The sequence below is a fragment of the Hakea prostrata genome, chromosome 11, assembly GCF_041222555.1.
Source record: "Hakea prostrata isolate BN-2017 chromosome 11, UWA_Hpros_2, whole genome shotgun sequence".
NCBI classification, from domain to species: Eukaryota; Viridiplantae; Streptophyta; class Magnoliopsida; order Proteales; family Proteaceae; genus Hakea; species Hakea prostrata.
This window is the reverse complement of record NC_142610.1, coordinates 20,271,955-20,342,350: the sequence shown is the minus strand read 5'-3', so window position 1 is coordinate 20,342,350 and position 70,396 is coordinate 20,271,955. Positions and strand designations below refer to the sequence as shown.

Genomic DNA, 70,396 nt, shown 5'->3' with positions numbered 1-70,396 from the left:
AAAAAAATCAACATAAGATATAATTATAATTATTTTAAATTATTATATATTTTATAAAAATAATCCACAAGTAAACTGTTCAATTCCAAAGAACAAATTGTACGGACACTCAAAATGGATGCCTTAAGCACTAATACCTCAAAAGTAGATTTTCATTGATCACATTTCAGTGAATTTTTTTTTTTATTCTAAAAGAATTTTCTAAAAAAAAAAAACAGTGATTTAACATTTAGCAGACAAACAGTCAAACACCTCACTTTGTGTTTTTTCAAACACAGACACCTCAAATTCAGTTCTAATATTCAGTTCTTGCTGGTACTTCACGGTAATTAGTTAGAGATTGCTCAAATCAGTTCAAACTTTGAACAGTTTGTAAGAGCATCTCCTATTTTTCTTTTACCAATTTTAGAAATTCGGAACAGAATATTGTCTACCAAAATTGTTTCTCTGAACAAACAAGTTCCTAAACAAGTTCCTAATTTATCTTAGATTCTTAATACAGTTTTTCATACAGCTCTATTTATGGGGGGGATCTGAAACATTTTTGTTCCGCATCACATTGAGCAAGCATTTCAGTATTGGCACAACTCTGTTTGATTTTCGGTTTATGCTAAGATCTCAAAGTTGAATCTTTTGAGGGAATTTAAGCCCTTCTGATTCCCCCAAAGAGGAAATTTCAATCCTTAGGAGCATCTGTAGAGCTGTATTTCTTGAATTAAAGTTCGAGATTCATCGATCGATATGGCACTGTCTCTAGCATGCAACACCGTTGTTCAACCCAAGACGTTTGCTTCTAAAACCCTAGCAAAACCTCGGGGTTTCTCAATAATTTCTGCTCCTCCAAGTAAGTCGATTATCGAATTGGTTTTTCTTTAATCGCTGTTCCAATCCCCCACCTTCCTCGCTTGATTTAATTTCTCATAAAAAAATTTATTTTTCTTCGCAGAAACTCTTAATGGATCGGTGGTAGCTCAAAAGAAGGGTTTGCGCGTCGCTAGAACATGTGCTGTGCCTGGGACCTTGAATAATGTTTCGGTTGAAGATAAGAAGAGAACCGAGAATCCGATTATTGTCATTGATAATTACGACAGTTTCACTTACAATCTTTGCCAGGTTTGCTTGTTGATCTTCATTTCCTTCAAAAAAAAAGTTGGGGTTTTCTTTCTCGTTGTATTCTATGTTCCTTTGCTATATTCGGTTCTGGAAAATTTTTAGTTTTTATTTTGTTCTGTATCTGCCGAAATTGGAGGAGGAGTTTTCTGATTGAGCCTACCTCATTCTGTTTTTTTTTAAGTATATGGGAGAGCTGGGTTGCAACTTTGAGGTATACCGAAACGATGACCTTACCGTGGAGGAGTTGAAGAAGTAAGCATCTTTTTTTTTCCTGGGTTGGTTTGATGCCAATTTCTTACATATCATTTTATAGGGAAAAATGTGCCTATTTCTTTGATTGGAGAAGAACTAACTATTGCACCCTAATTGCAAGGACTCAGAGTAAACTGTTATTGTTTTCTTAGTCTGGTAGGTTGTTGCCAAAGTTTACCACTCTGAGCCCATTACAGTTCTGAAACAGATTCAGTAAACCTGTAAATGACGAGATTCTCAAGAATATTTTAAATGACAATATTATTTATGTTGTCAATCCTTATCCTTGTCCAACCCCATCAAATTCTGCCAGCAAGATCCAGATAAGGATTGGCAACATGAATACTAGTTAAGTTTAAAATATTCTTCAAAATCGCATCTTTTGGGTCCAACAGCTCAATACACTGCTTTTGACTGCATCTGGAAGAAGATGGAATTAATGTTCTGTTAGGTTGCCTAGTGTATATCCCAATGGGATTTAAAAAAGGGGAGGGGGTGATGAAAGTCTTGAATCAATCGATTCTCATAGTTTATTTATTTTCAGATGAGTTCGAAAGTTGTCTGAGTGGAATTAGATTTCTTGTGGACATCTCACATCTTTAAATATTTGGTATAAATGAATTTATTTTGTCATATGTGCAGGAAAAATCCAAGAGGAGTGCTTATATCCCCAGGACCAGGTTTGACGAGTACCTTTCTTATGACTGTTTTGATAACACAATGCCAGATTGGTTAAGAGCAGAGTGTTTCCCTCCTACAGGTGCACCTAAAGATTCAGGGATATCTTTACAAACTGTTATTGAGCTTGGACCTATGGTGCCTTTGTTCGGTGTTTGTATGGGATTACAGTGCATTGGGGAAGCTTTCGGGGGTGTGTATTAAAAATTATTTCTTCTATTTATTGAGCTTCCACTTCTCTTTGGATTTGTATTTTTATGAATTTTGTGGTTACATACTTAATGGGCACATTTAACTTTTTTTTTTTCTTCGAGGGGAAGTCCTTTTGTTGGCAATGGAGTTAATTACCTTTACTGTATTGCAGGAAAGATTGTGCGTGCTCCTACTGGCGTTGTGCATGGGAAAAGTTCTCTTGTATATTATGATGAGAAGGGGGAAGATGGCCTGTTTGCGGGATTGTCAAAGTGAGTTTTCGGTTTTCCTTTTCTTTTCCCACCAGTAGTTTCATGTTTGTGCATATTTAAGTGGTGTTCTGTAAGTATAATTTACTGTTTATTTGATATTGCAGCCCTTTTACTGCTGGTAGATACCATAGTCTCGTGATTGAACAGGAGAGTTTTCCTGGTGATGAACTTGAGGTTATAGCTTGGACAGAAGATGGATTGATTATGGCTGCACGTCACAAGAAGTATAGGCATATTCAGGTAATGTCCTTTTTCACCGGTATGTTGTCTGGGAAATCAATTTATTGATGTGGATTATGTTTACTGATTTGGAAATTAGTTGAACAAAAGTTGATTAGTAAATTTGTGATATATGTTGACCATGTCAAAAAAGAAATAAATGAGTTGAGAATGTACCACCTCCCCCCCCCCCCACCCCCACCCCCCACCAATTTTTTTATGTTGTCCACCGATTGCAAGTCATGGTTGACATATCACGAATATCAGAATACAGGTACTGCATCAGATGGTGTATTAAGAATAGGTGATTCAGTATGGTTATGATTTAAGATGAAATTTATTTCAACATATTTTATGGTAGTTAAACTTATACACTCCAATGGACTTGCTTGGGCATCCAAGTGCAAGTGCAATGGGAAGCTGAGGTATTCCTTTCTTCAATGAATATGATTCTTTTTAAAACCCACAAAATGGTTTGTATATATTGACATTTAATGTTATCACACTTTCAGGCATGTTAAAATAATAAATACACAAAGAAGGTTTTGTGTCAAAGTCTCAACATCAATACAAAACCCTTTTGAGCCTCTGCATATTGTGATTCAACTCTTCAGTGACTTTGGCATCCAACAGGCACCAAGTCTAGTGGGTGGTGCCTCACTGACTCCGGTGACAGGTTCCTGCAGAGTCTGTGGCAGCACTCTCTCTTCTCTCCAGTTCCTTGTCTCTGTTTGTACTTCTTGCTTCTTCACCTCCACCCACCTCTTTTTTTCACGTCTCCTTAAATTCAGAGTCAAAATCTGGGAGATATCAATTTTTGAATGGAAAAATATAAAGCTAAGCAATAACAGAAGTAAAAAACATGCAAAACAAGATTCAAAAGGCACATAATCAAACTATCTAAAGTCAATTATCCCAAAGGGGAAAGTGAGCATATTGTTTATGGATGTCCATGGAAACACAAACTATCCTAAACAACCTCTAGGTCCAAAATGCATGCCTGCCTACCACCTTTGTTTACCTAGATAACTATGCTTGATAAGGTCTGTAACTGCAAGGGCAATTAATGATCTGACGGGGATCTGCTGGTGGTGGGTGAGATTTTTGGCAGAAAATGACAACGAGAAGAAAGGGGAATATATTGCAACCTATATAGTCTTCCTGTTCTGGTTTTAGTGGTGGGAGTGGTTGGGCAAGAACAAATCATTGTATGCATAGGGTATAGTATCATAATGATGTACTCACAACACAACCCTCCTCTCACTGCTGCTGGAATCATCTATTGTATCTTTTTAGCTTTTTAACCATCCCATTAGCTGGAATACTTCCAATGTTCAATATCCCTGTATCAGTTGAGAACCATTTTCACCATGTCACTAAAACTGCCAAACCTGATCTCTGATTATCTGAATCTTAAACATGGCCTTTCTAATTTGGGTCAATTATTGTGGAGATTCCAACCTTTGATTTCTTCTCACTGCTGCTGGAATTATCTATCATGTCTTTTTAGATTTTAACCATCCCATTAGCTGGAATACTTCCAATGTTCAACATCCCTGCATCAGTTCAGAACCATTCTCACCGTGTCACTAAAACTGCCAAACCTGATCTCTGATTATCTGAATCTTAAAAGTGGCCTTTCTAATTTGGATCAATTATTGTGGAGAATCTAACCTTTGATTTGTTGAAGAAAGTGGAGGATTGTCATATCTGTAGAACAGATACAATATAGGAAAAAGTATCTTTCATCTTTTGGCTTTTTTTTTTTTTTTGGGGGGGGGGGGTGTTGAAGGAACTTCAGACAATTATAATATTCTATATGAGAAGGAATTAGAACATTAACAATAATGGATCAGTCTCCAGATATTGGATTGAAATCCTTGTATTACTAGTGCCTGCATGACTGCATCTTTTCTTCTGTATTAGCTCTGAAATATCACCTAATAATGCGGCTTGGAAAGTTAACCATGACTTTGTCAATTTGAAATATCTCATGTTTGCACTTAAAGCGGCATCATACAACTTGAAGATGTCAATCTACTGTAATTATTGCTTTTGTAAGTTGAATCTCAAGAATGAGATGTATTAAGAGCATGTCATTTGGTCTCTGGGACTTAAAATCTTTGATGAAATGTCTCTCTTTCATATTATGAGTTAGAATATTTCCACTGACTTAGATTAATTAATTTCATTTTGTTGATCAATGTGTGCTACAATTGCAGGGGGTCCAGTTTCATCCTGAAAGCATCATTACCTCAGAAGGTAGAACCATCGTTCGAAATTTTGTCAAACTGATTGAGAGGACTGAGAGAAAATCAAAATAAACCCCTCGTTCTCATCGCTACATCAATAGCAGTGCAAGAAGATGACTACGATGATAAAGATGGATATGGTCACAAGGTTGTTTCTTCCCTGCCATTGTGTGGTGTCTGTGTGGGTTTGTATCTGATAAAGGTGGATATTGTCACAGGGAAGAGAAAAGATGACTTTGATGATAAAGATGGATATGGTCACAGGGTTGTTTCTTCTCTGTCATTGTGTGGTGTCTGTGTGGGTGTGTATCTGATAAAGTTGGATATTATCACAGGGTTGGGTGGCTTCTCTTCCTTGTCATTTTGTCTTCTATTTCCGTGATAAAGATTGATATTTTCACCGGGTGGCTTCTCCTCCTTGTCATTATGCATGTGTAAGAGAAAGGGATAGAACTGACCTGTTTATTTGGATAGTCAGAAACCAATTTAAATAATTCTTTTAATACAGATCTAATTTTCATTACAGCATTAGTTTTTTTTTCTTTCTGTTTTTGGTGTAAAAGATCTATGGATGTTAAGGCTTTGCTGCTCAGATTATTAAGTGGGTTAATCCAACCAAGACATGTTGTCAGTGTCTGCATGACCTGTGCAACTTATCTGAGTTTAAAACACCTACTCTCAACTGGAAGTAAAGACCCAAGAGTTAATGTGAACCCTATCATCCAATTCTTCAATTCTGCTTCCAAGATTATTATGTGTTTAATCTGTAATTGTGCATTTGTAAAGAAACCTTTCTTCTCAATCTCTCTCCCTTCTGCATATGAAACCTAAAACAGCAAAGCAGAACACCACCTAATGCCAGAGCCCTTGGTACTTCCAACAGGTTTCCAACTGCTACAAATTTAGAGAACCGTTGGAGCCATACTTCATCTCATTTCATGACAAACTTTGCAGGATTCTCAACTTGTTTCTCTGCAACTTGTGGTCTCCACAACCTTTTCAATACATATCCAACCAAAACAACCTAAAGGTCTGCTTTTAGCCACGTGTGCCCAAAGCATATTCAACAAAAGCTGCCTATGATCCCAGCTTTTGACAATTTGTCCCTCCTTCTCCCACATGACCTTAGAGACAGGGTAAGGGAAAAAAAAATACAAAAGGTAGAAATGCACATTTGTTGTCCACATCATTATATAAAATTTTTCCCATCTCAGACATTTATTTAAACAAGTGTTAAGATACATGAATCCAAAACATATATCAAATACAAAACGGCTAGAGAATAAGCTCTTCAAGATGAATCAAATATATACCCACATGAACTCTATATAACCTAACCAACCTCAATAAATCTCCCCCCTGTATTCACAATCACAGACAACTGATCCAACTAAATGAAATTGACATACTGACATGAAGATGGAAAAACAGGCCTGGCCTGCTTTATCTTAATCCAAACACATTGAAACTACCCAATTCAAAGCTTCCTAGAGGGAATTGTCATCAGCCTTGCTTGCTCTGCTCCGGTGGTGGCGCCGCTTCCCATGGTGATGCCTAACTCCGCCGCCAAATGTAACTGGGTCAAACCCACGGAGCCGCTCGGCCTCATGTGGGTTGATAGAACACTCCGACAGAGGAGTTGGGTAACGGGTCCGGTCATAGCAGTAAGAGTATTGCAAGTAATTCTTCCTGAAGTGAGCCATTTTGGTTTTCTGATCAGATGTGATGCTGGTTTGGATATTGAGGGCACTAAGAGAATCACCAGCACCACACTTCTTTGATGATAATTCAATTGGGTTGACGGCACAGCCGTGGAGGACGAAGTCGGAAAATTCAGCAACATAAGGGGCATATTTGTAATTCACTTTGTACTTGCCACCATTAGTAGCCCAAGTAGAACCATCCCATATGGTGGAGTATAAAGACATTGGCTTGGAGGGGAAGTCTCCACCCATTTCTTCAGTCCTCTTAATCTCTCTTATTGGAACATCATCAACATAAAATCTGATCAAATTTAAAAGAAAAATTCATTAAAACCAAGAGGGGAAAAAATGAAAATATAGCAAATTACCAAAAGCATACATTTTTTTGGGTATAAACCAAAAGTAAACATCCAGACATGCCAAAAAGCTCATCACAAGGAAATGTTTCCATAAGAAACTGCTGAATTTAACCATTGATTCTGGTAACTAGTTGGCTTTAATTTTGAAATTTCATGAAGAGAATTTAAATACTGGAAGCCAAACAAAGCAAGAAGATGATCATCATTTAATTGGATTCCATATCAAGGAAGAACTTCCAAAATTAATTAACAGAAGATAATATGATGATAATCAAAGGACCCTTCTGAAGAATCTAAAAGAGAGAGAAGTCAGAACTGCTTTTTGTAGAAAAAATTCCAGAAAGAGAATTTGCACTCCTAGTAAACCATAAAAAACCCAAAACAGAAACACAAACGATACTGAATCATGATAGATTAGAGTTGGTAAATTCGATTTGCAGAAGGAAAGATGTTTATATAGTGATTCAAGGTGCTTACATAACGAGATTGTCAGTCCAGAGAATGCTATACTGATGAAAATCTTCAGAAGGATCAAACCAGAGACCGTATCTCTCTTCCCTTCCTATGCCAGTGCTTCCGTTGCCATAAACATTAGTTTGAATCCTCCACTCCTTGCCTCTAATATTTCCCAGGAACTCAAAATCCAACTCATCATGGTTTGCCTCGAACATATCTCCATTAGACATCTATAGCAATCCATCAGTAAAATTAGACAAAACCCAGAAGAAAAAAATTAACAAAAATGAAAATTAATGATCTAGGCATGAAAAGATTCAATCAGAACTCACGTAAAACGCAACAACCACCCCAGCTGCGTAATCAGCCGGTAGCTTTATTGAAGCACTGAAGAACCCATGCAAGTATAGGTCCTGTGAGACAAACCCAGCACCTGGTTTGCAAGAGAAAAATCAGAAAAGACAAGAGAAGGAAAAGAAATAAGGTGAAGAAAACAGAGCAGAGTAAGGGAAGGGAACCTGATCTTTCATTTAGTGAGATATGAACCCTTTTGCCATCTTTTAAGATCATGAGATTATTATCTCCAAACAAGTGAGAATACCCTTCATCAAAAGACAAGACTGGTACAGTCTGATACTTAGAAGCAGTTGCAGAAACCAAAACCAGAAGGGATAAAACCATTAAAAGTCCCAAACTAAAACTCTTCATATTTCCCCCTTCTATGGTGTCTCTACTGCGTAATCGTATATTATTAACAAGCTCTCTAACCCTCTTTTATCCTTTCCTTCTCAAGAAGGAGCTCGAATCTCTTAAGTAATGGCAATACAAACCCAAAAAGGTAGCCGATCAAGAGGGAGAGAGAGAAACGGAAAAATTAGGAAGAGAAAGGGGAATGAGTTCTTTTTATTGGGGGAAGGTAGTGAGGTGTCTGGTTGTTCAGTTGGGGAAAGAAGGAATTATGGTAATTTCTATTCTTACTATTTAATAATACAATTATTAATCATGAGCGTTAATTTAAACCGACTAGATGACTATTAAATTTATCTCTTACATGGAATTTTTCTTTTTATAGGTATGAGAAAATACATATCCCCTCCACCTCTTCACTAAGAGATGTCGGTCTTACCAATAAAGTAATTTTGCATCGATATAAAAATCATTTTTATATATTTTATACCCAATCTATCTCTTGAGATTGCTTATTGGCAATGAATGACCAACAACTTTAGGAGAGTCTACATCACTCTTCGATTAGAGAAGTATGTGCCTTGGTATTTCTCCATCACATATTAAAGATATGACATACGTACCCCATTCACTGAAAATTTCACTTTTGATTCATTTTATTAGATTTAAACAATCTATAAACCTCAAAAAAGTCTTAGATTTGAACCTTCATTCTTCTACACCTCCCTAGTCTCTCCTTTCTCATTTCCTAATCTTGTAGCTTCCAGTTTACGATTAACCATTAAAGCTATGGTTTTGGGTCATTGGGCGAGGTGTATAGTCTATTTTCCAAATTATGTATAAATTTTTTTTTGAATAATTTAATATTTAATATTTATTTTTTTAATGTAAAAATTTAAGAGAGAGAATAAGGAGATGGAGAAGGAAAGGTGGCATGGTTGCATTACCCATAAGGCAACCGCCCCACTACAAATCTATATTTGGGTTTTCAATGCGTCAGGTAATACCAGACATATGTTCAGAACAGCCCCAAAATGTCAAAGCAATTACGTAAGCAATATGTTGGTATTCTTGTAAATAAACTGAAAACTAAGGGTACTTTTACTGCTGTTAAGATCATGCGACCAATGTACAAAATTCGTTGACGCGTGGTGTATCCTTAGTCGAGGAATCGGTAACTCAGGAGAATTGCTGATTCAGATCGTTCCTTGTCTTTTTGCTTCGGTTTATCCACAAATGGAGCCTTCCACGTCAACATTAACTAGCCGTTGGTTATTGATTGGACTCATAAAGTGGATCCCACTTTTCTTCGTAAGAAAATGGGGACAAAATCTTTTGTAAGCAAAGTAATAACAAATCTCACGGGCCAGAGATTACTGCGAAGTTAACGCCGTTACTTTTGGTTGTTTCATAGCGTCCAATTGTAATAAAGCTATTAGCTATATCCTATATACACGACTTGACGTTAAACGTCCGTCGAGAACGGTTAAAAGTGATCCGTGAACGTTAGTTCGCACCAGTGGGTCCCACATTCACGCGTTTGGGAAAATCGTTGTCATCCTTTTTTTTTCCCTGTCTTGTGAATTGCGCTCTTCCTGAAAGGCACTTTCATGGGAAAACACAATTTTTTTCATTCATATTATATATTTACCCTCCGTATAAGTTAGTGTCTCTCTCCTACGTGGACTATAGTGCACACGAATCCGTGTCTTGGACTTTTACAGGTTTTGCCCTTTTACCGCTCACACAGAGGATTATACACGTGAACTTTCGTCACGTACAAATCAATTCCGTCAAATCTGGATCTTTGCCAAAATCGGATATTGAAATATTAATTTGACCCGACATTCCCGATCTGCCCGTGTGCGTAGCAGCATTATCCATTTATCCAACCCGATTTTCTTTTTTAGATAACTAATCCCCAGACAATTAAATAACCATAAATGTAGGGGGTATTTTTGTCCAAAAAAATATATTCTTATTGCACTGCTGCAGTACTGCGCTGCAGAACAAAGGCTATTGCCTTTTCCACCGCAACGCCGAAGTTTTATACTAAAATAGGTTTTTGAGATATTGACAAAAAAAGCAAGAATAGAACAGTGGGGCCTACAAGATTGACCCACCACGTGTCGAAATAGATTTCATATTCCTACTTTCCGTTGCTGATGTGTCTTGCCCCATCAAAACGCAAGCTTTGGTTTTGTCTTTGATGGCGACCTTGAGGGTCCCACTCCTCCATGCGTCGAGTACATATCCTCTCCACTTGCATGGGCCGTCGCATCATCCTCCAATCCGGATCAGCTCTCATTAAGGAAAAAATAATGCTCTTCGATAATGATTTTAAATTACACAGTAAAAGTGGGACCCACATGTGGGACACCCGGCACTCTTACCGTGTAGTTCAAAACCATTACGAGAGCAAATTGTTCTCCCCTGACAGGGACGTCCGGACTACATCTCTCTCACATTCTCTTAGTTCCGTCATCCATCTAAACAAGGCTCTCAATCCGCACGGTCATTCACAGGTGGTGGGAGGGGATTCTTTCAATCTCTGTTTGCTTTGCGGTTTGTTGATCACCGAATGCTATTAGGTCAAGCGGAGGTCTATACTCTCCTAACACTTTTTTATGTATTAGGAGGAAGGTCCCACGAGGGTCCACTAGAATTTCACCTCTTAGTCATTTTGTTAGTATTTAGAAGTGGGTTCTACCCTTATTGTGCGATAGAAAAATGTAAAAGAAACATAAATTTCTACCCAGACAAATATTGAATCTAAACTCAAATCTTGTAGTTTGGTATCCAAATCTTAGGTGGTAAGAAAAAAGAACAAATTATATCCATCCCTAAATTTATAAGTTATTACATTGATATTCTCTAAAACATACTCAATTACGGTTACACCCCTTGTGTGATTAGAAAATTTTCATCATGAAAGCATGCATCATAGAATAATACTGATTAGAGCATGTTAATCAAAAATTTCAACCTTTTGATCACAAAGAGTCAAGAGGTCTCATGACACTACAGGGCTACATAGGTTAGGTGGGAAGAGACCTACCATGATTCAAGATCAAGGGCCAAGATTGCTTTATGCCAGCTCCCTATCTATAAAACACTAGGGGGGGGGGGTCTGGCATTTTGTTCCTTAGTATATTAGTAGGTTAAAATAAAAAAGGGTTAGGTAATTAATGCGTAATTAAATTAGTAAAACTTTATAAAGAAGGTATGAAATATTATATGGTTTGGAAGGTTTTGCTCTTCAACTACTCCTCACGAGCAATTATAACAAAGAAACTTAGGTTAGAAGGGGCTTTTCTTCGCTTTCTCTCCACTTGCTTTTTTTGTTCACCAACTTTTTAAGTCATGTTTATTGGGTCAAACACTCAACAAGCAACATTTGTTAGATTCTTAGTAACTAATGAAATTTGAAGTAGAATTGACTCAATTGGTAAATAACAAGTTAACAACACCTTATAAGTAAGAGGTTAGAAGTTTGAATCTCCTTCACGCCAATACTTCATCATATATGTAGAAGTCTCTCCCCTCCCCTCCCCCCTCTCATTTCTCCTGTTAAATATTAAGCTGTCTCTCTGAGGATTATACAGTTTAAGGATTGAAGTTTTGCTACGACTGCTTGGATTGATCGGAATAGATCAATAGAAAATTTATTGATTTGCTTTTTGTTTGATGTTTGAAATATAAATCATGCATAAATGTCTACCTCTCATTCTTTTTTTTTTTTTTTGGGGGGGGGGGGGGGGACTAGATTACCATTTTGTTCGCCTTGCGCATGAGGCCTCACATCAAAACACAGGAGTCAGTATAAAAGTTATCATTCATCTCCCAATGCGCTAAAAGAATTCCAATCCTATCCAAAGGATACTTCTTCAAACATTATTTTTGAGCATCCATGATGGTACATTAATTGCATAACTAAATAGTGAGCTCTTTCATAAAATAAACTAAACATATTTTCTTTCCTTAGGTCCCCTCTTTATTTTCAAAAGAAGATTCTTGCTTGATAAGATAACTTAATCCATTAATGGTGGTACTCTCCCTTTACCATTAGTGTTTAATGTTGCTTTTTCTTAGAATCATCAGATTGGGAGGATTTTCTTTTTCATTGATAACTTTGAGAGGAAAGGCATTTCCAATTGATTTTTGGCCACAAGAACCGAAGGGGTTTTATCAATCTTGAAGAAGTAAAGTTAGCAAGCAGACCAAATCTCTATCCCTGCCAACATTGTGGATCTCAGTGATTGGCCTAGATGTGACTGCTCACCTCTTTTTGGGTCACTTGACTCATCTTTCCACTGGAAGAGCAAATAAGAGAAATAAAATAGAAAAGAGAGTTTTCTTGTGGAATTGAAAATGGAAAGATTTCAAAAATGTAGATCAATGACATGAATTTTTTTATGAGTATATATAAAGAAAGAGATGCAAATAGGCCCCTCATTGGTGTTATGCATCAATTAGTGGAGATGGAATGGTTTCATAAATAGATTTCACTATTTGTGGAGTAAAAACACTTAGAGAGTTCAATATTTTCACTCTCGAGAGTAGAGGAAAATCTTATTTTGGACTTGTGGTATCATATATATTCACGAGAATCCGTCTTATCAGTGTTTAGAGATCGGGTGTTAGGGTAGGATTTCCTCTACCCTCAAAGTAGAAGGATCCAGACTCAATTCCCCTACCCTGAAACCCCAACACTCCCCCTAAAAAAAATGATAATAATAATAAATAAATAAATAAATAATAGTAATAATAATACAACATGGAGGCTCTACTTTGTCATTGTTTAAAGATCGGTTCTTTTCTTGAATGTGTGATGAAGAGGACATTAGAGTAGGGTTTTCCTCTATACTCAAGGGTGGAGGATCACTATACCCTTAAAAACCTATCACTATACACTCAAAAAAAGTGTATTTTGTCGGTGTTTAGAGATGAGTGTGATGAAAAATACTTAGAATATGATTATCTTAAATCCCAATAACACTGGGAGACCATCTTCCCCTCTAAGCCTTTTCTTTTGGTTTAAAACCCACCTAACAGTTCCTATAATTTTAAATGGTATTCTTACCAAAAAGAATAAAATTAATTCTTTTGTTTTTTTGTGAAGACTTATAATTCTTACCAGGAAAATATGAACAAACCCAAATCTGAGGTTAAGTAAATGCTTATGGTCAAAACTAGTAAATGGGTTATAAATTATCAATAATTAAAGATAGAGGAACAGATGGAAATGTAGTTATGGAAATTCTAATGGGGGGAGTTAGGGTTCTTCCCTTCCATGATTACAGAAGCTCCATCTTGTATTTCAATGCCAACCCTATTTCCCACTATCTATTTGGTTTATTATGATTATAACTCTTGCCATTATTATTATAAATATCAAGGAGAAATTATTATTTTCTTGACCTTAAATTGAAGGCTAGTAGTTGTCATTAACTTGAAGGCTTAAAAAATTAGGAAAAAGGGCTTGTCTATCTCTTTCTCATATTTTTATCTCCATATGTGGGTTCCACAACCAAAGAAAAAATTTCATAATTTGAATTGTTTTGCTTGTCATAATTATACACATGAGAAGATTTTGATTAAGAAAGCAAGAAATAATCATCACTGTTATACAGTGCTTGGCAGATAGGCATACTTTGAGTATCATTATAGTCTGGTCCCTCTTGAATTGTATTGATATGAAATTATTTTGACCCAAAGAAGGGCAATGTCATGATACAGATAATTTCATATCTAAATAATTAATCAAATTAGTTGTTTTTCATTGAGTTTTATATGGAGAAGCATAGCTTCTACATTTACATGTATAAACATTATAGAAGTCGGAGAGATTATTTGAAAAAAACAAGTTGCAAATGCATAACCACTAAAAATAACAACAAATCCGATGTTGAAGGCTTTTGCACAAGCAAAGTTTAAGAGAGATTTTTTCTATGTAATCTTATTTTCAATGATTTTTATTGAAAAACTATTTCAATACTTTGACCTTCAGACTATAACTGTGGTCCATTGACCATTATATCAAAGATTAAAACCACTAAATCACAATTGATAACCTTACCATTATATAAAGGTCTGCATATATAGAATGATCAAACATTAATAACTTTCCAGTGCCACACCAGAAAAAGTCAGCTCGTATGGATACTGTGGTTCTTTATTTCAGGATTTTGGTTTGACACTTTAAATGATGAGTAAACTCATAAAGAAGACTGCTATTATCCCTTGCCCATCACTTCACTCACCTAATTTTGTCGATAAGATCAAAGCAGCTCTGAAATAATCCTCAAGTAGTCAAGTATGAGTGGGTCAGATTGAAGATTTCAAACATTGGTGTTTTCACTTTTCTGGACATAGAAAAATTTCATTGCAAAGGAAACCATAAAAAAAATCCTTCAACTCAGATGCTCTGTCTGATATTGCGTCTACTCTTGCTATTACAAAGCGTAGATTTGATGAAAAGGGTTTTTAATCACATGAAAATGAACCACATTATAAGTTAACCTTCCACACTATTTGAAATGGTCCATGAGAGCAAATCCTGACTGGGCACAAGAACAATATCAGTCTTTGGATCTCATTAATGAAGAGATTGATCACACACGGCAATATAAAAGCCCTGAAGAAAATCATAATTTGAAAGAGGAGCTGACACAACTGAATACCAGATTCATGTGACAAGATTGACTAAAAACAGAGATTAAGGTTCATGCATCTAGATATTCAGCCATTCTAGGAAATCCTAGAATTCAGATTCTTGCTTGTTCAATAATTCTGAAACTGCCCATCAATCATCACCTGAACTATTCCCTAATTATGATTATGAGTGAAGTTAGCAATACCCACCAACCCATAATACAGCATCAGAATGGCATTTGAACATAATCCACTCTTATCTATCTTCTTCATTCGTAGTAAACTATATCGAACAAACACTTATCATTTGTTACACAATAAATGTGAACTGACAAACAGATTAACAGAGAGTGAAAGGATATTTTGAATCAACCGGACTCTCAACATCCCAGAGGAAAGGACCCAAAAGTCAAAACTTCTAAAGCAAGCCTCTTCGACCCACCAAACCCTGGCATTGAGTTTGATTAAAATAAGGAAATTGAGAAAGTTTTCTTATCTCACATCACAAAGGTAAGCACCATATTTGACTTCAGTTAAATTTTTTTCTTCTCTCTTCTATAGTTTAGAAGATGTAAAGTGTGAGTCATTGTGAGTTGTGGGTTAGTGAGAGAATTGTGTGGTTGTAATAATTTTTTACATATATAATGAGATTTTCTCTGATTGTCTTTTGACATCGGCTGAGTTGGGGTTTTTCACATAAATTCTTATGTTGTTCTTCGTAGTTGTGCATCAATCCCCAACACATGGGGGTGGAATCACCGTACCAGGCCTCCCAAACAATTATACTTACAACTTCCTTGGATCTGATTGTTGCATATCCATCAACCTCTCAGGCCTCAGCATCGAATTACATAACATAAGTCCTTAACTGTAACAGTGAAACAGTTTTGTTCCTTGTCACTCATGGGCTGCTGGTGTCTAATGGGCCTCCTGGAGAGCTTTTTTGTAACAATGATAGTGGTACCATTTGTAATTTGAATGGGCCTGCAGTAGTTTCTGGGCCTATGATGAACCTGGAGACGCCTCAATGCCACTATGTTCCATCTCCTCAGCCAAGTCATGTTCATAATCAGACCTTTTGTCATTCAATCCAGGGAGGATCTTCATTGCCTTCTTAAGCTGTAACTGTTGATCAACTCTCTTGAGCAAACAACCATACATTACAGATGCAGCATAAACTTGCCCAACCCTGATTTTGATTGCTTATCTGCTCAACAGTCTTAGAGTCTATGACTCAATTATCCCCAAGATGAGAGTCAGGTGGGTTTGGATCATTTCATAGGCTTCTGGCGACTGCAGCTGTTCAAGCTTCTCCTCTTGACTAGGCCATGAGTATACTTTGTCAGAATGATTTTTGGAACTAAAAAACAGAAGGATTTTTATAAGAGAACCTGATCAAACCACTGCCTAAATGGGTGGTTTTAGTGGAAGTCTTGGGGATCCACTTTTTCAAACATATATGGATCCTCTGTCACTACCAACTTCCTACCAATGTAGGCCTTACAGATTAATTCATAAATTGAATAAAACCAGAGAACTTTCATGTGGAAGAGTTACAAGAGTCGGTCCTTCTAACCATATTTGTCAAAACATGTGTTCTCCTAGCTAATTACTTCTCTAATAGTCTTAACCATATACTTGAATGAAAAACGTACACAAAAAATGAAAAAATGAAACCAAATGTGATAGTCACCCCTTGACTTCTTATCTATGAGATATTGGTCTTTCCTGAAGCTGTTTCCTTTTTTTCCTTCTTCTTTCCCTTCTTCTGCTGCAGTTTGAGTAGGTGATACTGAAAATAAGGAGATTAACCATATGTTCATCCCAAAATATATATAGATATATGGTATGCAAAATATATATTTGAATTCATTTTTATGTTTTTTGTGTACGTTTTTTCATTTTGAAAGCAAGTTTGTATTCTCCCACCTAACTACTTCTCTACTAGTCTTAACTATAGATTGAACAAAAAACGTACACAAAAAATGAAGAAAATGAAAGCAAGTCCAGTCAAAAGCATGTGTTCTACTTCTCTACTACTCCAGTACTTGTAACCATAGATTGAACAGAAAATGTACACAAAAAATGAAAGCAAATCTAGTCAAAGAATGTGTTCTCCCAGCTAACTACTTCTTTACTATTGAATGAAAAACGTACACAAAAAATGAAAAAATGAAACCAAATGTAATATAACACCTTGACTTCTTATCTATGAGATATTGGTCTTTATTAATTGAGTCAATCCTTAGAATTCTCTTTCCTTAAAGATCTTTATTAATTTTAATGCTATATTATTTTTCTTTAAAGTTCTTTAACAGTATCACTCAGTGCTTTTGAAATCAAGTTTAGTCTCCAATTTTGGTCCCATTAACGGGTGGCCATGTTATTACATCAAATGCACATCCAGTAGTAACTAAACAAGTATCATAAAGAAGAATAGTTTTTCCTTTTATTCACTTTTTTCACATATATAAGCAAATTATCTTGCTAAGAAAATAATTGTTGAACCCCTGTTTTCTGATCTAGCAGAGACTTTCTTCATTCACTTTTGAGAGAAAGAAAGAGAGAAAGAGAGAGGAACAAGGGAACTTTAATTAATAAACTCAAAACTCTATATGCATCATATAGGATTTAAATTACAAGCAGAAGTTGAAAGGATGCATGATAAGTTCAAGCGAGCATGCTCGGGCTCAAGATCAAGCATCAAAGTATTTGCTTCTGTTTTAGAGAAATCTGGATTCAGTTTAGTGCTGGGACTGGTGAGATAAACTTGAAATCCATTGTCGGGTAGAAGAAGCTAGAGGAAGGGATTTGTGGAGGCATGCATACCAGGAATTAATTCAAACAATTCTATTGAAGTTGCTTTCATCTCATTAAGATGGAGTGAGTAGAAGTCAAGATTTCAAATAGACAGGAAAATTTTTGCTCTTGCTCTACATATGGATCAAGTACTTTCAGGTTGCTTTCCTCTCATTAAAAATGGGTACTCAGAAGTCAAGCTGACAGATGAACCACTCCAAGATTTCCATATTAGCCATGCTTATAAATAGCCTTCCATGTATCTTCTTTCTCGTCGTCTAAGAGCTTTGAAAGTTTGCTTCTCATCCTTTCTCAGAAATGGCAATTCTGAGTCGTCATTATTTTATCACTTTGACTGTTTTCTTAATCTGTTTTGCATCTTGTCTGATTTCATCTACTGCTCGACCCAACAGGGAAGATTATCTCACTAGCCCTACCACAAAACCTGATCCAAATTTTGTTAAACTGGAGTATATCAGGAAGCCATCAACAGAGATTTTGGTTCGTAGGAAGCTTGGTTCTGGGAATCCTCCTGATGGTGAGGGTCCTCATGGAGGTATTATTGGTGGCGGATCTTAATTGCCTCTCTAGCCCTAACTTTTTGCTTTTAGCTAGTTAAGATATTAGATGTAATGTTATGCTTTCCACGTTGAAGTGTCACTACTTAGCTTTAGGAATATCATAAATAAGAAAAGCTTTGGATTTTATTCTATTTGTAATATTTTTCTTTTTTCAAATTACAAGCAGTGTGTATCTCAATGAAGCGTTGGTTCCTTTCTGTACGATTGATATTGTATTCATATGACCCTTTAGCAAAAAGAAAAATCTCAATGAGAGACATACATAATTATAAATGAACTCACTACCCAAAATTATAAGGAATCATGATCAGAAAAGGTTTGGTAGAGAGAGAATAAGAACAATCAAAGTGATAAAATTACAAGCAGAATTTGAGAGCATGCAAGATGCATCATAAGTTCGAGGGTTCCTGCTAGGGCTCAAGAAGTCGTTTACTGGCCCATGACCTGGACTATTCCCTGGACCTGGAGTTGCACCTAAACCGAGTCTCTGGGTAATAAAAATATTTTCTATCAGTGCTTCTGTTTTTGAGGAATTCTGGATTCAATTTGATGTTGGGACTGGTGAGATAATTCGAAATCCATTGTCAGCTCGAACAGAGGAAGCTATAGAAGAAGAAGAACAAGAGAGAATAATAAAACAAAAAAAATGATGCAACAAAAGCTATTAAGAGTTACCATTACTTGTAAAGGATGATAGCCCTTAAGAAAAAAGCTAAAAAAAAACCATTTATATAGTTAAGAAATCTTCGCTAGAGAGTTAAACTAATTTCCCTTCAAGCATGATCAAGAGATTCTGATATTCGATCGATGTTATAACCTCAAAGGTAATATTGATCGAACACTTGTACTTGAATTTTTATCATGTCCATTTTTAACTAGGAAATGGACTATCCATATTCTTATGGATGAGTGACACGTATCCATAGTCAAATCTAATAGTTGACATTTTAAAAAAAAAACTTTATATCTTTCATATCTAGCCTCAACCCTTAGATTTGACTTGTGGACACATGTCGCTCATCTATAAAAAAATGCACGGTCCATTCACTTGTTAAAAATAGATAGAATAAAATTCCCTTGCATAGAAAGACAACCAATAATCATGAAATTAGTCTATTTTCTTTGGCATGCGTATAAGCATCATCATTGAGACTCTTTCTTTGTGGCCTATTTTAATAGACAATTTAGACTGTTACCTCCCAGAAGTTTCAAGTTCAAATAAATCCACGTTTTTTACCTTAAAAAAAAAAAGACAAAAGAAATCTGTGGACATTTAATTTTACATCTTTGAATCTGTATTAGATTCCTAATTTATTTCAAGTTGCTTTCACCTCATTAAGATAGGAGTTAAGATGATTTACTTAAAATTGGATTGATAAATATACTTAAAATTGTGATTGATTTATTACAGTTTTTTTCCAAAAGTTTTCCATTTACACAAGTCCCTTTTCAATTAATAAAAATGAATTAATCATATTTTTTATTTTATTTTATTAATTAAGTTTATATTCATAATAGTAAATTACATTTTTAGACATCTTTGTTAATGTCTAAAAAAGTTTAAAACTTTCAATAGAAAAGGGTTTTTAAGTAAAGAAAATGTAGCCATCCCTTTAGTTCTTATTTTTATAATAAAAAAATAAAGAACAAATTATATTGGCACCCCAAAATGGAGACCTTAAAGCACTGACACCAACTTTATGTTTAGAAACAAAGAAGCCCCAAAATTGAATTTTCATTGAATATATGTGTCAAATTTATCACTGAAAACAGTTAAATTATTATTTATTTTTGAAAATATCTCTATAATAAAGAATGTCTGAAAGGTTTTCAGTGACAAATTGGATAAATATATTCAATGAAAATCCAATTTTGATGTTTCTGTGCTTTTAAACGTAAAGTGAGATGTCAGTACTTTAAGACCTCCATTTTAGAGTGCCAGTACAATTTGTTCAAAAATAAATAAATAGTATGAATGATGGCATGATTTGGTGAGAAATTCAGTTAGTCTACTCATTTTCTTTATTTTAAGTCAGTCTCCTTTGTCTCAAGTGGATCGAAAGTGTCTTTGGTCATTTTCCACAGCCATCCCCAAGACAGTTCGTTTTGTACACATGAATCTGGCCTTACTTTTGCTTGCTTTTACATTGCTTTTTTGATATTATACAAACCATATATGACAAGCTAAGAGGAACTTTCGTCATTTTCCACAGCCAATCAATTGTCAAACCGAGTGAGAAAAAGATATATTTGTTGGCCCCTGCAGATTTTCTCTTTAGAAAAGTGTATTCTGCCTGCTTGACGAAGACTTCGACTTTCAAATTTAGCTGATCATATATTCATATCATTGTTGTACCATAAACCTCAGATTGCTCTGCAATAGTTGAAGCCACCCAGAAAAGAAAATGGCTATCTGCAATCTTACTGTACTTGTTAGTCTGGAGTTCTTCTCTTTAAACAGTCTCCTATCCCTTATGTGCTTCATTTTGCTCCTTGATCCCTGCTACTCCTATGTCTCAAGTTCAAACACAACTGTAGAGCAAGCTGATGCTCTTCTCCAATGGAAAGCTACTCTCAGCAACCAAAGCCAATCTGTTCTCCATTCATGGACACTACTTGATTCCAATTCCTCTCAGAGATCAGACCCATGCACCAGTTGGATTGGAATTGTTTGCAATCAGGAGGAAATCATCACTGAAGTTAACTTACAAAGAATGGGCTTGAAAGGTATGGTTGAGAACTTCCCCTTTTCCTCCTTTCCTACTCTTACATGTCTTAATTTCACTAATAATTCCATGTTTGGTATTGTTCCCACCAACATAGCAAACCTTTCTGTTATCAAATACCTTGATTTATCTGTGAATCAGCTCTCAGGATCAATTCCATCTGAAATCTGTCAACTTACCAATCTGAACATTTTGTTTCTTGATTCAAACAATTTCAATGGATCAATACCTGAAGATATGGGAAGATTGAAAAACCTCATTGATCTCACCATGTTCTCCAACAGCCTCTCTGGTTTCATACCTGAATCTCTTGGGAATTTGACCAATCTAAGGGAGCTATATCTGTTCGCTAACAATCTCATTGGTTCAATCCCTAAATCTTTGGGTAATTTGAAAAATCTGCAAACTCTGCAACTGTCTGACAACCAATTTTCAGGTAACATTCCCCAGGAAATTGGAAACCTGACTCATCTCAAGATTTTGATCCTGGCGGGTAATAGTCTGATTGGTTTCATCCCTGAAGAAATTGGAAAAGTGAAATCACTTATTTCTTTATACTTGCATGTGAACAATCTCAATGGTTCAATTCCTGTCTCTTTATGTAGTTTGAGAAACCTCACTGTTTTATACCTCTTGGAGAATCAACTATCTGGTAGTATTCCTTCAGAAATAGGAAATTTGACAAGTCTGACTGGTCTAGGTTTGTCCCTCAATCATCTATCTGGGTTCATACCTTCCACTTTGGGAAACTTGAAGAATCTCACCGATTTGAATGTTGTTAGTAATCAAATTTCTGGACCAATCCCTGAAGAAATAGGAAATCTTACCAAGTTGACAAGCTTGCACTTGGGAGAGAACAATTTCTCTAGTAGTCTACCTCAAGGACTATGCATGGGTGGATCTCTTGAAATATTCACTGCATTTAACAGCCATCTCACAGGTCATCTTCCAAAAGGTTTCAAAAATTGCACAAGGTTATTAAGAGTTCGGCTCGAAAATAACCAACTTGTCGCGAACTTATCAGAAGACTTTGGGGTTTATGAGAAGCTCAATTACATTGATTTGAGCTACAATCAATTGCATGGTAACCTTGCATCAACTTGGGGACAATGCCAAAACCTGCAAACTCTAAAATTGGCTGGGAATAATATTACGGGTACGATTCCTCTGGAGCTTGGGATGTTAACTCAACTCCGGGTTCTTGACCTTTCTTCAAATTATCTAGTGGGAGAAATTCCAAAGGAATTTAGTCACTTGACATTTTTGTTAAATCTCAATTTAAGTGACAATCAACTTTCTGCCAGTTTACCATCAGAAGTTGGAATGATGTACAGCTTAACAAGTATTGATTTATCATCAAACACCTTGAGCGGACAGATACCAAAAGAAATAGGGAATTGCTCCAACTTGATATATCTGGATTTTAGCAACAATAATTTCAATGGAAGCATTCCCTCTGAGATTGGCAATCTGATTTACCTTCAAGTGCTATTGGATCTTAGTCAAAACAATCTCACTAGAGAGATACTATCACAGTTCACAAGTTTAAGGAACTTGGAAAAGTTAAATATCTCCTACAATCAACTCTCAGGTAACATTTTCTCTGCTTTTGATGGAATGATTAGCTTGACATCCATTGATATATCTCACAATGAGTTTGAGGGTCCAATTCCAAACATCAGAGCCTTTCAAAATGCTACAACAAATGTTTTACGAAACAACAAAGCACTGTGTGGAAATGCAACTAATCTGCCACCATGCAAATCATCCTTGTCAAAGAGTGAAAAGGGAAACTCACACCTTAAAATCTTGGTTGTTATCCTGGTTCCAGTGTTAGGTTTGTTATCTCTTTTGTTTGCTCTTTTTTGTATCTTCCATGTCCAACGAAGAAAAAGAAATGTTGAGACAATGCAAAGAGCAACACCACGCAAAATGGATTTATTTTCTATATGGAATTATGATGGAAGAATAGCATATCAAGAGATTGTTGAAGCAACAGAGGATTTTGATGCCAAATATTGCATCGGCACAGGAGGATTTGGAAGCGTGTACATAGCAAGGTTGCCAACGAATCAAGTAGTTGCTGTCAAAAAGCTTCATCAACCATTAGAGGATTCATGTCAGAAAGCCAACATACAAGCATTCGAAAATGAGATTAGTGCACTGACAAAAATCCGACACCGTAACATTGTGAAACTATATGGATTTTGTTCATGTGCACAACACTCACTCTTGGTTTACAAGTATTTTGAGAGAGGAAGCTTGGCTAAAATCCTCAACAACAACTCCCTTGCATCAGAATTAGATTGGATAAAAAGGGCTAATGTTATTAAAGGTGTGGCAAATGCTTTGTCATACATGCACCATGATTGTTTGCCACCAATCATCCACCGGGATATATCGAGCAATAATATCCTATTGGACGATGAATACGAAGCATGTGTATCTGACTTTGGCGTTGCAAGACTATTAAAGCCCGATTCATCCAATTGGACTACTCAAGCAGGAACCTACGGATATATTGCACCAGGTTATAACTTCACCATTTTCCTACTATGAAGAAAATATAAATTAATTAAATAAGTATGAGATATCTATTTAATTGTTGTTTGGGCCATTTTTTTTCCTTGTCTTTCAGAGTTTTCCTACACTATGAAGGTGACCCAAAAATGTGATGTTTATAGTTTTGGAGTATTAATGCTAGAGGTGGTGATGGGAAGACATCCAAGTGAACTCATCTCAACACTATCATCGCCATCATACTCAGTACAACCATCAACAAAGCAAAACATGTTATTGAGAGATGTGTTGGATCAACGGCTCTCCCCTCCCAATATAGATATGGAACAAGAGATCTTGTCTATTATGAAGTTGGCAATCTTATGTTTAGCCAATAATCCACAATCTCGACCTGACATGCACACTGTGTCTGAGAAAATAGAAGTCATCGTCTCCTTGTGAAATTTTTGAAAAGGAAATAAGGATCTATTGTAAGTGTTGAGAGTATGTCTGTGCTTTAAAGCTTTTTAGATTTCCTCTAGGTAGCTTATGCACAAGTGTGTAACATTTTCCTATGCAGGGGTCTTGTGGGATCAGCCCACCATTTAAGACCAGACTTTTGTATCACTCTCTTTCAGTTTAATAAATGTTTAGCATAAATATAGGCTCAAATAAGATTAGAAGCAAAAGTTGCAATAACCTATGAAGGCAAGATGCAATTATCTATCCTCTTCCTTTGTAGTAAACTACATTGAACTAGATTTGAAAATATCTTTGGGGGGTGGGGGGAATTATTCTTTTACTTTCTTATAAGCTCAATAAATGTAATGCTCTCTTTTAGCAAAAAAATTAAAAAAAAAATGAAATGTTGTACCGTCTTTGTATTGTTTTATCAAATTGATACCTGCATGATATTTCTAATGATGCTTAGTTATATGATTTTAACAAATTAAAGATACAAAGCTTGACACAAGTAGATGTAAAATTTCACGTTTCTAAGTTATTTCAATCTAAAACACATGCTTTAGATTGAACTTTTATTCTCTGAATAAGAGGCAAGCAGAGAATGAACTCCTAAGAAAGGAAGGACAGATTAGCAGAAACAACGGCAAATTCCATTCAAATGCTGAGTTTCTATACAGTTACCACCCTTAGAACAACCATTTTTACATAATTTATCACAAACGATATTGTCTTCTTCGATATTTGTCTCACATCTCCACCTATAAAACTCTTCACAGCATTTGTGCTTATAAGTTGCCCCTCGCTCTATGAACAAAAGAATATTATAACAATTATCATAAAGAGAGAAGAAGAAATTTTTTCAACAGGGTAGTGCAGACAAATGAAGATGAAATGATCATTTGGTGATGCTACTGTACATGTTTTGAACTTTTGTTTTATATATGAGATTAAAATTTTCACAAATCAAGAGTCTTTCTTACTCTTCCAATAAAATGACACTCATTTTACCATGATGTCATTAAGTATAGATGAGAAAACCTCCCCTTCAATATGAATATGAATAGGTGGGTGAAGGAAAATCCATCTCCAAATGATCAAGAACAACTGGGTGATTGAAGAAAAATAAGAACAAATAGCTTAGATATACATTTCAACAAGTTCTTTAAGGGAGTAATAGTGTTTTTCATATAAGCTTACCAAAGAAGAAAGAGAAATAGACCATAGCTCCACAGACAATAAGGGACACAACCAGCATAACTGCAAGTTCACATCTTCCCATTTCATTTGCTTCTTTTCTACGGAGAAATCAAATGTGCTCTTAGCTCTTGTACAATGCCCACAGCTTTATAAGGAAAGTAACTTTTTTTCTTTTTTTTTTTACCCAAAAAAAAATTTTATTTTTCATTTTTGGGAAAAGGTTAGTGTACATTTTTTTTTTTTTTTGATACATAGTTAGTGTACATTTAATGCTGAGAAGATATAAAAGACTCGAATACGTTGGCAGGTTCATTACCGCATTTGGGCTACATTTATAAATGTGAGAGAAATAGCTTCAACCCAGGTTGTAAATACAGTAGAGGTGTAAATAGATCGGATTCAAATCGTACAGTAGGAATACTATATCTACATCCTATTATATTCGGACGAATTTGGATAATATGATCGATTTTCAGTGAGTGCAAGTCGAATTCAAATGATAATCAGATAGTTAGTTTCTTTAGTAGATTCTTCTAAATTGGTATGAATACAAATTGAATTCAAGTTTTCAATTTCCTATTGACATCTTTAAACCATTTTGTTTGTGAGAGATAGGCTTGAAATTTAAGAATTTAACAATTTTTATAGTTATCTTAATAGAAAATCTAGAGAAATAGTCACATATCTCAAATAAAAAAATGTATAAAAATAAGAAAAACAAATCAAAGTAATTTAATCGGATAATAATCAATAGAAAAGATGTATACCATGTTCGCATCATATTAATCGGACAGACTCGGATGCCTCTAACAGGGATTTTTGTTCGCGCTTGCGCAGGTATCCTCCGCGAAGGCACAATAATATGACACCTGGCGCACAGAAAAATAAACGGTTGGATGGATGGGTATTTTGGTAATTAGAGTTATTACGCCCAAAAGCTTCCTAGAATTACAAAAATAACCCCTCATTGAATCAAAATTTACAAAAATACCTATATTAAATAGTAGAGAATCCATACTAGATTGTAGTCTGTCCTCACACTCTTTTACCATACAATCAAGAGATTGGCCCAAAGGTTTTTCCACCTTTTCTACTAAGAAAATAACCTCCCTCCCCATCTTTTGAAATCATCCCTTTTTTATTATTTTTACAAGTTTCCCTCTAATTCTCTTTTCATTTGTAAAAATAGTAGTACTTACCTTCTTTCCCTTCACTCTTTAATTTTTTGAGATCTTTCTTCTAACCCTATTTTTATGAATAAAATATAAGTACTTCACCTATACAATTAGAAGAATTTTTCTGCTTTTAGTTTGTAACGGTTTTTGTATGTAGATAGTATTCCATTTATTATTATTTTGTAGTTAAATTCTTTAAGAATTCATTTAAATATTAAATTATAAGGATGATTTCTTTTCTTTTTTTCGGTGAAATTATAAGGATGATGGCATGCACGTTCCAAGTTCCAACGGAGACGCTTTGATTGTAGAATTTGACCAAGGTGGGACCCAAAAACAGTTCACATTGGTAGGACCCACAAGTAGATTCATTCCCAAGTCGCAACACTCCATTGGTTCCACCAATTCCACGCAAGAAACCCCCGCGTAAAAATCCCAAACCCCCCATACCGAACTGGATTTTGTTAGGCTACTGCCGCTGTATGGTGGTGCGGTATGGTGTCTGTGGTATCCCACGTTGGATGGGTATCACGTGAATTTTTTTAAATTTTAGTCGTTCAAAGCATTGATTCCATTCGTTAAAAAATCAGTTTTTCAAATTTGTTATACGCGCATAGGGTATTTTGAACTTCTGAAAATACGATATCCATATTTAATCAATTCAAGTAACACAAAATCAGTTTTCATGTAAATAAATCAAATTATATTTTGAGCGGTTGAGATTTAATAAAATATAAATGGCTTACATCCAACAGTGAGCACTAGAGACACGACTACATCAGACGCAGCACTGAAACAAATCCCCGAACGAGAGTATTTAAACGTGACACCAACGTTGGTGCTTTGCACGTCCATGCCGGCTCTGAGAGTCATCTGGTGCAAGAAGCTTCAGTCCCTCGTTCCCACCGATGGAGAATTCAAACTTTACTGCAAATCTCGTCTCCAGCCTAACCAATAAGTACGAAACCTACATTGAAACCCTAACTTTTAACCTTCTTTCATGGTTGATTCGATTTGATGGAATCGATCTAGATTCATCTTTGTTCAGAAACTTTAGTAATGGCGAGTGGAACAGGGAAGGACAAGACATGGAAGGAGACGCTACGTGAAATGCTTCCTTCTGGTTCTTCTTTGCCTGACGAAGAACGCCTTGACTATTCAATTGCTGTTGAGTATCAAGGTCCTCCTGTTTGTTACGATCTCCCCAAGGCTGAACCTCTCGATTCGATCTCCATTCCAACTGCTTCTGTTGTTTCTATTTCTGATGCTTCTGTATCAGTTACACCTCTGGCTTCTAAGTTAACTAGGTTTTCAAACTCGGGAATTCAAATTGATTCGAAGGGGGAAGAGGTAGAAGAAACTGATTGCCGGTCGTCACCGGTTCGAGACCCTGATTCGTCACGGAAGCCGAAGCGACCAGCTGTTGCGACTTTTAATTCTGAAGAAGAGAGGGACAAGGAGGATGAGAGTGTGGAGTTGTCTTCTTATTCTAGGTCTCGTCGCGCAGATAAGGAGCAGTCACCGTCAACTGTTATGGTTCAGGGTCTGGGGAAGGACAAGAAGAAAGGAGTGTGTAGCATATGTGGGAAAAGGAGTTGGTTGACGGAGAGGGAAGCTTGTTTAGTATGTGATGCTAGTTACTGTAAGAATTGCTTGTTTCAAGCCATGAGTTCCATGCCTGAAGGTCGTAAATGTGTGGGCTGCATTGGGCAACCTATAGATGAATCGAAGCGGTCGAAATTGGGAAAGTGTTCAAGGATGTTGAACAGAGTTTTTAGTCCTTTAGAAGTTAAGCAGATAATGAAAATGGAGAAGGAGTGTTTCACAAACCAGGTTCGACCGGATCAAATAATTGTCAACGGAAGGGCACTTGATCAAGAAGAATTGGCAGAGATTTTGTGTTGTCCTGACCCTCCCCTGAAGCTGAAACCAGGGAAATACTGGTACGACAAGGACTCTGGGCTTTGGGGAAAGGTAGTGGAAATTCCTAGTTCTGCAGAATGGAAATGTTGCCTCTTTTAATTTTGGTTTGCTAAATAGTTACATTTACATGTTAAACTTCAGGAAGGGGAGAAGCCTGATAAGATCATAAGTTCAAAACTGAACATTGGTGGGAAGATGCGCGTGGACGCGAGTAATGGGAACACAAAAGTTTACTTCAATGGCCGTGAAATCACAACGATAGAGCATAGGGTGCTTAAGGTAAAGTCTTGGTCTCTTCCAGCATATACTAAGAATTGCATAAGAAGTGATATGGAAAAATGCATGTCTACATAAAGGATACAAACTTAATTCTTGCTTTTATGATTACTGAGGCTCAACTCTGTCCTTGGCAAATAAGTGTTTCCAATAAGAAGGATAGAGCTTAGGGTTCTTAAGGTAAGATCTTGAATCACTTCCAGCAGATACTGAAAAATGCATAAAATGTCATATGAAAAAATGCACGTGTACATAAAGGGAAAAAACCTCGTGCTTTTATGATTACTGAATATCATTTTCTTCCTTGGAAAATAGTTTCTAATAAGAAAATGTTTTGATGGTACACTTAGAGGAGGCGCTGGACTGGCTGAATAGAAGGCTTAAGGCTTATCATTCAGTTTTTTCAAGACTAAATTGGAGGCACCTTATCATTAAAAAATATTGATATCTTTTGGGATTTGGATTATATTGGTAATGGCAATGTATGAATTTGCTGATGTCATTGCAGGAACTGCATCCACTGAGGGCATCGATCTTTTCATTAGTAGGTCCATAGCCAATGAGGTTTGAAGTAACCATACTATTCTTCTACCGAAAAAAAGTAACCATACTATTCTGAGCATGTGAAACCAGTATAGAGCAAGAGCAAACAACCTTTGAAGTATGAAATGAAGTGCATACTCTAAACTTGTCAAATAGAGGGAAAGAGTACACGTGAGACTACATAAAGTATGTAAGGGCCTCATGTGATTTTTTTCGATGAACTACGGAAAATTTTACAATAGGCAAAATAAGAGAACAAGAGAAGAAACAAATTGTCCTCCAGTATTTTGATCTTGTCATAATTTATGACAGTTATAGCACTTATGGAGATGTGTACAGCAATATTTGCTAAAGAAATATGTTTCAATAAAGGGCAAATTACATATAGACCCCTAGATCTACAATCAATTACCATCTACTACCCATGAAAAGAAATCAATTACAAATACCCCCTTAGAGTTAATAACAGTGGGGGGGGGGTATTTGTAATTTTTTTCTTTTTAGGGATAGTAAATGTAATTGATTGCAAATCCGGGGGGTCTATATGTAATTTTCCCTTCAATAAAATGATTGGTATGTCATTTAGAGAGTTATAAGATAGATCAGTCAGTTTACAATTTGCAAAATTTTCCGTTGACATAACAAGGAGAAATATTGCCAGGAAATAGTCTACGTGGAGCAGTTGTCCAAAAGGAAACTATTAAAAGAAAATTTTCTCTTCAGATGCTCGTAGAGTTCCTTATACCAGCATAGACACTGCAGATGTTGATTTGGTTCAACTATCTGGGTATCACAAGTTTGCCCTAGTGTACCATCTCTAACAGTGGCTTATACATCAGTGGATTTTACCCCCTTCTGGAAACTTCTAGACTAAAATTAGTCTTCCATTGTGATTTTAATGCTTAACCATCATGAATGTATTAGGTGGATATTCTTTAGATGCTGTCAAGTATGGGTAAGTTTATATGGATTGTACTATCAGCCTTGATTTGAAGAGGAGGATAAAATGGCCTATATTTTATTTACTTTGTTGTTGTTCCCTGTTGCTTTTTCATTTTTTTTCACAAAATATTTGCTTCACGTGTGTGTGTGTGATTCACATTCACCCAATTATTTATTATTTTTTTTCTTTTGGTAAGATTAACCAAACTATATTCATCACAAGAAAAAGTTGGCTTTAGGTATTTCAATATGTGCACTGGTGCATTTGCAATAAAGCTCATAAGTATCTTTTTCCAGCATGTAATTTGATAGTGCCTGACATAATCACTGGCCCTTCAAAAATTGCCATTTTCTTCCTTCTTTTTTAGTTTCCAACCAGGTTACTAAGAAATGAGAACACTGGCATAGTAACTTCTAATTTGAAAAATGAGATCTCGAAATATTGGTGGTAAAGTGGCCTCCTTCATTCATACTGTCGGCAGAATTCTAAAAGAAGAGGGGGGGGGGGGATGTTGAACCTAGTGCATGAGGCTCCCACCATGCAGCATGTGGGGAGAGCATATGTACACAGCTCACCCTCAACTTTAATGGAGAAGCTGTATCCTTGTTTGAGACCTTGACCACGAGATTGAAATAGAGCAACCTTAACGTTGTAGAATCTTTTGACCGGAAGTTTAACCTGCAATGAATCCATCCTTTCAAAGAAAGGGTAAAGCCTGAATTTACCTGTCTGATAAAACAAGGATATAGAAGCTCTAAACTGCATGAGTGCACAACTAAGTTTAGTTCTGCCTACTACTTACAGACATGCTATCTGTCTCTATCTTGTTTCCTTAGTTTATAGTGGTACACCTTTTTTGCTATATGTACTTCTCCCCTGTCGTATTGAAATTTGGTCATACTTTTCCATATTTGGGCTTCATACTCTTTTCCTCTCAGGGCCTGTTTTCTTGTTTATTTTGGCTGATCTTCCTGATTGTCACCATGCTTTTCCTATTTATAGAGTATGCAGTATCTCTTGCTACGTTTACTACTTCTTCTTTTTTTCGCTAAAAGGTCATTTGTATTAAAAAAGCGAAAAAAATTACACTATATACACCATGAAAGGGAACCACAATCACTCAACCTGCAAGTCTGCAACAGCAGTTGCCCCCAATACACCCCACCTCACTGGTTCCCTGAAATAGCAAAACACGGTGCAAAGGACTTACAAAGAGAATATCCTACTCTAATAAGACATCATAAGCGATATCTTGGTCAACTAGAGGCATCCCAAGCAAGATCATCCATCACCAATGTTGGCCAGGTGACATTCATACCCGAACTTTTTTGCTTGGCTTGTAGTTTTGCTAAATAGTCTGCAATTGGGTTTGTCTCCCTATAGCAATGAGAGATTTTCCAAATGGAGGATAGAAAGTATGCACTAAGACCTCTCCAATGCTGCTGGGACCACCATGGAAAAGTTTTTTTCTGAAGCAAAACTACAGTAGCTGCCAAGTCACACTCAACCCATATCTTCTTGATCCGTAGTTGCTTCACCCATCCCAACCCTAACATAAAGGCTTCCATTTCAGCTTCAAAATTTGATGTCAAGCCCAAATAGATGTGGAAGGCTCCTATTACATTAGCATTTTCATCTCGGAACACACTGCCCGCACCAGCACATCCAAGATTCCCTAGCGAGCACCCATCAATATTGAGCTTTATCCATCCACTAGAAGGAGCAATACTGCTTCTAAATGTTTGTTTTAAATTCTTCTTCATATGCTTCTGAAGTGGCTAGTCATTGTTTGCTTCAGGTCAGGACTTTTATTTAGTTCTTCTGCCTCTGTTTGACCCCATTTGCTGTATACAAACCTGATGCATGGTCTGATTGGTTTTAATTTTCAGTTGGCTAAAGTTCAGTGCCCCCGGGATACTCATTTTTGGTTGTACGATGATGGATCTTATGAGGAAGAAGGTCAGAATAACATAAAAGGAAATATATGGGCAAAGGTATGTTACCTTCTCGTGTTGAACAAATTATCACTGTGATTAGATAAACAATTGTTGCAAATGATTTGTTAAACAGTAGAAGTCTGGTCCTTGCTAGGCAGGCGTCGACTCGTTTCATTTGTTCATTATTCTCATTGCCTGTACCACTGGCAAACACTAATGGTCCAAAAGGAGACATAGAGGCCTCTTCAAGTAGGGTAGTGCCCGAGTATCCAGAGCAGGAGGAAAGAGTCCAGAAACTTCTGTTGCTTGGGTTGGAAGGGTCTGGAAACAGCACTATCTTCAAGCAGGTAGACGTCTGTTATTTAAGTATTTCCCTGGTTCTTACTTTCTGTAATAGGTATGGGCGTCGGGCTCAACATTGTGGTGGATTTTGTTGCTTCTTGAAATCTGCATCTCATTTGTTATGCCATGGAAAAGGCACTGTCTTTAACCATCTTTTCTTGTCATGAAGGTTAGATCTACATTAGTTTGTTCTATAAGTAAAGTCTTTTTTAGTGTAGACAATTGTTGAAATTTTTAATCGGATCTATAGGATCTCAATGAAGGAGTTATCCCATATTTTGGAACACCAGACTTTCTCTGTTTGCAAACCTGGCTACTCTCAGTATATGTAATCTGGAAGGTAACTACTGTACTTTCATAGCAGGTGTAATGCAATGTCCCCGTTGCTAATTACTTGAGTAAGGCAACTAGGGGAAATCTTATCCCTTGAATTTGGCAGGCACAAAGGGAAACAGATGGACTGCTAATTTTACATTTCTCAGAAAAGAGATATTAGGGAAGGGGAAGAAAAACAGCTAATCTCTTTTTAAATATAGGTTATCATTTAAGATCATATTAGGTTTTAAGATTTCAAGTAGAAGAAACACTAAGAACAAAGACTAATAATAAAAAGGGCTCTGATTTCCTCCATGCTAGATAAGAAGGCCTTCCTAAACTTTCCTGGTCAGATGGAGCCCATATTTTGGGAACAGGTTGGAATGTCGTCAATGAAGGAACCAGGGAATTTGATTTTTAAAGAAGGAAATCGGGTAGGGTAGGTAGCGAATGATGGTACTCTGTCACGGATTCGAGCACCATAAATAGAAAATTGATATCCCTTGCTTCTTACCCATATTAATGCGTTTATACAATCTAATGAGTGCTGGTGTTTTCTTGTCTTTGTGCGTGAGCGTGTGTGTGTGTATTTCTGGGTTTGGTGTTTCTTATCCTTTGTGATGGTTTCCTCTACTTTTTTCCCCCTAAATTCAACAATTGAATTTCAGGTGCTTGAGCTTCATATGTTCAATTTTAAAGCTCTACATTGGTCCCAATTTTTTTTATTGCACTATATATATATGTCTGTGTGTCTTTTTCAATGAAATGACTTTAATTGTCTCTCTTATTGAACAGGCCAAGTATTTATATGGAGAGAAGTTTTCTATGGACGAACTGCAGGATATCAAGCTTAAGATTCAAATCAACATGTATAAATATTTGAATATACTACTTGAAGGCCATAAACGTTTTGAAGAGGAGGCTTTGATGGGGAAAAGCCATGCTATCTCTCTTGCCGAAGAGTTCTTAGGTGCTCATTAAAGTCACTTCTTTTCTATTATGCATTCTCCTTCATTCTGTTACCGTTGGTGGATGCATTGTTTGTGAAACTATGACACCTGCAGAGCAGATGCTTACCAACAGTCTCATTTTTCTGGAGTTAAAACTTGGTCCTTGAGGAACATGTTTTACAGCTGGTATTAGATGGTTTCAATAGTTGTACTGAATTCCAGAATAGGCCACATTTACATGGTTGAGAGATTGAATCCTTATGAATGATTTGTCGTAGTAGAGTATAAGAAAATTGATAAGTGAGGAAACTAAGTAAACAGTCTGCACCACCATCAATAAATAGTCTTTTGCAAATCCTGTATCTGAATAATCTTGTATGCTCCAAATTCTATGATATTGGTGCTTCATCCAGTGTTGCATTCCGGAGACATTTGATTCTGTTTTGTGCTCTAAATTTTGCTCCTTCTGCACCAATTTATATAGGACAATTGAATTACAAGTATGTTAGGAAGCATCATATTTCTGGTCATTCTAATGGGTCATAGTTGGAAAGCATGACCTGATGTTGGTTGACTGGTAATAATTCAGGTGAAACTGGAACTGATAAACATAAGCAGTGCATTTATTCAATCAATCAAAAATCGAAGCAATTTTCTGAGTGGCTTTCAGAAATTATGGCTATGGAGAACTTGGAAGCTTTCTTTGCTGCTGCAACACGTAATTATGCTCCTATTGTTGCTGAGGTTTGGAAGGATCCTGCTATTCAGGAGACATACAAGAGAAGAGATGAGTTGCATCTTCTTCCTGATGTTGCCAGTTATTTTTTAGATCAGGTATGCACAAGTGTATCTGTTTACTTACCTCATTTGTGACTTTGTTGTCTCCTTTGTGCATCATAATATGTAAGTACCTCTTAGTGAATATCTGATGCATCGGAACCTGTATCATTACTATTGGTGATCCATATGATTGAGCGCCTTATACCCATCTCAATTGTCTATCATCCCCCTGTTATGCCAAATATATGCCAATGTTCCTTCTGGGCAATTTTCTGACTGTCATGATCAGGAAAATAAAAATAATGATTGTGGGCCCTCCATTTCCTTAGCTTTAAGCTTCATGTGTTCTCAGTGATGGGCTAGTGGTTGGGTGTTTTAGTCTAGATTTTAACATTCAGTGTGACACAGCTAGGCTTTTAATTGAATTGTCATTGAAATGTTAATTGATGAGAGCATTTAGAGAATTTAGGGAGGTTTTTATTGACAAGACAGTCTATTTGTGCTGTATATGTTCTTACAGAAGTCAGATGTCTGTGCTTTGCAGGCTATTGAGATATCAAGTGATGAGTATGTGCCTTCTGAGAAAGACATTTTATATGCTGAAGGAGTGACTCAGGGAGATGGCTGTGCCTTTTTTGAATTCTCATTGAATGGTCACACTGCAATGTCAGAGACCGATAATGAAAACTTTGATTACCCACTTCCACAGACTAAGTAAGCTCTCTTCTTTCTTCACACATATACACACCCCAGCCACCATAACTCTTTCTTGATGGCCCTACTATCTGAAACATGAGAGTTTGATTATTCTTAAATTGTGTGGCCATGTCATCCACATTGGCATCCATCTGTATGTTTCAGGTCCACTGTGTTTTCCTTTGTTGATATAAAGCAACAAGAATGGACTAGAAACTTAATTGTTGGCTGAGCATAAAACATTGAATGACCCCTTCCCACCAACAAAACTATATGGAAGGGTTGAAAATAAAAAGTGGAGGACCATAAGGTTTTGATGGAACCCTTACTTGACATTTGGCTAATCCATGTATGTATATGCATATGCAAGTATTTACCAAGCTGACACCTCCATATGGCTCAAAAATGGTGTCTGTAGAAAAGCTTTTTTTGACTGCTATTTGAGGAAAATGTTACCTGCGCATGGAACTCTCTGCTTTGCAGAGGTATGATGCAGCAGATCTGTAAACTCCATCCTCTGGATTAGCTGCATGTAGCACACACTGCAGACCAAATAGTTGACATTCATCTCTTAACTCTCTTGGTTTTTGAGAAATTTATATTCCCGCAGGTACCAATTAATTCAAGTGGATGCAAAGGAACTCAATGATGGCGGCAAATGGCTGGACATGTTTGAAGATGTTTCGGCTGTTATATTTTGTGTTGCTTTAAGTGACTATGATCAGGTGTGGTCCCAAGGAGTGGGTCCATCTCGCAACAAGATGCTAGCAAGCCGAGAACTTTTTGAGAGTGCACTATCACAACCATATTTTAGGGATACTCCCTTCATTCTCCTCCTCAATAAGTATGATACCTTTGAAGAGAAGATCAATCGGGTACCCTTAACATTCTGTGACTGGTTTGAGACTTTTAACCCATTAAAACGTTATCACAACAACGATGCATTGGCAAGCCAGGCTTATTACTATGTTGCAATGAAATTCAAGGAAGTGTATGCCTCCTTTAGCAACCGAAAACTATTTGTCTGGCAAACCAGGGACCGTGAACGGAGCACTGTAGATGAAGCATTCAAGTACATTAGAGAGGTTCTTAAGTGGGAAGAAGAGAAGGATATAAACATGTATGGAATTGACATGGAAGATGATTCATTTTACAACAGTGAAATTAATTCATTACCATTCGATAGGCAGGAATGAAATTCTTTCACAGAGTAGTAAGCCTCTTTATTGTGCTTACTACTGTTTTCAAGAAACAGAGACTGAAGATCCCCAAAAATTATGTCGATAATTTTCATAGCCAATTTGGTTTTCCTGAATGCAAATGTAGGTTGGAAGCAGGAATTATTTGCCTCTGACAGATACAAGGCTGATCAGGAAATGTGGAGTAGCTTTGAGGGCAAGAGGTATAGTTTTAATTTCATACCAGATGTTTAATGGTCATTTACTCTGTATAGTAACATTGGAATATGGGATTTCTATTCACCTTGTTATACCAAATAAGATCCTTTTGAAGATCACCATCGCCATTTTGGTTATGTGGAGGTTTTAAGTAGAACTGATCAGTCAACCTCTTCACTGAATCACAATGGAATTGAACTGGCTCTTTGATCCAAACTACACACGCGATCCCAAACCCAGGTAGGGCGTACATAGAAAACAAGCGTGGCTTTGGTGAATTAAACTCTCTCTCTTCTTCTATGAGCGTTGGATGCTTTAAATTGGAAAGCTTCAAATGCTGTTTCATTCCATAAAATAATAATTTTTTTAAAAAAAATGAATCATTCTCATGGTTGTGTCAGATGGAATTCTATAGCTTTTTTTTTTTTTTTTTTTTTTGTTGTTGTTAAGAATCTACCTTTTTCTTTTGCTTTGATTCATAGTTTGTACCAAAAGCTCTTTGATTTTGCAAAGTTTCTTTAATCCCCTATCACCAGAAGCAACTACATTCCCTAACTGTAGTCTCTGCAAAAGGGAAAAAAATTTACTCGCCTGCTTACCTGTGCCAGTGACCGTTCTTCCTTAATCTAAACAATCCTTTCTCATATAAGGTTTTCGATTCGTGGCGTGTGGACCAAATTAATTAAGTGATGATACAAAGAATTAGTACTTTGATATAGATGTTCTTTCTTTACTTTTCATGCGATGCCTTGCTGAAGTAAGGGGTTAAACATAAAATACCAAAACCAACAGACAAAGCAATCTCCAGAACGTAATAGTTATCTTTCCACTTTTAGGTTTACATAAAAACCCATATCTACAACCCTGAAACAAACCCAATTCCAAGTGTTAATCTCCCAGCTTCTCTAGCTTCAGTTCTAGTTTCAGTTCCACCATGGCTTTTCTTGCCACTGTATGTGGGCACCTCTTTGGCATATTAGCTCTAATTCTCTTGCTAGCATGGCTGTTACATTACCGTGGTGGAATTGAACTAGATTCATACCAGGCTGAACGTGTGTTCAATGTAATCAAGCTCATAGCTCTGCCCATAATTCAAATTTATTTGAATTAATATGATGCCCAGTGCACATTTATAAAGATTGATTCATTTTCTTCCTTCCTAATACTCTTGCAGGTACACCCATTTCTCATGTACTTCGGTTTCATCTTTTTGGCTGGTGAAGGTATGTATGGCTTTTTGGCTTTGCCCATATTATAGCAACTGCTAAATGTGTGTCTCTCTAACTGATGCTATTGTTCTGGTGTACCAATCAAGCTATTATGGCCTACAAAGTAGTGAGGTCAAACAAGAAGATTCAGAAGCTTTTTCACTCATCTCTTCATCTTATGGCGATTGTGCTTGGGATCATTGGAATCTACGCCACCTTCAAGTATCACAATCAGAAAGAGATACCAAACATGTATAGCTTGCATTCATGGATAGGCTTGTCAACCTTCATCATATATGGTTTGCAGGTTAGAACCTTAGAAATTAACACTGGAAAAGCTATGATCATAAGGGTCTTCACTATCCCACCATTGAACTCTCAACCGTCCCTCCCTAGAACTAACTCTCTTTCAAATGCAAGCTCATAGCTAAGAATGTGGGTATGTCTAGAGTGAATTGGAGAAGCTCATACTAGAAGTTAGAGATTACCATTATCTCTTCAATTGAAATGCAAATTGCTTGGTTACCTGTTATTCACATATTTTTATCTTGCAGTGGATTTTTGGGTTCTTTACCTTCTGGATGCAAGGAGGCGATTCAGCTAGAATGTCATATGCTCCTTGGCACATCTTTTTTGGTAGGATCCTTCTATACGCAGCAATTGTCACAGCAGAGACCGGACTAATGCAGGCAGCAACCCTTTTGCAGCTAAAAACTAGCAATGAATCTCACCTTGTCAACTTCACTGGACTGGCAATTCTTCTCTTTGGCATTGCTGTGGATCTCACTATTGCATCTGTACCACCAGATGCTTTTTAATTTATTTCTTCTTCTTCTTCCTTATAATTCTCTTACCCACCATACCTTATTTTCATTCCCTTTTTCAATAATTTCAAAACCCTTTTAATTTTTTTTAGTGTAAATGTTCTTGAGCATATGAAGTAGTGACTTCATTGATGGAGTAATATTATTTATTGGATTTCTTTTTTGGGTTTTTGGAGGATGGATTGTATTATAACTTGTTCATGAGATTGTTGTGAGTGTTGTATGTGATGGAAGGTGATTGATGTAAAAGAAAAGAGTGACTTGCTGGTGATAATAAAGCTAATCTAGCTGGATTGTTATTTGATTTGATCTTGCTTGAATGTTGTGTCCTAGCTGGTGCTTGTGTTGTGCTGGCATTGAGATTTAACTTGTGTAGGTAAACTTTTAAAAGCCAAATTTTTAGGGACATTTCAAGATAATTAGTAAAAAAATTAAATTAATAATAATACACACTAAAACTATCCCAGATTCTATTAAGTCATGTTAAATAATTTATAATTTTTAAATTGTAGTCTCTTGATTTCACACTGTTGTCCTTAATCAAATAGAATCTAAAAATTCTTCTTTTTTCCTCTATGAGTTTTTTAAAATTCTTCCTTTCATCCTAACTAGTCATTCTAATGGAAAAGGGATGTCTACTAATAAGATACAGTTTTGAGGTGTCTATATTTTGTTCGCCAATCATCTTAAAATGTCTTTGAAATTTTCTCTTTATTTAAAAGAGCCATTTACATGTAAATCTCCTTAGTGGATCACAAACTAATGTTAGGTCATCTTAGTGCAATGTAGGTCCCAACCAAACTAACAATTTTAGACACCGTTAAGAGTCCAAACATTAGTTTATGATCTATTAAAGGGACTCACAAGTTATTTAATATATTATATTATTATATTTTTTTAACCATATAATTAATGCTTAATGAATAATTATCTTTCTCTAAGTTGAGTTCAAATCTCACCCAATGTATTAAGTAACAAACCCTATCTTGACCCTTGATGTATGGATCCTCTGAATATCCGTCTTGATCCTTGAGGTAACTGATTGGGATCCACACGTAATAAATCGCACCCCTATTACATTGCGTAAGGATCCCTAAAAGTAGACTCTATATCTGTCTTGACCCTATAGTCTTAAAAGATTATGGAGTTACACCCCTATTTCATTCTCAAATTCAGTGTAGACTCTATATCTGTCTTGACCCTTGAGTCTTAGACCCTGAGTGCACTCTGCAACCCTATTACATTGCGAAAAAGTGTGAAGAGAGCACGGACCAGACTCTCTCGACCCAACCAAAACTGGACTGAACCGACCATTTGATGCTCCAAAGGACCAAGGGCGATGTGTAATCTCCTCCATGTATACAGATGAGGAAAGGATAAATCGATAACTCTAGGAGATGATGATACCTGCCCTTTCTCTTCCGACCACCATAACGGTTGTCTCTGGTCCTCCGATCCCAAAACACAAATCTCCTCCTCTGGTTTCAACTAATCCAATTTCCAACTTCAGAACTCTCCTCAAATCTGGGAAACTAGACGAAGCCCTTCATTTGATTGAAACCTCACAATCAAATGGCTGCAACACTCAGCCCAACCTTGAAAACTACTCTCTCTTCCTTAGTTCCTGCATCGCCAGAAAATCCTTGGAACATGGCCAAAGACTTCACCTTCAACTCCTTCTCTCAAGAGACACAGCTTGTCACCATTTTCTCAATAATCCCACCTTGAAAAGCAAGTTCATCACCCTCTACTCTGTCTGCGGCCAAATCGAGGAAGCTCGTCGTGTTTTTGAAGATGCCATTGAGACTTCTGAACATGTACCAGCACCTCTCTGGGTTGCCATGTCCATTGCATATTCGAGAATTGGGGAATCTCAAGATTCCCTCCATGTTTACTCCAAGATGCTTCATCGGAGTGTCAGAGCGGGTAATTTTGCATTCTCGTCAGCGCTTAAGGCATGTTCTGATTTGTCGGAGTTTTTGATTGGTAGAGCAATTCATGCCCAGATTTTAAAGTCCGAAGACAACCCAGATCAGGTGGTGAACAATGCTCTTCTTAGATTCTATGCACAATGTGGGACAGTTGAAGAAGCGCATCGGGTGTTTGGAGAAATGGGTCAGAGAAATATTGTTTCCTGGAACACCTTGATTGCTGCTTTTGTATGCAGGGACAAACCATTTGAATCTCTAGACACTTTTAGGAGGATGCAGAGTGAAGGAATAGGGTTCAGTTGGGTCACTCTCACTACAATCTTACCTGTCTGTGCTCGACTAACTAATCTTCGTTGTGGCCAAGAGATACACGCTCAAATGATTAAATCATCTAAGCAACCAGATGTTCCAGTACTGAACTCGCTTATGGACATGTATGCCAAATGTGGAGCAGTGGATTACTGCCAAGAAGTTTTTAGAGGAATGGTCAGCAGAGACTTAACATCTTGGAATACAACGCTTAATGGGTATGCGATCAATGGGTGTATGACTGAAGCGATTGATTTGTTTGATGAAATGATCGCAATGGGCTTCAAACCAGATGGAGTCACCTTTATTGCGTTGCTTTCGGGATGTAGCCATGTTGGTCTCGTGGTTGAGGGACAGAAGTTTTTCGACAGAATGAAGAGAGAATATGGAGTTTCACCTACTGTAGAGCATTATGCTTGTTTGGTGGATCTATTGGGCAGAGCTGGGAAGATGAAGGATGCACTAGATGTTGCAAAGACGATGCCGATGAACCCAAGCAGCAGCATATGGGGTTCATTGCTTAATTCGTGTCGGATCCATGGTGATGTTGAGCTCGGAGAAGTGATGGCTGAACGGTTGTTTGAGATTGAGCGAAATAACCCTGGAAATTATGTGATACTATCAAATATGTATGCAAAAGTGGGAAGGTGGGAAGCTGTTAAATCTGTGAGAGAGGTGATGGAAAAGAAGGGAATCAAGAAAGAGACAGGATGCAGTTGGATACATATCAAAAACAGAATTCAAACTTTTGTAGCCGGAGGGGGCATTGAATTTCGCAATTCAGAAGAATATAAAAAGGTCTGGAATGAGCTGAAGGAAGCAATGGTGGAGATCGGTTATGTACCTGATACAGGAGTAGTACTTCATGATGTAGAGGAAGAGATCAAGGTAAAGTGGGTCTGTTGTCATAGTGAAAGGCTTGCAGTTATGTATGGACTCATCCATACTGGTTCAGCAATGCCAATTAGAGTTGCAAAGAACCTTCGTGTTTGCAGTGATTGTCATAATTGGATTAAGATGACTTCAAAAGTTCTAAGAAGGTTGATTGTTTTGAGAGATAAAATTCGTTTCCACCATTTCAAGGATGGTGCATGTTCCTGCAATGATTACTGGTAATGACACCATCGAAATGAATAATGTAACATTTATGATCATCTTTAAGATTAAATTTTAAGATTAAATTTAGCGGAGCAATTTGTCATCCATTGGTAATGCAGTAGTCTTCTCCAGATGAGTGAAAACTGGAACCACTTGCAGGACACTGGGTTGCGGGTTGGGTTTGAGGGATCTGGGGTGTCTCCCTGTGAATGAGCAGATTGATGTCTTCAAGAAGTATAAAATCTGAGACCAAGTCATCTAAAAGGTAATTCATAAAGACCTTGCATCTTCAAGCCCAAACCTCCAAGATTGCATCTTGATCTTTGAATGTTTTTGTATATCATTGAAAGTCTCCTGAAAAAGTGAGAGAAGTGCTAAGTAGTGCATAAAAGGTTCCCCTCTCTCTCTCTCTCTCACACACACACATATGAAGGAGAGATTTGGTAGTGCTAGAGAGTAATTAAGGGCCTGTTTGATTACATGAGTCTGGAGATTTCAAATATCTAGAGATTTCAAAGCTATAGATTTCAAATTTATGGAGTCATAATTTATAAAATTAAATGTTTGGTTGTGCAATGAAATATGTGGATTCATCTTAAAGATCAAGATGCATTGTATATCATTGAAGTGCTAAGTAGTGCATAAATGTTTGATCGACGTGATTTTTGTAAATGTGCAAATGTATAGCTTTTTTTAAATCTCTGGATTTCACCCCTTACCCACAAATCTACAGATTCACGTTTTTAGTGTAAAAAGGTGAATCTCTAAATTTCATGAATCTAGAGATTTTTACAACCAAACGGGTATAATTCTAATCATGTAACCAAACAGGCCCTAAGAGTCTCTAGTTTCGCCCTTCTTCTCTCGCATTTCTCTCATCTCTCTTTCCATTTCAGTACACGCTCTCGCTTGGTACCTGCTGCTCTAACTCCACTTAGTTGCAGAAAATCTCGTTCCACCAATCTCTCCTCATCTTTAGGATTCTCCGAAATCATCTCCTTCCCCTTATATTTATCTTTCCTCGAGACTCGTTCTCACAAAGATGACTCAGAGTCAAGTTCTTGCGAACCCGGATTTCCAATTCTAGAATAAGATTTTGAAGGAAACCCATCAAGACCCCTTTTTGAATCGGCCCCAAATCAGTACCCTTATCAGAATATCCAATTTTCCCATGTGGGTTATTCTTCCCTGAGATCTCTTCCTCACAAATATAACTCAAAATCAATTCTTGCGAATTTCTTAGTGGTTCTGGACTCTTTGTATTTCCTGCTAGGTATTCCGAATGAGCTCTACAATTTTTCAATGCTCTACAAAAATGGAGAACGCCACATATTTGGAGCAGAAAACTTTGCTGAATGAGCCGATGATCCTAGAAGGGAGTGACCGATCGTTTTTCCCATATGGGTTCCTAAGATAAATTTAGAAAATTGAAAACCCAAAAGTGTAAAACAAAACATCTATAGCTGTGTTGATTTCTTGCCGTTGGATTATAAGACAAGACGTGGCACTTTCATCAGCGCCCAAACAAATGTCTTGTACAATAGTCCCACATCGCAAATTAAGAATAAAACAATCGGCTACTTAACTTAAAATTTCCTTATACGTTATACCTTGAAAACCGTGTTGCTAGCTGGACAATGTCGTGGGATATAAATGTATCAGAATTCACGAGGCGTTTTAACCAGGGACGGAAAAAGCCCAAAACTTTTATTTAATTTGAAAGCCCAAATTTTTTATTTTAAGGTGCTTTATATTAACAAGAGATGGGAAAAAATGAACATCTGTTTAAAGTGTCAATCGGTACAGTTTCAGGACGGTATCAACTTTGAATAATAAGATACGGTTTCAGTATTTGAAAAAATGGCTCAGTAACGTTTCATGTTTAAAAAAACGGTTTAAACACGGTATCTAATATGGTACAATTTTTGCACGAACGAACCTATGTCACTTTTGATATTAGTTCATATGATCCTAATGAAATTGCAATCAAACAATCGATAGAGTATAATATTAGTTGAGATAAAACAAGTAAATCTAAGAAGAGAAGTGAATGACAAACCAAAAAACTGAAATAGAAAATTAGGGATAGGATAAAGTGTTTTAGTTGTAAAATTACATTTATATCCTTTAATTTGGTTCCGTACCAATTCAGTACGGTTTTGGTACAAACCGACAATATGAGTACCAAAAACCAAAACCGTATCAAAAAAATTCGATTTTGGTACGTATCGAATTTTAAACGGTGTTGTACGGTATAGTTTTAATCAACGCGGTTCAAGATTAAACAGTTTCGGTACACAATTGACACCCTTAAGTTGTAATGCCGGCAATCATCAAATCGTTCTTGAGTATCAAATAAGATAGAAGGCAGCACCCCACAAGGGTGAGATGATTGAGATGATTCTTGCTGAAACAACTTGAAATTCCTAGCTTGTCAGTGCAGTATATAGTTGCAATTAGGCTAAAACATCAAACCTTATTGATGACATTAAGGCCATTAAAATGAAGTTGGAGCTAATGTAATTCCTCAAACCAGCTAGTAAACACTTGTCTGTTAAAACCATTCAGAGCTAGAACTTCCTTCTAAATCACCTTGAAGAAATTACACGAGAAGAAGAAGTGGTCAATTGTTTCGACTAGGGCCATGCAAAAACCACAACTGCCCTCGGATTGACCTCCCCAATCAGCAACAGCGTCCTTGGTGGAAAGCCGATGATAACACGCAAGGAGAGAATGAATGCAAACCGTGGTTGGTTTGGTTTGCAATATTTCAAATGATGCTTGCCCAATTAGCATTAGGGGAACATTAACAAGTCACATCCCAGGCCAATTTGAGGGAGAAAACACCAGTTGTAGCCCTCCATTTTAGGTTCGCAAACATTTTCCCAAGCTAATTTATGACATTCAGAATCAGAGTTGCCTTCTCGCCAAAAAAAAAATTCCCATAATACTCTAAATTTTTTGTGTATTGCTGAAAGGGATATAGAAAGAAGCAGCCCGGTATGAAAAAATTCCCATGATCACCAATCGAAGTAGGGTTACACGCCCCGCATACGAGAGCGCATGATGTTGCCAGGAATTTATTTTATTTTAAACATCCATATGACCAAGGTTTAAAGTATCGGTATCGAGTATCGTATCGGTTAGGTGATTTTAAGAGATATCGTCTGTTATCGAGTATTGTATCGCTCTTGGCTAATGTAATTTAGTGTAATTCGATGGAGAGACGTATCGAGATGTATCGTATCGGTTGGGTCATATATGGATACGTATCTGCTAGTATCGTATGGTATCGTGAGATACTTTAAACCTTGCATATGACAGAAGAATATGGATGTTGCGGCTTGCCATGATGGATTGCAAGCTACTCAGTCAAGCTTTGATTACGTTCTTTTTGGTATACATTCCATCCAAGATCATTCAAGTTGCAGTCTTGCATGCACTACCATATGGGTTGGAACTTTGATGTCCTGCAAAAAATGGCAACCTCCCACATATTTGGAGCATAAAACTTTGCTGAATGAGCTGATGATCCTAAAAGGGAGTGACGATAGTTTTTCCCATATGGGTTTCTAAGGTAAATTTAGAAAATTGAAAATCCAAAAGTGTAAAACAACACATCTATACATGTGTTGATTTATGGTCGTTGGATTAGAAAACAAGACGTGGCACTTTCATCAGCACGGAAACAAATGTCTCCGTACAATTATCCCACATCGGAAATTAAGATTAAAAAAATTGACTACTTAAGTTAAGATCTAACCTCATAAGTTACGCCTTCAAAACCGTGATAGGAGCTATCTTCAAAGCGGACAATATCGTGGGTAATTGGATTTGGATTTGGCATATCAATTTATTAATAATAAAAAATTTAAAAAAAAAGAAAAAAATAGAAAAAAAAAAAATTAGTACGTTCCTTGATAATGACTTAAAAGCCCACGAGGCGTTTTGCTTCATGATAAATGATTTTGAAAATTTTACTATAAGAAATCCCACTTTATCCCATGGCAAAGATTACAAATCTTTGATTGATCAAAAGGTCAGCATCTTTGAAGAGATGAGTCCAACTCCACCTCTCAATGGATTGGCTAAGTGCCTATTTGGTTACATGAATCCAGTGATTTCAAATCTCTGGATTCATGAATCTGAGAATTATATACCCATTTGGTTGTAAAAATCTCTAGATTCATAAAATCTAGAGATTCACCTTTTTACACTAAAAACGTGAATCTGTAGATTTATGGGTAAGAGGTGAAATCTAGAAATTTCAAAAAAGCTATACATTTGCACATTCACAAAAATCACATCGATCAAATAGTTTTTTAGGATGAATCCACAAATTTCATTCCACAACCAAACATTTAATTTTATAAATTACGACTCCATAGATTTGAAATCTATAGATTTAAAATCTCTAGATATTTGAAATCTCCAAACTCATGTAACCAAACAGGCCCTAAGACCATCTGTTGGTGCTTCCTATTGTCAAGCCAGGCGGGAGCTTGTGGCGGACCATCAGATAACATGACTTAGAGCATCATTCTCTCTCTCCTTTTCAATCTATATATTTTGGAATTTTCCTTGGCTTCATTAAGCAATATAACATGGGCCATCAAATGGAAACCTTGACCAAGATCTCGATTCGACAGCAGTAAATTTTGCTTAATGGTTCAACGCCATAAAACCCAAGCAAAATTGCATATTTTGACATTGAAAGAGGGTATGGTATGAATTTTAAAACCGTCTTGTCGTAAAACATAATCCATAAATTTCAAATTTTTGCTTAAAATTTAGATTTTATGGATTCTTAAAGATTGGGTGGAATCGATGGATTCCATTTATTGTGGTTAAAAAAAAAAAAAAAAAAAAAAAAAAAAAGGCAGATTCACGCATGGGGTTCCATCGGCGCATCAACATTGCCACGACTCCATAAATTTGAAATCTGATTCCATTTTAAATCCATGAATTCATCCAACAAAACAAGCCCTAAGTATCCTATGTAAGACCCTCTTTAATGAGGAACCGCTATAATGCATCTTGATCTTTAAATGCCGATGTATTTCACTAAATATCTCCTGAAAAAAGTGAGGAACTGCACCGCCCCCTTTTCTCCCCAAAATAAATAAAAATAAACAAATAAAACGAAGAAGAAGAAGAAAAACATGTACACCTGTACCATGGGGGCATTGACCCCCAAGAGTGGGAAGGACAACTCTCTCTCTCTCTCTCTTACATATTGAAAGAGACATCGAATGACCAAAATCAAGTCTCTCGTATTCACAGAGATTTATCTCCCACCTTGAAGGGAAGGGAAGGGAAAACCAAAGACAAAGGTGAGATCACTTTGAATCAAGGCCCAATTAAAACCCAGGTAGATATGGTTGGCCCTGGCATCAGCTTCTGCCTGAGCTTGGCAAATTAAAGCCCTGCCCAGTTACAACTCTGCAGTGTACAATGTCGCATGATTTAGTAAGGTTTACCGGAGAAGTTGGTCATCATGGTCACTGAACAGGTAACAAGCACATCCAATTTCCTATCTAAGATAAGATAAACAGTGAAAAATCTTACATACACCAAGCAATTTTTGCAATGATAACTACTCAAAACAAGTTACATGCCGCCATCATCTACACCCATTGTCCATGTTGCTGATCATTTGAAACCTTGCCTTCACTCCATTCTCATCACATCAGATATCTGCTGTGTTTACACCCATTGCTTTTTTGTTGCCTCCATCCTCTCCAGTAAGCCTTGAATTTGAGTCTGCATTCTGCTCTTCATATTGTAGTATTCAGCACGGGAATTCTCCAAGATCTTGAGCTCTTCAAGCTTCTTCCCCTGCCTCTCCTGTGTCTCCTGTAAGCACAATTTAGCAAGCTTGCTGGCATATTCTTCTTCCATTTTCTCACTCTTTATACGGACCATCCGCCGATAACCCTCTGCCTCTCTCCGTGCGTCATCCGCATGGCTCTGGAAGATCCTTGCTTCAGCTTCCTTAATTCTCACAATGCTTTCCAGGCTGTCAAAGCCATCTTTCTTCAACGCCGACTCCAGCTCATCATCAACTCTCCGCTCTCTTGTGAAAGCACTGGTAAGAATGTTCTGATTAACATCATTTGACAGCAGATTCTGCCTTCCACTTGAGGAGCTCATGTTGTAAGTGGTAGATTTTGAAGGGGGAGAACTAGTATTAAGAGAAACCACATCTGCTTGTTGACATATTTGAGCCATAGTCAAGTCTTTTGATAAGATACCAGAACCAGGAGTTGCTGATGCACCATCTGTATTCCGTAAGATATAACAGGGGTCATCAGTAATAGAGAAGACATGCTCCACACACAAGGCAGAAACAATAGACATCAAATCGCAATAAACGACATTCAAATTGATAAGATTCACTTCTGCCTTAGGATTTGAAACATGGGTAATTTTGAAGCTCAATTAGAGGATTGGAACCCAGAATGACAATGAAGCATAACTTTTGACATAAACCAGGTAATAATGTACCCATAATGCAAAACACCAACTAATTTCGGTATATTCCTGATTTTTCATGTTCAATAAATGAAGCACCATAAAGCAACCACATAAACCACCACCACCACCACCCCAAAAAAAAGCAAATCCATACTGTGCAGAATTATGTAGAAATATATGGCACCACTATCTAGATATATAACCACTTGTGATCTTATATAAGACTGCAGTATTCATGTTGAACCAACTTGGAGGGTTTCAGTAAAGCCCAAAAAAAGAAAATAATAAATTAATAAAATTAATAATAATAATAATAAACATCTTTTCAGCTTCCAACAGCCAATTTGGAGCAATGTTTACCATTGAATAACCATGGATATCCCTCCTTGTTTCACGTCTGCAAGAACATTGCAATGTACAGCATACCATCTTCAGTGAAAGTTTGAATGTGTAATGCTCCAAATTGTAATTCATTTATTACATTCCAACACAAGATCCCATTAGAAGGATGCAAAGAAGCACATTGTAGGAAAGAATGTATGCACAATGAACCAAAACACCAGGTAATTGGTCACTAAAGTTCTTTGTAATTCTGCCAACCTTGGCACACATGAAATAAAGCCCACCCGCTCCCAAGAAATTGCAATCAGCTTACTTCTTCAAGAAAGATCTCATTGAGAAAGAGTTTCCATTACTCTTTGCTCCAGACCTTAAACGGCCCCACAAGTTCAGGGACCTCACCAACTACTGGCAGCTATAATGAATGTTAGAGGACTTCAGTAATTGTCCTAGATTTGCTATCTATCGTTAAATTCACACTCTGGTTATCAAACTAAGATGAGTGGTAACACATGATTTGGAAACTCAGAAGCTCTTTCCACTTAGGAGTTCAACCTCCTATCAGTGGTTTTTAGTGTTAAATGGTTTGAAATCCCAATACAAAAATAAAAACAAAGAATTTGACAATGTCTAGGCAGCACTTCTCTACTATCAAAAATATTTTGTCCTTGGGTGAAGAAAAGTTGTATCCCATTCACAAGGCTGCCACATTAGCAGGTCTTGGGAGGTCAAATCCATGCAGCCTTATCCCTTATTTCCAAAGACGTTGCTTGTAGGACTTGGACCCATGACCAAGTGTTCAGAAAACGACCACCTGCCCAAATTAAAACTTGTCCTCGAAAAAGAAGCTAAAATAAAAAAACACCCTCCGTCTCCCATTTCAAACAAATACCACTACTTGGTCCATGGGAAACCTCATATAATCATTCAAAAAGGGAACACAGAAGGCTCTACGAAACCATACTAGGAGTTTAAACCTATGAGGAGCTCCACATAAATATTTTGTCCTTAAGGGAAGAAAAGTTGTATCCCATTCACAAGGCTGCCACATCTAGCAGGTCTTGGGAGGTCAAATGCATGCAGCCTTATCCCTAATTTCCAAAGACGTTGCTTGTAGGACTTGGACCCATGACCAAGCGTTCAGAAAACGACCACCTGCCCAAATTAAAACTTGTCCTCGAAAAAGAAGCTGAAATAAAAAACCACCCTCTGTCTCCCATTTCAAACAAATACCACTACTTGGTACATGGGAAACCTCATATAATCATTCAAAAAGGGAACACAAAAGGACCTACAAAACCATACAAGGAGTTTTAACCGATGAGGAGCTCCAAATAAATAGAAACCTCAGCACCTGATTACAGATACTTCCATATCAACAGAATATCCTACCATACAACAGTATCACACAAGAGAACATGAATGAATAGTAGTTAAAGTTCAAACAATCTCATTCAAAAATCAATTATTTCATATCCAGTAATTAGAGATTAAAAAAATTGTGTATCAATTTCCTGATTAGAAATAAAGGCTCTCATGGGAAAGACTACTTTGTCATCAGCTAGGTAATCATTCATCACCAGTATGCCACCTTGAATTGGCATGAACACCTCCTTCACTGATGTAGTGAATAAAAAGTGCCCCTCCCATAAGACTACTCATCAACCACGATCCTACCTTTCACATATTAACAGTTTATAAGAAATAATATCAAACATAATGCAAAACCCGAGATGGAAGCCTTTGGGAGACTTACACTTGAAGAACTGAAGGATGGAATCAGTGGCTTCCGATGTAGAAATAATTTTGCTTTCAAGCTTCAAAAGAGTCTCCTCAGCCTTAATCTGCAGCTCCTTGTCCCTGAAGTTCTCACTCCCCCTAAAGATCTTCCTCACACAGTCAAGCTCCTTTTTCAGGGTCTCATGACCCCAATCTTTTCCACAGCAGAGAAAGACATCCTTGACAAATCCAAACATTTCAGAAGGATGGTCACATCCAAGACAATAGAACTGCATCTCCGCAGTCCCCACAGACCCCTTCTTTTTGGGCCCTGGCCTAATGAGGTTTCTCTCAATCCCACAAGAGGCATGGCACCAGTGAGAACAAGCATCACAACCAACCCAACTGCAAGTATTAGAAGCACAGTCAAAATTCGAACACACAGGGCACATGCAAGCACTACAGAATCCCTTCTTGGTAGAGCATATCTTGCATTCACAGTCATCAACAGGTAATATAACCTTGCAGTTCACATTGCGACACCTCAAAAGCAAAAAGATCTCCACAAGCTCGGTCATGGGAAGACGATTCTTCTCTGAAATGTAACTCGCAAGGCCAGTTTTTATTGCAACCAAGATCTCTAATTGTTCCCTACGAGACTTAGAGAGAGTCTCAGAATTGAGGTCCGATCTTCTCTCAAGCCGACTTTGCAAATTAGCTAATTCATCCTTCTTCTCAGGCGATTCTATGAGATTCCTTAGGTGCTCCTTTGCAGATTCAATCGTCTCATCTGGAAAATCTTGAATTGCCAGAGCCATCACAGGGATAGAATCTGAGACGATATCGTAAAGAACCCTCTCCGGCCTCGTGAGCTTTCTCGCTCTGATCCCATCGGAACTCCTCCGAGAAGCTCTTCCTCTCGAATCCATCGACGCCGTGTCTTCTTTTCTTGGCCTCGCCGGGAGTTCCGACGGAAAGAAGGACTGGTTATCAGAACTCGTGGTTCTGTAAAGACTATTACACGAATCCTTGTTCATCAAACGATTACTCTGCATCAATTGATGGCCAAAACCACCGCCGATGCCACCTCCGCCACCAGGGTTAGCCAACACAACGCCGCCGTCACCGACGGGCCTGAAGCGACTGTGAACCGATCCATTTGTTCCCTCTCCACAGTTCCAAATATGGTCAGTATCTTTTTGGTGACTCTCTGAATACTCGTAGTTCTCGGTGGAGGTAAACAGTGAGCAACTAGGGTTGTGAGAGTTGTGAGAGAACGGAACAGAGTAAGAATACGAGAGCGAAGCAGCGGTGAAATCATCAGAACTCGCCGTCCTCGTATTGTTGTTCGATGGAGCCAACGACTGAATGCTTCGACTAGGTTTATGGTGAGCAAAATGATCCCCACTCGGCGAAGAGTTGAGAGAAAGAGAGACATCTGGGAGTGCTAGAGAGAGATTAAGAGTCTCGAGTTTCGCCTTCTTTTCTCGCATTTCTCTCATCTCTCTTTCCATTTCCAGTTCATACTCTCGCTTGGTCCCTCCTGCTCTAACTCCATTTAGTTGCAGAAAATCTCGTTCCACCAATATGTCTTCGTCTTTAGGATTCTCCGAAATCACCTCCTTTCCCTTATACCTATCCTTCCCTGAGATCTCTTTCTCACAAAGATAACTCAGAGTCAGTTCCTGCGAACCCAGATTCCCAATTCTAGAATAGGATTTTGAACGGAACCCATCAAGACCCCTTTCCGAATCGCGCATCAAATCAGTACCCTTATCAGAAAATCCAACTTTCCCATCTGGGTTATCGAGATTTTGGAAGGAAACCTTCGGTTTAAGCTTGTTTGTCGTAGAACCTTCAGTTCCCGGAACAAAACCATTACAGAGATCGGTATCTGAGAACATGGCTGGTCAAAACAAAATAGATTGAGCGAGAGAGATCTCTCCACCCCCAAAAAATAGAGAGAAAAAAAAGGCAAAACCTGTTGAAGGAACTAGACTAGAAAGAGAAGCGAAGATTCTCTTCTTCCCTAGTTCTTCTTCTTCTACTCCTACTTCGAAACTCCAGTTCTTGTTTTATTCTTCTCTCCTTTGGCGAATCTTCTTTTTTATCATTCTGCAACGGTTGTTACCGCCGGTGTTCACATGAACAAACGGTGATTCTTTCATGCCCCAATAATAAAGCTTGATGATTTGCTTTTAGGGATTACAGAAACGGTAAAAAAGGTGAAGGACACGAGTCAAACCTGAAGAAAAATGAAACTCACCTCGAATTCCTGGGGAAGTATCTAGTGCTACTCGTATGATCTTGAGATTAGTAGAGTCGAGCATCTGTATAGATCAGAATAGATCTGTATCGTTCATTAGGGCAAGAAAGTCAGATCTGTTGCTTAAGACCCATATCCCATGGATTGTGGAGATTTATTACAATAACAAGAGATTTTAATTTGTAATTTTGAAAAAACTGTGAAAACGTGTCTCAGCTCTTAGTGAAGATGTCATGAGTTGGATTCTATCAAAGAGTATATCATGTAAACAGAAATATCTCCATCTTCAATATATAAAAAATTATATATTTAAAAATAAATAAATAAATAAAAACCACATTAATCAAAATTTGATTGAAAATTTTCGATCTTATCTCTCAAGTTACCCTCTCAGTTGGGGGGAGCACATTGATATTTTTTTATCATACATTTTTATATAGGACCCATGTAGGATATACTAAAGAATTTACGTCTGAAATATTTTATAATATTTAAATGTAAATCCTACACTAAAAGTGTAGTGAAAAAATGTTAGTTCCTCTCCCGACGAGGAGTTGATACTCGACTCACCCATTACGATACCTAATTTTTCAGTCAACCTCTCTATTACTGACACTCTTAGTTTCAATTAGTTTTTATTTATTTATTTTTAATAATTTTATATTATAAGTTTAAATACTATTCATGACTTATATCTCCTGAACTTTGTGAAAATTTACATGAACCATGAAGAAGTTGCAGACGGTAGAGGATAAAAGAAAAAGAGAAAAAAAACTAACATAGAATTTTTCATTCTATTCTTGTTCTTTTGAAATATTTAACCTACTTTACTTAACTGTAATTTTTTAGTGATAGGAAGTAAATTTTTCTTTAATATATAATTTCACCAAGCTGGAAGTCTGATTAAAAAATTAGATACCTTAAGGTAACATTTAGGGGGTGATTGGGGGTGACGGTCCAAATTGCTCAATTAAAAAAAAAATAGAGAAGTGATGGATAAAGGTCAATGAACCTATTTTTGGTCTAAGTTGTCAAAGTCAGCAAATTGAAGTGGTCCAATCCTTGATCATACTATTTAGTCAACACGATTTGTATTTCAATTTTGTCAAACCAACTATATTCTTCATTAGTGAAACTCACTCTGCCATTGTGGATTTGGTCTGTTTGGTAGATGATGTTAGAAAAGTATTGATTCCCTCAATGTAATTCTAAAAAATTTTATAAATCAGTGGAGAAAAAATGGAAGTAACTTGTTATTTGGTTTAAGGGTTCAAATTCATCCCTGATGACAAACTTGGTCTGTTTTGGACTCAAATGGGGTCTTAGTTTATGAGTTTAGCCGTGAGAGTAGGTTAGAATTAGAATATTTAGTCTAAATTAGGGTTATGGTCAGATCGAGTCTTTGGCCTAACTTATCCAAACCTAACACTTTTGCATTGTAGGATATTTTTGGCAAACATATTGAATTTATGAATTGTTTAGTGTTTCGTCATCAAGGTTACAGTCAGACTTAGGTGCTAGACTTGATCTAATCAAGATTAAGTTACGACATTGGAGACCCCAAGTCTTGAAAAGCTTGGGTCCAGTGGTAGCTGAGTCGCTGACCCTATTACAAGCCTAATTTTGTTTTTATCACAAAATGGTATTATTTTGTACATTTTCAACTGCATATGTCAAATGATAGAATTTAGCTCCCCCCTCCAAAAAAAAAAAAATCTTTAAAATAATGCAATAAAATGTAGTCTCATATAGCCAATTGCTCTTGGAGGTGAAATCACTTCAATGAGCGATGTTGCATTGCAAAAAGTCATCTTTTAATGGGATTCGAACACTCTAGTAAACTTCATCAATGATCATTTTCTTCCATGTCCGTTGGAGGTTTCTGTTGTGGTGAACGAACATTCGTGTACTTCTTACTCAGGATCCAGAATTGGTTGGCTCAATTCATTTCTAAATGGGTTAATTCTGTAGTCTATGTTTTTAGCCAAGAATGCCTAGCCTGGCAAATAAAACTCTGTAGCCTATTTTCATTCATTGGTTTCTTGATCTCTATAAACAAATTGCTTTGCACTCCTGCAGCCCCATTTAATAGATATTTTGCAATTACCAAAAAGAAAAAAGAAATGCACTTTTACATCATTTTTTTTTTTTTGAATTAAAATGGACCACTAATATAACAGATATCAATCATTTAAAATGAAAGGATCAACTAAGCATATTAATTAGGTCGTGATAGCACGTCTAAATGTCAACAACTTAGGTTAGTGAGTTTAATTAATGAAAAAGTATATGATAATCATTTGAATTAATAGATCTGTGAATTCTAATATGTCATTGAATATTAATATATCAAGGTGAAATGAATGGAGTATTTTTGAGAGTTATTATATGGTCAATGGATGATCATAGGAGAATTAATTTTATTTTATAAATAAAAATATGAGGTGATTTAGGGAGATACAGATTATAGAATGGATGTGGATGATAATGTGACAATATTAAATGTGTGGATTAGAAAATCAATACTATTGAAAGAAAGTCAGAGATTGTTGGTTAGGTCACAAGCAACAAAGATTAATGCTTCTAAACCTTCCTTGCAAAGAGAAAAGATTAGCCAAAAAACTTATTATATTTAATCTGAAAGATGATCCAAGATTAAGTATTTATATGAGGTAGGAGAGTTGTAAGATTTGGAGGATTAGTCAACCACTCCATATACCTTAAATTTTAAGAAGGTTATGCTTCACATATATGCATTTTATTTATTAAGAAGGGAATATAAATTATCAAAAGGAGAACCTAGACTAAGAGCCAAGGTGGGTATCCTTAGACCCACATAAACTTATGCTTCTGTCAATCTTTATTACCATTATTTTATTTGAAACTCCTTGCCACTTCTTGGCCCTCTTCAAAAGAAAATGTTTGAGGGTGAGTGTCTAGGCATTCTTAGGCCATTTCTCCCTCTAACCACCTACGAGATGTCTGGCTACCACGAAAAATGCCACCCCCCTACGCAATGTTTGGACTTTTTATCGAGTGTGACCTATGCAAGCATTAGTCCTGTGCACTACCAGCGCAATCACTGGCCCGGTCAGCGTAGCCCCACCGGAGGCCTAGTATAGTCCACATAAACCAGTAGCACTCATGCCCAGGCCAAAGAGCACATAACTGTGCAATACAAGAAACAGAGAAGCAGAGGGGATTTAAACCTGGGACGTGAGGTTTACCAAACCGCTTGAAAGTGGGCTTGGGACCACTAGACCACCACCCCCGATGGTGTGAAATCCTATTTGAAGAAGCCTTTAAACAAAAGATAGACAATCAAGGGTCAACCGTTCATTAGAATCTTGGGGGCAAATGGCGTAAGTATTTGCATCAAGCTGAATAAGGGTGAAGAAGAGTTATATGCGCACAAATGGTGGTTACCCTGTCCTATTATTTTTTTCTTTTTTGAACTTTTCATTGTTTTTCATGCACAGAGGTGCATAGATCAATGAGACTACATACAAAGACATAATAGATAACGTAATTCTTCATTCATATATATAGTTGAGAGTTGGTACCAATTGGATTCTCGTTTTCAATGTTTAAAACAATAAATTGAGGATCGAATTGGTCCCAATCAAGGCCAACTTCATAAACATCTTAATTGCAAATGAGGATTTCCCCTTTAAAAAAAATAAGAAAATAGGCAAATGGGGAACTTATAGTTCAAATAGTCAAATGTGAACCATTATTAGTAAAAGAAACATCACATGATTTTGTTCGTATACGTACCTCTCCGTAGGAAGACTAATCAAATTTGAGCCGTTGGATTGTTCAGTTGCTTGAGGGTCCAGATTGAAGGTCCAGGTTGAACCATCGAATGGATATGAGTATAATCTTGCCATGCGTGTGTGAGCGCACTCACGATGCCCCGTCCTCACTCGTATATTGCACAGATGCATCAGCGTGTCTTATTATTATAAATCTAAGTTTATAGATAGAGCCTATTGATTAACTCAGATTGTAAATTCTCGGTTTTCAAAGTCGGACCAAACAAAAAAATATCTTTCCTTATATGAGAATAAAGGAAAGACTTAGCACTTTATTAAATTCAATAATAGAAAAGCATTTTATTTTTATTATATTAAAAATGATACAACATTTAATATAGAGCAAATTATATTGATTTGTACAAAAAAAACCATCGCAGGTTGATCAGTTGGTAAGACTAATATTTCTTAATGAAGAAGTCATGAATTTAATTATGTCTACAAAAGGTAGCATTGTAATTATAATGAATAATGGGATTGAAATTCTCTTCTCACTAAAGTTGAGGATCATGCTCTCCTCATACTCCACATATTTTGGTTAATCGGTAGTGTTCGCATATGAGTTCAGATCATCCATCCATTAAGGTAGAAATCTATATTTTCCTCACACGTATTCACCATATATTAGAAGAGGGCTTTTGGAGGCTCACTGAGGCTTTAATCTCTGATTTATTCAGTCAAAACTCAAAGGTAAACCCCTCTCAACATATCGTGAAGAAATGCAAAGAAACACAATCCTTACATGTAAATACAAGATCTAGCGCCTGCTTTTCTTGGGGGCAAACTTGAAAGCTGCCAGGAGTCAAGATCGTCTCCCCTGTTTGTCTTTCTTATTATTGAATTATGGACGGTCGAGATCGAAATATTAGTCAAAATCAAAATCTTGACTGTTGGTAGTACAGTGTTGAGCATTTATTTTCTTCCGGCGCCGCGCTGAGAAATATCAAACAGCCATGCAAAGGCTAGTTGCCAATTAGGTAGGGCTTAATTTATTGGTAAAATTACGAAAGTAGTCAGGGTCTTATGACCGTTTTGAAGATTTAAATAAACAAAATTAATCTTCTGACCGTTAGTTTTTTTCCTCCTGGGACCCGCAAGGCAAAGAAGGACATTTTATTGTAAAGGTCCGTTTGGATTTCGTTGGATTCACACGCCTCACTCAGTCTTCTACGTGCATGGCACCAACAAACGACCTTAAACTGTTTTCCCTCTTTTTTGAAAATTTAGGTTTTGACATTTTTCGTTTTCCATGCGGATATTTATTAAAAGCTCACGCGGTTTTTTCCGTCGGTCTTATCACAAATTGTCAACGAAGTCGGCTCCTTAGTATTCCTTCTAGATTCCTTCTAGAAGCCAATAATTGTAGAAGGAAATTTCTCTCCAGCTTCACTTATAATCAACATTTTTTTTGTTTTTTGGAAGAGAAGTTGATTTTGACATGAATTTCCATTATAAATGATTCTAAAATTTTATATATTTTTCTCTTGCTTGGCTTTGATTTTCATGTTGTGTGACTTTGTGGTTTATTGAGGTACAACAGGACGAGTGGATCCTTTCATCACGGTAGAACAATATATTCTGTTGATGCTTCTTAGCCTGTATAGGGTCCCACCTCTAATTCATTTGATCAAATTTTAGAGGCATGTCTCACCTCTGTTGTGTGGTTCAAAAACATTAGTAGAGCACATGATTCTATTCTAACGAGAATGTGATCTGATCTCTAATACGACAATAGGGTGATTACGTAAATATTTTATCTCCCGGCCTAATTAGAGATATGACTCGGGGATGTATGTATCACATTTTTATGTGGATGAAAAACACATGAATCATACCCTTCTTTTAGAGGAGAGGCTTCTAGGTTTCTTCACAAACCTAGAAAAGCATAAAAGTATATCTTCACGTACAAATAGATGTAATCTTCTATAAATGATTTAGAATCTTCCAATTGAGGTTTAATCATTTCACACACATTAGATGGACACAATTTCATTAGCCAAGAATATAGAAAGATATATTCTCTTCATAAATAGAGATTGTGGCGAACATCTTCCACTGACTCAAGTTGTGTTGTTCTCCTCATTTAGTGGAAGACAAAGTGGACCCTCTTCCTCCCAACTCCCTCCAGTACTTCTTTTCTTCTTCTTTTTTTGCTTTATCTCTCGAGCTCAACCGAGTTGGATACTGTAATATCATGTATCGAGTTTGGATCTTTTCTTGTTTTGCAAATAATAATTAGAGAATTAGAGAGAATTTTTTTTTTCATCATACATTTTAGTACATTGTACTAATAATAGTTAAAAGAAAGTACACATGAAAGATTCTATTGCTGAACAAAGCACACTTTCTTCTTTTCCTTTTTCTTGGTTATCCTTTTCCAGGTTATGGATGGATGAACACCAAAGATGCCAGCACCTTGTGGAATTTGGTGGAAACCCTTTTGGCTTTGGAGAATCATAACTGGTTTTGAATCATCTTGTCTAACCTTAACCAGTGGACACCTCTCCTTTTTAATAAGCTCATGACTAGCTACTGCTAGAAGAACAATTCAGTTGGTTTTGATGATTGCAGCTAAAATAACAAAGTTAATTTTCAAAAGGGTTAGTGGCTTTGGAATCTTAATTTGTTTTCTCAATGCCCATTATATAGATTCATTTGTCATAAAAGGGAAAATCATATACATTGAATTGAAGCAAACTGCACTCTCCATCCACAAGAACGACATTCTCTAGTAATATAATATTCCAAAAGAGGATTCTCATAAACCACATCAATAGTAATGCAATGAGTCACATCATAAATACAAAACCCACCTGATTAATAAGAAAAGAAAGAAAAACAAACATAACACATTTTGGATCTTTTTAAGGGTTATTCCAATAAATGTCTAATGAATATTATAAGACTATATTGTGTGAAATATTCTAATTCAAATATTAGTGTAAATTCAATGAATAAAAAATTTTACTTAGAAATTTCTAAATAAATTTGACAAACATGTGACTTTAAAAAAAAGAGAGGTGGAACCTTGAGGGGTAATTCAGTTGGCAAAAGACCAATGCTTCTCCGTAGGAGGTCAGAGTTTAAATCCCCTCAAGACCAAGGACGAAACTCTGTATCATATTTAAATAACTATCTCCCTGAAGATATAGTCAAGGTACACGAAACCTAGTCCAGGCATACCTAACATGAGATTGTGGAATATGTGGTTTAGAATCAGAAAGTTGAATTAATATTTGAATTCCAGTTATTCAGATTCATATTTTTTCCAAAATAAGAATCTCTTCAGCCAAGGAATATGACCCTTTAAATGATTTTTTTTGGGGGGGGTGGGGGGTTAACGACCCTTTATTGTTTCACAAGTCCAATCAAAACAGGAAGTGGTGAATTGGGCTAGGAAAGATTGAAGGATTTTTCAGAAATCCAGGGAGCAGGCCTGCAACCTGAGACAGGGAGAAGGCCCATAGCCATAGCCCAGGATGTTAATTGGGGGCCCTCAAGTGCTCTTTTCTTCAAATTAAACACTGATGCTTGCTGTTGCTGGGGACAAGTAATGAAGAGATGTAAACCTTTGGAGGAGTCCCCTTGAAAGATGAATCTATTGAGGATAAATAGGGATTTTTAAGTCTCTTGAAAGAATATACCAAAACCTAAATTTGTAGTATTATATCATGACTGTCAATGCAGGGTTGGTAGAGTAGTAAGATCCATACTTCTTAGTGGAGAAGTCATGGGTTCAACCCTTGCGGATGATAAGCATCCCCTTGAGGATGTAATCAAAGGTGTGCGTAAACAGTGGAAATGTAACCTCATAATACCATTTTGAAAAAGAGTTGATATGATAGTATGATTATCATAACACAAAAAAGACAGTATGACTTTTCTTTCTTTCTTCTTTTTTTAAAGACAGTGGAGATGTAATATGATAATATGATTTTTTTTGTAAACAGTAGTATGATATGATAATATGATTATTAACCCAAAAAAAAAAAAAGAAGAATAGTATGACTATTTTTTCTTCTTTTTTTCTTTTTTGTTTCATCTGAGGTTCATTTTTGGTTAGTTTATGTGTATATTGACTACATCTTCAGGGATTCTTTATATAATTAATATAGGTGAGGCTTTGCCTCTTACCCCGAGGAGATTCAAACTCTAACATCCTACGTGAAATAGTATGATTTAACTTGCTTACTCATACAAAAAAAAAATTAATAAAAAAAACATTAACTTGCTTAATAATGCAGGGTAACATAGGAGGTGGTGCTGAAAATTTTACAAAAAAAAATTATGCCCGTATAGTGCCAACAAGGATATGGTAGTAATCTTCATTTCTTAATCATGCACAATCTGACAACCTATTGATAGAGAATCCAGATCCTTTGTCCTAGCCTGTTTGTGCCCTCATGTTTTCACACTCACATGAATGTGAGTCTCACACATAGAGTATGGATCATCTTCCTTGACGGAAATCACTGTGTGCTCCCCGGACAACATTACAGTCACAAATTATGTGTTTTCCACAAGTAAAAAATAATAAAATATTTTTTAAATTAAATTCCTCACACAGTCTGCTTGAGCATGGACGACATACCCTGTGAGTGCGAGCATGGGCGAATTCTTAGGTTGGGGGAATATGATTTGGATCCGCTGATAGTCTTCACCAAAAAAAAAAGATCCGCTGATAGACCGTGGTTGGGGTGTACGAACTAGTTGGCAAACATGAGTAAGTATCTTTCTCATCTGATATGGCAAACCGACTTGTGGCATTTTTCTCTAACGTGCGCCTAAGGTACAGATGGGATGGCAAGACAACGGTTCTCTCTCCCGCTGTCGGAGCCTCGGACAAGCGTTTTCACCCTAACTCGTCGATGATCTTCCCCCAACTCAGAACAAGGATTTGCGATCGATTTCGTTATCTTCTCGAAATTTTAATTGTTTAGGAATCAATGTCAGGAAGTTGAACGAATCTCTTCAGTAGAAATTCATCACCTTTCCCTTTTGCTTCTGTCTATCTCTCTTTCTCTTTTAGTTTTAGGGTTTGTGTTTTTTCCTGGTCTTAGAGGAGCAAAGAGGATTTGCAGAGCTTAAAAAGGTAAATTTTCTTTTGGATTCTAATTTTAGTTTTTCTTCGCTGCTCTATTTCTGTTGGAATATGTAATCTTTATGTTGATTTGTTATATTTTAACTTATTATTGTTGCTTGCTCAGCTTGTTGTAATTTTATCCTTTTAACCAGCTCAGTTTGTTTTGGTGGATATAGGTGAGTGTGTTTAAGAATTTTGGTTGTTTCTATTTTGTGTTCCCCCCCCCCCCCCCCCCCCCCAAATTCCTGGGAAAAATGGAGGAAAAAAGGCACAAGTTTGAGTTGATTGACTACAGTTTTGGAAGATCTGAGCCTTTTGCAGTAGCAATTTATTTTCCTTCGCGTTAGTTCTGGTCTTATGCATGCACAGTGGGGTATTTTTGTTTGATGTATATTGGATTGTTTAGGTTAATTCGTTTCTGTTGTGTCGTGTGGTCATATATGGTCATTGGTTGAAAGCATTTAGCTTTAAGTTTCTGGTTGAGAATCTGTATATACTTGATGACTGTTCCTGAGCACATAATCATCCTCTTGTTTTTCCATTTGTTGGTGATCAGTAAATTGAGTCAATACATGATTAGTTAAATTCATGACAGCTGTGTTGAAGGGTATGTGTTTTGCTTGTAGTTCTCAGCTGCATTGTTTGTCTATTCGTCTCACTGGAATTTTGTGCTTTTCTATGAGTGTTTAGTTTCTAATGTACCGTATCTCCCATCTTAAAATGAATGTGTGCTATAACATGTTGGTCACTCCTTTTCTGTAAAGGTAATGTGTGCTATAACATGTTTGTCACTCCTTTTCTGTAAAGGTTTCTACCACAGTGAATGGCCTTTGTTAGTATCAAAAGCAATGACATTTTTTATTGTTTGTGTTCCCTTTTATTCTCTCCATGATTATGTCCATTGTTGTCTTCTATGATTTATTTGCTTATTTTTTCCCTTTGATGAAGCCAGACATTGGTACATGGATTCCCTGTCAGTAAAGATGCTTAGCTACACTTTGTAGCCATTTCTATTTAAAGCATTCTTGTTATATCTTGTCAGTTGTGACTTTACTATTTAGAAGCAACCTTGAAAGTTAGGACCTAATGCTGCATAGGAAATTGTATAAGCACTAAACAGCCCCCTCCCCAGGATTGGCGTGGGTGGGTTGGGGAGGGGCACTAGATCATTGGGATATGGTCCTACATATGTGTACATGTATTGGTGATGTAGTAGTCCTTACCATTGTCAGCTCTCCCACTAATGAGTTAAGTTAGTTACCCTTCCTCTTTAGTGGTCAACCAACTTTTTAGCTAATGCTGAATCTACTGTGCAATCAACTGAGGGTGGCATCGCAAGGGCATGACTCAAAAAATGGTTTGGTCTTCAATGTTTAACCCTGTTGATGTAGCCTCAATTGAATATGGGCCAGATAGCTGAGATCTTATCAAAACCAAGCTAATCAAGTCCATGAAAGGGCTTCTTGCAATTTTGATTATGGGGTCAATGGCGTAAAGTTGGGGAATTTTAAATGGACGAATGGGGTCTTGTGGATTTGTTGCATTTCAAAACAATAATGGTATGGGCTGGATAATTTGGTAATGTGAAATAGACCTTTAATGTGTTGCCATGGGAAGAAAGTTTGAACCATAGAAGATAGTAGGAGAAATTTTGACATTGGGTGAAACTTTAGAGTGAGGATCTAGAGCTCAGAGGGCTCAAAATGGGCTAAAATTTGTAGGGAATGTAGTTAATATGTAGGAGAATGACCCTTCAAGAATGGTGATTGTCTAATGGGTAGATCAGTCTCAATCTAGGTTCTTGTTTTTAGTTTTTTAGGGAGTCTGGAAATTCAACAACCAAGCTGTGGTCTGTTAGGGTATCGAGGCTTTGTGTATGAACTTTGAGGTAATTTTGATCGGTGGTTTGTTAGGTCTGCAGTTTGTATGGGTGGTTTGTATGGTATTTAGGGCTTGGATCTGACAGGAAAAGATTAATGAAGTGGGGAGGGCTGTGAAGTACTTATCTTTCTGTGCTTTAATGAAAGAAGTGAAAATGGTGATGGCAGGCTGAATCCCCAATCTGAACAAGAATTGTGGACTTGAATGACCAAGAATCTTAATCACCTTGGACTTTAAAGTCTGAGGATGCCAGGTGCTTGAAATTTTTACCACCGTTCTCCCACAGTCCTGGACTTCATACATTGGACCAGTACTGCAGAAAGGTAACAAAACCCTAGCCAAAAGCTGGGAATCTTGTAAACTCACTGGTTTTCCTTACTCTTCCCTCAAATGGGTTATAAATAGATGGTTAATGACCTTAACTCATATAAGAAATAGGGACTAATTTTTAAAAGAATTAGAACTTGAAAACCTATTAGACTTAGGACTCCTGCTGGACTTGGGAGTAAGAAACATTAGAGAAAGACTGTTATACCTTGCTGGATAAAATTGAATTAGAACACAGTTCAAATTGAATCAAAGGCCTTACCAAGCCTGAGCAAAATTTGAGAGGGAAAGAAAACTGCTAAACATGGAATATGTTGATCACTAATACTGATAATGGGCAGCAACTTGATTAACCATATTTAGGTTCCAGATCTGCATCACCTACTGTGATAGAACCTCTAATTTGAGTAGGATCCTGGTCTACTGATCAATTGATCTCATGGTTTCTAGTTGCTTTCGTGGCAGCCAGGCTTGGGGTGTTAAGCTCCAGTAATTCTTCTTTAGGTGGTCCTGGTCGGAGATGGTGGACTGCAAGACTGAAGTATTGCATTTGGATCCCCCAAATTTTCAATAAAAATGGATTTCTCTGAGTCTTTCCAAGTGCATCCTCATCCCAACAACTTAATAAGGGTAAACCTGGTGCCAAAGGCTTTTGCACAAGTAGAGTCCTTGGCCCTGGGGGGGAGGCAATTCTCCTACTCAACAATTTTTGTTGAGAAACTGTTTTGACACCTTGCCTTTAGGCTACAGCTGTGGACTAGGGTGGGAGATCTCACCGAGATCTCGCGAGATATTTCGTTTTTTCAAATAGGCAAGACGAGATGGAGGTTGGGAGCAGAGAGTTGGATATCTCGCTCAAAGCCTCGCCATATCTCACCCTAGATCTCGCTAGAATTCTCAATTTTTGCCTTTTTCTGTGGATTTCGGCTGGATTTTCACTTGCAACTACTCTTAGCACATCTACAACATCGAAAGGAAGATCAATCATTCTCTGCTTGTCTTATGAACTTATGATTTAATGACTTATATAAAACTTCTAATGGTTGTATAGTTTAATTTTTCTTGAAAATTGAGATTGTGGTACTCATATGGATGAAATTTTGATAACATTTAGGTTACTTGATGCATTTGATACACTTGCTTTTCATTTATATGCTTTAAAGGTTCTATATTACATGTATAAACTTGCATTCCCTAGTCCTACAACATTTCAATTTCACACTATGGGTAGACATAGAAATCATAGTTAGGGTTATTTTTTGACAAATCCAAGGCCACCAATGTATTCAAAAGGCCTTAAATAGGCCAAATACCAAGTTTCAACCCAGTTGGGACCTTAAAATCCACCGAGTTGACACAAAAAATTGTATATCTCGACCGAGATCTCGCCAAGATGGTCGAGATCTCGGTTTTTCAAGGTGGTGAGATCTCGCTCGAGAGCGAGATCTTCTATCATGGCTGTGGTCTGCCCCTTGCTCATCCCATTGCCTTCACCCTGATATTGTTAATAATCTTGATAATATCATTACCTCTGAATGCTCCAGTTTTCATTTTCTCTTTGATGCTTGACAACATTGAATACCTCCCATAAGGGTTAGCTGTTTTTCCTGAGCGACCCATCTGGCATGGCTAAGAATGTAGTGATGATTCTTCTCAAGTTCACAATGTTGTTAAGGGAGGGAAGCTGGGACTCTAAAGGAAACAGGACTGGTAACGATTAGTCGACTTTAGTGTAGGGTGCAGTCTGGTTTGGGGACTGGTCTATATTTATTGGTTTGGATACTAGTTGACTTGGTACATCCATTGATAACCTATGTTTGCATTCAGTGTATGAAATTTTCTCTGGATTAAGTATTCCAGAGATATCTCTTGATTGTGTACCTATTTATGCTACATGGGAGGGGGATGTGGGAAACTCAACCACTTGATTGCTCTAGGAAATGGTATGCATTTTCTATTTGTAAGATTTCACTCAGATTTGGTCAAATGCCATCCTATATTTTTTGGCATATTCAGCATGCAATTCAGGTATCAATTCACCTTAGCGAACTTCATGTGGGCTGTAACTTGATGCATGAGTGGGTGACCTTGGTCTTTCATCTGGGATCTGTCCACTTAGTTTCTGCTTTGTGACATGGCAGATATATTTGCTGTTGATAGTTTTGATGAAGGCTGCATTGTCTAGGAAAATTTTCTTCTAATACACGTTGAAATATATAAGGTGTTCAATGTATGGCTTCTGTTAACTCTCCTGACTTGAATTTCTAGGGACACATTATCCACTTATATGGAATGAATTTGGAGGATATTTAAGATATCATACAACTTTCAATCATGGGGAATGCAGATGCGGAAGCTTCTTCAAAGACACCAAAGTCCTCTTCAGCCCAGGTCTGTGTCACTGAAAAGGGTTTTTGGTTTTCTCTTAGATTGTTTTTGAACTTTTGAACTTTGTTAATGCAGGAGCAGCCTCCGCCTAGCAGCCCTGCCACAGTTTACCCTGACTGGGCTTCACTTCAGGTGCTGAGTTTTTGAAGTTAATACTTCTTTGTGGTTTTTTTTTCCCCCATTCCTGAATTATATCTGGGCCTGCTTCTAGGCATACTATAACTCCACTGGAACCCCCCCAATTCCACCACCTGGGTTCTTTCCTTCTCCTGTTGCATCCAGTCCTCAAGGTCATCCTTATATGTGGGGACAGGTATTTCCCTTTCCCTTTACTTAGTTCATTACTATTGGAATTTAAATTTGAGTTGACGCTTCGTTACAATGATATAACTGGCCTACTGAGATCCTGGCACAATTTGATTAATCTTTGATATGGAGTCCCTGGCTGGATGTACTTTTGCTCTAATATTGAAGCATGTTTAATACTTATTCTTCTTGCAGCACCTAATGCCTCCATATGGCACACCACCACCTCCATATGTTGCCATGTATGCGCATGGGGGTCTATATGCACATCCATCTCTCCCTCCGGTATCTTCCTACTAATAACTTTCTCCATGCAATAATTAAAAAGCCATCTCCATCTAATATTTTTTTCTTTGTATACAAATGCAGGGATCTCATCCATTTAGCCCATATGCAGTGCCTTCAATGAATGGAACACCTGAAGCTTCTGTAAGTATTGGAATTCCTTCTGAGTAGGTCAACGTAAACTTGGTGACAATTACCCATATTATCCATGTAATATATGTTTTTGTGTGGTCTATGTGGTACAATCAAGTTGCGCTGGAAGTGAACTATTTATCAGTTAGAATTGATATGTGGTCCATGTAGACTGGTCCGAACAATTATAAACTATGTCTTGCTTCATTTCTGTGGAAGTTTGTGGCTATGTTTTCCTAGTTTCTGCAGCATGTGAAATGAAAATTTCTAATATCACAGGGTCCTGCTGCTGGTAAGGATGGAGAGGATAAAGCAGGTGACCGTAAGAGCAGGAGTCCTATGAAGCGATCTAAAGGAAGCTTAGGAAACCTGGGTATGATTACAGGCAAGGGAAATGAGATGGGAAAAGCTTCTGGGGCATCTGGGGGCATTTCTCAGAGGTAAGCAACTCGGTTTTGCTTGTTTTTCTATCATATTTATGACACTGTGTTGATTGTGGCCACATGCATTGTATATGCAGTGGTGACAGTGGAAGTGAAGGTTCAAGTGAAGGCAGTGATGCGAATTCACAAAATGTATGCCATTCAAACTTTATGTCCTGTACTTCTCGTGCTTGCTTTTTTTAGGTTTGCATGCTTTTGCTGATTACCAGTTGTTGTCTGAGAAGGCTGAGTTAGACTATGTATACGCTTTTTCCTTGGTAGTGATGGAATGAGAACAAAGTACAACATACTGCAGGGTCAGCATTTCTCTGAAATCTGCCTCCTACCTACTCCCCAATTTTAAATGACTTTTTTTAGATCTCTGCTGAATATCTGTGTCTTTGGGAAAATAATCATTTGTTTCCCATCATGTTCTGCTAGAAAGTAAATGAGATATTTTATTGAATTTTTACAGAGTTCTCAGCAAAAGCCATCCGGTGAACAAGGTTCTGCTGATGGTAAAGTTTTAAAGTTGTAGTTTCCCCCTTTTTATTTATTTTATTCCTTTATGTATACAACATTTAAATTGGGCACTTAATGTATGATCACAGCTGTGGCTCAGAATGGGAGCACTACTTGCAGTGTGTCGAGTATGGTTACACAGACACCTGCCCAAGGGATCTTGAACCAAAGTATGGTTATGGCTGTTCCACCGAATGGTGTCTCTGGTCCAACAACAAACCTGAACATTGGAATGGACTACTGGGGAGGCTCTGCAGCAACTTCTGTAACTCCTGCCAGAGGCAAGGTACCCTGCTTCTGCAGCCATAGTGCCTTCTGGTCAACTAGGAACTCGAGATGGTGTTCCTGCAGAGCTCTGGATACAGGTGTCTCTCCCTCTCTGCCTCACAGTCACACTTGCGTGCATGTGCGCCCACATGTGTTTTTATGCTCCCTGATTTATGTTTCTGAAGGTGTTCTCCTGTGACTTAGGATGAACGAGAGCTTAAGAGGCAAAGAAGGAAACAGTCAAACAGGGAGTCGGCACGGCGTTCAAGATTGAGGAAACAGGTTATGTTCATTCTTGAGTTATCTTAGGGCATGTAGTTATCACCACTACCATGTAGTTAACCTTCCATTCTGAAAGTGCCAATTGATAACAAATCATGCACAAACTGCGAATCAACCATATCTTGTGCATTTGATGTTCATTTGGTTATAAAATTTTGCAATGCATAGAGGGGTAAAAAGGGTAAAAATAGTTTAAAATGCACGCAAGAGGGTTGTATTTGATGATATTAATTTTTTGGCAGATGAATGCCGAGTGCGTTACTTTGTTTTTTTATCCTCTGGTTTTTCTTCTGGTAAAATTAAGACTATTTCACAATCTCGTTTATTGATAACTACTGTTAACCTGGAGGTAGGCTGAGTGTGAAGAACTTGCCCAGCGTGTGGAAACTCTAAAAGCGGAAAACAGTTCACTCAGAGAAGAGCTGGATCGCTTACGAGAAGACTGTGAAAAACTGACATCAGAGAATGCCTCTCTAACTGTAAGTTCTTTTTATTTATTCTGACCTTAATTTTCTGTTTTATGTGAGGAAAGGGCTGGCATTGAATACTTCCTTTCCTTGAGCTTTCCCTTAAGTTTTGATGTGTTCTTGTTTCTACTGTGTGTGGTTATGCAATCACTGTAATATTTGTAAATTATATTTACCGAGGCCAGGATGTTGTGGTGATCAACTTCAAATAGCCAGAAGTCGAAATATGTTAATGAAGACTATATTTTTACTTAGCCACAATTTATGACTCTGAACTCTTTAAGCTCTGGTGACTGGCCCATTGACAATTAGCTTAATGTCTTGATAATGTTAGTAGTTGAACAATTTAGATTCAAATGTTGTGCCTTTCCCAATGCCCATGCCACAGCAAATAATGCTCCAACTCCAAGGCATTCTCTTACGTGTAGATGAACATCCAATGTCAGCTCTCTCAAAGTGCCTTATTCTTGAGACAGACAGGCCTGATCCAATGATTATTTAATAATGTCTTGCTTGCACAGCCATTGATCGACTTCATTTGACTACTTTTGTCTCACTTCTTCTTCATCAGATGATGATACTTCTGTGGTTTCTCTCTCTAAATGTCTATGATATCAGTTTTTTGAATAGGAGAAAGTATTAGAATTGCATATTTGTTTCTTTCCTCATCGTAATACACTGCCATAGAATTTTTTATGCAAATCTTGTGTTAAGAAGGTTTAGGGAGAGGAATGCACAGGCTAAATGGAAAATGACATGTTTATATTCCTCCTCAGTATATGAGTTTGGGTTTGTTGCGCAACAAGAAAGGGTATTGGGTTGAGGATAAATCCTGATGCTCTGTTGGCTTTATCTATTATCTTTCAAGGTTGCTGGTATCTTATCTAACCCGGTTTTGGAAGGGTTAATCTGCAATTTTTATTGCTTTGCATATTCTGTTCATGTTGAGATTTAAATTACAGCATAGGATTATCAACTAGAAGCTGGTGGTTGCCCTATTTTGGTGGTGATGCAAAGAAATCTGGCCAGCAGACTGCCTTCATCTTATGTTCCTGGAAAGGTCATTACATCTGATGGAGGGGCATTAATTTGGACTCACCAAAACCTATTTGGGTAACCCAGATGGAGATGGACAGTGTTCTGTTTGAACTTTTGGATCTAGTAGGATTTTAGGAATCTATGTTATTTGGAGAAAAATATGTTCATTCCCCCCCCCCCAACACACGGGAAAAAAAAAAAAAAAAAACCCTGTTAGCTATGTAGAATATTTAGCTCCCAAGTTCTTCATAGTTTCCTGGTTAGAGACTTAATCTTATTTTTAGTAGTCTTTTGTTTCTCTTTGCATAGATATAATGCAATTTCCCGCGGTCGGAGATAGATTGAATAGAATGTAACAGTGAAGCGTTGCAAGTGGCTGGGTGACCAAATTGATTGTAATTTCTCCTCCCCTTGTGTGATTTCACCTTTTGTGCAAATATTCCCTTCTTCCATATTGGCCCTCCACCAATTTGATATCAGAGCTGAATGATCTATCTCTTTCCCCCATCAGTTGCTCTCATTCCTTTCCCAACCCTCTGCTATGAACTGTTGAGAATTGTGCAGCCTTGGTGCGCAAGGATTGTGGCTGCTGCATTGATGCTCAAGTTATTGAGTTTCTAATTTAGAGA

The 70,396-nt window shown here is 37.1% G+C and overlaps 7 protein-coding genes and 1 pseudogene across 8 annotated transcripts in view; 6 read left to right on the top strand and 2 right to left on the bottom strand.

Moving 5' to 3' along the window:
• The first annotated feature begins 718 nt into the window (after window positions 1-718).
• On the top strand, window positions 719-5,575 carry LOC149000733 (anthranilate synthase beta subunit 1, chloroplastic-like). The gene is made up of 8 exons (XM_089139847.1): window positions 719-844; window positions 947-1,113; window positions 1,295-1,365; window positions 2,008-2,045; window positions 2,126-2,236; window positions 2,408-2,507; window positions 2,612-2,747; window positions 4,949-5,575. The coding sequence occupies exons 1-8, from the start codon at window positions 742-744 to the stop codon at window positions 5,048-5,050; spliced, it is 828 nt and encodes a 275-aa protein (XP_088995973.1). The 5' UTR covers window positions 719-741; the 3' UTR covers window positions 5,051-5,575.
• A 592-nt stretch (window positions 5,576-6,167) lies between these two features.
• On the bottom strand, window positions 6,168-8,415 carry LOC149000732 (putative xyloglucan endotransglucosylase/hydrolase protein 28). The gene is made up of 4 exons (XM_089139846.1): window positions 8,015-8,415; window positions 7,829-7,929; window positions 7,518-7,726; window positions 6,168-6,982 (listed from the first exon to the last, which is right to left on the bottom strand). The coding sequence occupies exons 1-4, from the start codon at window positions 8,202-8,204 to the stop codon at window positions 6,466-6,468; spliced, it is 1,017 nt and encodes a 338-aa protein (XP_088995972.1). The 5' UTR covers window positions 8,205-8,415; the 3' UTR covers window positions 6,168-6,465.
• A 12,110-nt stretch (window positions 8,416-20,525) lies between these two features.
• Window positions 20,526-24,175, top strand: LOC149000731 (uncharacterized). Its single transcript, XM_089141006.1, has 2 exons — window positions 20,526-23,473; window positions 23,582-24,175. Exons 1-2 carry the CDS (start codon window positions 20,623-20,625, stop codon window positions 23,902-23,904), a joined length of 3,174 nt encoding a protein of 1,057 aa, XP_088997132.1. The 5' UTR covers window positions 20,526-20,622; the 3' UTR covers window positions 23,905-24,175.
• Window positions 24,176-27,147: 2,972 nt separating this feature from the next.
• LOC149000730 (extra-large guanine nucleotide-binding protein 3-like) lies at window positions 27,148-36,578 on the top strand. The gene is made up of 8 exons (XM_089140514.1): window positions 27,148-28,253; window positions 28,344-28,481; window positions 31,854-31,958; window positions 32,060-32,248; window positions 33,354-33,528; window positions 34,098-34,342; window positions 34,833-35,002; window positions 35,595-36,578. Exons 1-8 carry the CDS (start codon window positions 27,339-27,341, stop codon window positions 36,178-36,180), a joined length of 2,523 nt encoding a protein of 840 aa, XP_088996640.1. The 5' UTR covers window positions 27,148-27,338; the 3' UTR covers window positions 36,181-36,578.
• Window positions 36,579-37,267: 689 nt separating this feature from the next.
• LOC149000729 (Cytochrome b561/ferric reductase transmembrane protein family) lies at window positions 37,268-38,699 on the top strand. Its single transcript, XM_089140470.1, has 4 exons — window positions 37,268-37,444; window positions 37,556-37,604; window positions 37,697-37,896; window positions 38,144-38,699. Exons 1-4 carry the CDS (start codon window positions 37,316-37,318, stop codon window positions 38,405-38,407), a joined length of 642 nt encoding a protein of 213 aa, XP_088996596.1. The 5' UTR covers window positions 37,268-37,315; the 3' UTR covers window positions 38,408-38,699.
• A 1,065-nt stretch (window positions 38,700-39,764) lies between these two features.
• Window positions 39,765-42,320, top strand: LOC149000728 (Tetratricopeptide repeat (TPR)-like superfamily protein). The gene has a single exon (XM_089140064.1). The coding sequence runs from the start codon at window positions 39,811-39,813 to the stop codon at window positions 41,767-41,769; it is 1,959 nt and encodes a 652-aa protein (XP_088996190.1). The 5' UTR covers window positions 39,765-39,810; the 3' UTR covers window positions 41,770-42,320.
• Window positions 42,321-47,272: 4,952 nt separating this feature from the next.
• On the bottom strand, window positions 47,273-52,516 carry LOC149000727 (protein OBERON 3-like). The gene is made up of 2 exons (XM_089140377.1): window positions 50,324-52,516; window positions 47,273-48,032 (listed from the first exon to the last, which is right to left on the bottom strand). Exons 1-2 carry the CDS (start codon window positions 52,188-52,190, stop codon window positions 47,458-47,460), a joined length of 2,442 nt encoding a protein of 813 aa, XP_088996503.1. The 5' UTR covers window positions 52,191-52,516; the 3' UTR covers window positions 47,273-47,457.
• An 8,594-nt stretch (window positions 52,517-61,110) lies between these two features.
• Window positions 61,111-70,396, top strand: part of LOC149000726 (bZIP transcription factor 1-A-like) — a 14,240-nt pseudogene continuing 4,954 nt past the window's right edge. The window contains exons 1-12 of the transcript XR_016170681.1: window positions 61,111-61,459; window positions 65,927-66,049; window positions 66,122-66,178; window positions 66,258-66,359; window positions 66,548-66,637; window positions 66,722-66,781; window positions 67,049-67,209; window positions 67,290-67,344; window positions 67,667-67,709; window positions 67,803-68,078; window positions 68,185-68,262; window positions 68,616-68,741. The product of XR_016170681.1 is annotated as a bZIP transcription factor 1-A-like (transcript). The remainder of the gene's footprint in view (window positions 61,460-65,926; window positions 66,050-66,121; window positions 66,179-66,257; window positions 66,360-66,547; window positions 66,638-66,721; window positions 66,782-67,048; window positions 67,210-67,289; window positions 67,345-67,666; window positions 67,710-67,802; window positions 68,079-68,184; window positions 68,263-68,615; window positions 68,742-70,396) is intronic.

Coding starts and splice junctions, on each gene's coding strand:
- LOC149000733 (XM_089139847.1), top strand. CDS start 742: ATGGCACTGTCTCTAGCATGCAACACCGTTGTTCAACCCAAGACGTTT. Junction 1,114..1,294: donor TCACTTACAATCTTTGCCAG/GTTTGCTTGTTG, acceptor TTTTTTTTTAAG/TATATGGGAGAGCTGGGTTG. Junction 1,366..2,007: donor ACCGTGGAGGAGTTGAAGAA/GTAAGCATCTTT, acceptor TCATATGTGCAG/GAAAAATCCAAGAGGAGTGC.
- LOC149000732 (XM_089139846.1), bottom strand. CDS start 8,204: ATGAAGAGTTTTAGTTTGGGACTTTTAATGGTTTTATCCCTTCTGGTT. Junction 7,930..8,014: donor CTCACTAAATGAAAGATCAG/GTTCCCTTCCCT, acceptor CTTGCAAACCAG/GTGCTGGGTTTGTCTCACAG. Junction 6,983..7,517: donor TGGACTGACAATCTCGTTAT/GTAAGCACCTTG, acceptor AAATTTGATCAG/ATTTTATGTTGATGATGTTC.
- LOC149000731 (XM_089141006.1), top strand. CDS start 20,623: ATGGCTATCTGCAATCTTACTGTACTTGTTAGTCTGGAGTTCTTCTCT. Junction 23,474..23,581: donor CTACGGATATATTGCACCAG/GTTATAACTTCA, acceptor CTTGTCTTTCAG/AGTTTTCCTACACTATGAAG.
- LOC149000730 (XM_089140514.1), top strand. CDS start 27,339: ATGGCGAGTGGAACAGGGAAGGACAAGACATGGAAGGAGACGCTACGT. Junction 31,959..32,059: donor AAGGAAATATATGGGCAAAG/GTATGTTACCTT, acceptor CTTGCTAGGCAG/GCGTCGACTCGTTTCATTTG. Junction 32,249..33,353: donor ACAGCACTATCTTCAAGCAG/GTAGACGTCTGT, acceptor CTTATTGAACAG/GCCAAGTATTTATATGGAGA.
- LOC149000729 (XM_089140470.1), top strand. CDS start 37,316: ATGGCTTTTCTTGCCACTGTATGTGGGCACCTCTTTGGCATATTAGCT. Junction 37,445..37,555: donor AGGCTGAACGTGTGTTCAAT/GTAATCAAGCTC, acceptor ATACTCTTGCAG/GTACACCCATTTCTCATGTA. Junction 37,897..38,143: donor TCATCATATATGGTTTGCAG/GTTAGAACCTTA, acceptor TTTATCTTGCAG/TGGATTTTTGGGTTCTTTAC.
- LOC149000728 (XM_089140064.1), top strand. CDS start 39,811: ATGATGATACCTGCCCTTTCTCTTCCGACCACCATAACGGTTGTCTCT.
- LOC149000727 (XM_089140377.1), bottom strand. CDS start 52,190: ATGTTCTCAGATACCGATCTCTGTAATGGTTTTGTTCCGGGAACTGAA. Junction 48,033..50,323: donor CATCCTTCAGTTCTTCAAGT/GTAAGTCTCCCA, acceptor TACGGAATACAG/ATGGTGCATCAGCAACTCCT.